At 31.0% G+C, this 57,965-nt stretch overlaps 9 protein-coding genes across 11 annotated transcripts; 5 read left to right on the forward strand and 4 right to left on the reverse strand.

Moving 5' to 3' along the window:
* The first annotated feature begins 13,118 nt into the window (after positions 1-13,118).
* Positions 13,119-15,992, forward strand: LOC126768961 (uncharacterized). Its single transcript, XM_050487460.1, has 3 exons — positions 13,119-13,229; positions 14,106-14,189; positions 14,778-15,992. Exons 1-3 carry the CDS (start codon positions 13,175-13,177, stop codon positions 15,971-15,973), a joined length of 1,335 nt encoding a protein of 444 aa, XP_050343417.1. The 5' UTR covers positions 13,119-13,174; the 3' UTR covers positions 15,974-15,992.
* A 45-nt stretch (positions 15,993-16,037) lies between these two features.
* Positions 16,038-17,875, reverse strand: LOC126769052 (signal recognition particle 19 kDa protein). The gene is made up of 4 exons (XM_050487602.1): positions 17,584-17,875; positions 17,111-17,288; positions 16,877-17,016; positions 16,038-16,166 (listed from the first exon to the last, which is right to left on the reverse strand). The coding sequence occupies exons 1-4, from the start codon at positions 17,637-17,639 to the stop codon at positions 16,094-16,096; spliced, it is 447 nt and encodes a 148-aa protein (XP_050343559.1). The 5' UTR covers positions 17,640-17,875; the 3' UTR covers positions 16,038-16,093.
* Positions 17,876-20,926: 3,051 nt separating this feature from the next.
* Positions 20,927-22,244, forward strand: LOC126768981 (tRNA (guanine-N(7)-)-methyltransferase non-catalytic subunit wdr4). The gene has a single exon (XM_050487498.1). It carries the CDS (start codon positions 21,082-21,084, stop codon positions 22,204-22,206), a length of 1,125 nt encoding a protein of 374 aa, XP_050343455.1. The 5' UTR covers positions 20,927-21,081; the 3' UTR covers positions 22,207-22,244.
* Positions 22,245-22,926: 682 nt separating this feature from the next.
* LOC126768866 (mitotic checkpoint serine/threonine-protein kinase BUB1 beta-like) lies at positions 22,927-31,940 on the reverse strand. Of its 2 annotated transcripts, none has more exons than XM_050487241.1 (14): positions 31,551-31,940; positions 31,220-31,424; positions 30,785-30,981; positions 30,287-30,536; positions 29,745-29,919; positions 27,951-28,090; positions 27,318-27,867; positions 27,050-27,237; positions 26,640-26,935; positions 24,497-26,531; positions 24,179-24,426; positions 24,004-24,100; positions 23,715-23,884; positions 22,927-23,450 (listed from the first exon to the last, which is right to left on the reverse strand). In XM_050487241.1, the coding sequence occupies exons 1-14, from the start codon at positions 31,676-31,678 to the stop codon at positions 23,276-23,278; spliced, it is 4,854 nt and encodes a 1,617-aa protein (XP_050343198.1). In that variant the 5' UTR covers positions 31,679-31,940; the 3' UTR covers positions 22,927-23,275. The 2 variants fall into 2 exon arrangements, with proteins under 2 accessions (XP_050343198.1, XP_050343197.1); XM_050487240.1 differs by having other exon boundaries at positions 27,050-27,240.
* Positions 31,941-33,799: 1,859 nt separating this feature from the next.
* Positions 33,800-41,615, forward strand: LOC126769006 (zinc finger protein 830). Its single transcript, XM_050487541.1, has 4 exons — positions 33,800-34,661; positions 34,749-34,861; positions 41,195-41,364; positions 41,440-41,615. Exons 1-4 carry the CDS (start codon positions 34,199-34,201, stop codon positions 41,585-41,587), a joined length of 894 nt encoding a protein of 297 aa, XP_050343498.1. The 5' UTR covers positions 33,800-34,198; the 3' UTR covers positions 41,588-41,615.
* LOC126768993 (ATP-dependent (S)-NAD(P)H-hydrate dehydratase) lies at positions 37,215-39,076 on the reverse strand. Of its 2 annotated transcripts, XM_050487525.1 has the most exons (3): positions 38,775-39,076; positions 38,520-38,690; positions 37,215-38,414 (listed from the first exon to the last, which is right to left on the reverse strand). In XM_050487525.1, exons 2-3 carry the CDS (start codon positions 38,670-38,672, stop codon positions 37,671-37,673), a joined length of 897 nt encoding a protein of 298 aa, XP_050343482.1. In that variant the 5' UTR covers positions 38,673-38,690; positions 38,775-39,076; the 3' UTR covers positions 37,215-37,670. The 2 variants fall into 2 exon arrangements, with proteins under 2 accessions (XP_050343482.1, XP_050343481.1); XM_050487524.1 differs by lacking the exon at positions 38,775-39,076 and having other exon boundaries at positions 38,520-38,766.
* A 2,141-nt stretch (positions 41,616-43,756) lies between the features above and the next one.
* On the forward strand, positions 43,757-46,369 carry LOC126768938 (26S proteasome non-ATPase regulatory subunit 5). The gene is made up of 7 exons (XM_050487414.1): positions 43,757-43,982; positions 44,260-44,404; positions 44,537-44,758; positions 45,121-45,373; positions 45,450-45,638; positions 45,709-46,032; positions 46,104-46,369. Exons 1-7 carry the CDS (start codon positions 43,798-43,800, stop codon positions 46,295-46,297), a joined length of 1,512 nt encoding a protein of 503 aa, XP_050343371.1. The 5' UTR covers positions 43,757-43,797; the 3' UTR covers positions 46,298-46,369.
* A 152-nt stretch (positions 46,370-46,521) lies between these two features.
* Positions 46,522-49,731, reverse strand: LOC126769014 (dnaJ homolog subfamily C member 9). Its single transcript, XM_050487552.1, has 5 exons — positions 49,510-49,731; positions 49,165-49,437; positions 48,625-48,752; positions 48,140-48,281; positions 46,522-46,716 (listed from the first exon to the last, which is right to left on the reverse strand). The coding sequence occupies exons 1-5, from the start codon at positions 49,598-49,600 to the stop codon at positions 46,550-46,552; spliced, it is 801 nt and encodes a 266-aa protein (XP_050343509.1). The 5' UTR covers positions 49,601-49,731; the 3' UTR covers positions 46,522-46,549.
* A 2,135-nt stretch (positions 49,732-51,866) lies between these two features.
* On the forward strand, positions 51,867-52,734 carry LOC126769022 (uncharacterized). The gene has a single exon (XM_050487560.1). The coding sequence runs from the start codon at positions 51,903-51,905 to the stop codon at positions 52,659-52,661; it is 759 nt and encodes a 252-aa protein (XP_050343517.1). The 5' UTR covers positions 51,867-51,902; the 3' UTR covers positions 52,662-52,734.
* The last annotated feature ends 5,231 nt before the right edge of the window (positions 52,735-57,965 follow it).

Genomic DNA, 57,965 nt, shown 5'->3' on the forward strand with positions numbered 1-57,965 from the left:
ATTTTTCTCTTATGATCATAATAAGGGTTAAAAAAAATTGTTCAAAATCTTCAAATATCTTAAATATACTTACATAACAGACATTTACCACGTACCATTACTGAAGTACCTATACTTGGTACACTTTCACATGGAAATGAGGAGAATGCGAGCCTGTTGAGCTCAGAATCACACCATCTTTCTTTCCAAAGGGACGACATGAAACACGTTTCAGGTAATATGCATTCAGTTCGATTACATTAAGAAATTGAAACCAGCTCTGAGATCATTACTCAAAGATATTTATTCATTACTAAGCTGAAGAAATTATTATGTATAAGTAGCAAACTCGAAGCTTTATTACGTAATTTTATTAATTATGTTTACTATTATAATGGATGAATGGATTTCGTATTTTTAAATTTTCTTTTTTTATATTTTAATTATTTATATACTTAAAAAAATAGTAAGTTGCAGGGAATACATAATATTCATGTTCACGTTATTTTATGGATCATACTTCAACGCATCGTTTTATTTTTTTCAGCAGGTAAAATCGTGGTTTCAATTTTAAATTACGAAACTTGTATAAATTACGCTATACACAAAAGCCAGCTCAAACACAATAATGACTACGACGTTATGAACTGCAATTTCAAAGGCGCACATTAAATTTTTGTAAGTAAGTAGCAATTTGTTCATAGCACGAACATCTTTTTAATAATAATATATATTTTTACTTGAAATACACGAAACATTTTGATTCGTTTCACAAAATCTCTATTAAATGCTTTTACATGTAAGCCTGTTTAATATTTACTTTATGACACGATCATTCACTACGCGATGAAATTTCATAATTTATTAGCGGCCCGCCTAGACTTCATACGGGTAACGGGTTGAACAATTATCTGTTATAGTAGTATAGTTTATTTTGTAACAGAAAGTGTTCTACGAATGGCACCGAAATACACTCCCATAATTTTGTCTGTAGAGTTCTGTTTACGGCTTCGGCTTTCGTTCCACGTTATAAGACACACCTCAGGAAAAAGTTGCCATTTATTTGTTTTTTTTTAGTATAATTGGTAGCCAGAGTGACATGTAGACCATCTGATGGTAAGTGGTAACTATCACCCATACACATTGGCGCTGTAAGAAATATTAACCATTCCTTACATCACCAATGCGTCACCAACCTTAGGAACTAAGATGTTATGTCCCTTGTGCCTGTAATTACACTGGCTCACTCACTTTTCAAACCGGATCATAACAATACAAAGTATTGCTGTTTGACGGTAGAATAAGAGGGTAGTACCACCCCACACATAGTGCACGAAGTCATACCACCAAGGAAACATGGTACATACGAATGGAGCATACGGTTTTTTTGCGCCGGCTACTTCGCCATCACACCGTTGATCACCGCCATAATTGTATTTCTTGCGCGAGAAATTTAATTTTATATACCTCCTAAGATATTAATTTATATATATGTCGTCGATTACGAATAATTAGTAACTCAGTTGATTTTGTTTTAACGATGGGGTGTGACCGCCGTGACGTAATGAGTCACGTGATCGGAATCGTTTGGAGAATGCAACTGTCACATTTTAATGGTTGGAGAGCGGTGAGTTGAAAACTCAATTCATTGCAGTTAGCGATACAGTTCGTACCTTCCAAACGGGACCGTTGGTTCACGCAACTCTGATAGTTATAATATACCTACTTTGTAATTTGTTATTACCTACATAAAATACAAGAATTATCATACTGTATCTTTGTGGTTAATTGCCTGAAACCTACACCATGAACCCTGTACCAGAAGCTCCTACCGATGACGGGCGTGCCGCTGATCTATCGCAGTCGCCGTCATATATGTATTAAACATTGTCATATATAATCAATAAAATCATCTTATTATTTCTTTTTTTTTTATTTACTTAGTTATATAAAAACTCTCTTTATGTGTAAGACTATGTTTTTCTTAAAAAAATATTATTATTATTATCTATTGACGTAAATACAATATAATTTATTAATAACCTATTTAAAAACTGAAAGCAAATCAATAAAGTATTAAAGCGTTGATGGCAAGCATTCATGTTCTGTAATAATAACGAGTGCTCGGTAAAAGTCCTACTTTACGAGCTTTTTAAGTCTTTTAATTGTTGAACTCGCTAGGGCTCGTATGTATAATAAATGGCTTTGAAAGTATTTGTGGTAATGCTTTACCACATTTCAAAATAGCCAAATACCCAATATTATAATTACATTTTTTGTCAGCAAAAAGGATATACTTCTATTTTAAAATGTATCTTAGGTTTATTTTAGGAAATATTTGAGAAGGTAAAAAAACATCAACATATTTAAAAAAATAAGTTACCTAAAGTATCCAACCAAAAACAGAAATATGTTATGTTATAATTATTAAACAGGCCAAATTAGACATTTACATTAACTTTATTTGCACTAAGCTGAAATTTGATACAAGTATTCAGTATACCATTACGAATAAGATATCAAAATTCCCCACTGAACCCAATTCACGTCATGCTTTTGGCTTTTGACCTTGAATATATATTTTTAGCAGACATAGGATCGGGATATTTGATATTTTATTTGTAAGAGTACACCTAAGCTATGTACTTATTTGCAGGTCTTTGCGAATTATGCGAAGCTTACCACATTTTTTTGGTCTATTTTGACCTCACTATATAATCAGGCAAAAACTCATAACATAAATATTCATAATACAAAATATATATGCCATAACGATTAAATAACCACAATCAAAGAATTACTAATCCATCATGCCTTTCAATGAAAATCTTTATCTTCGTTTTGCCCACATCGAAAGAGCTAAATATCTGAATCACCTGTAAACTTCTTCATAATGCCAAGATGACACTTACTTCACTTACAAGGAAAAGTTCACCTGACCGATATGGCCTACGGCGACGAGTCTCAGGATATTGATAACAAGAACCCGATCATAGAACATATTTAAGAACATAAACTACTATTACCGAGTACCAACTCAGCTTCCTTACTCCGGACTGCTAATGAGAATATCACGAGAGAAAAACTCAAACATTTTAGTAACCAGACACCGCCAATACAACCCGCGAAATGGAAACTGTAGCCTTATAAATTAAAAACTGCAAAGCATCGGAATTAATTCATTATTCACGCTTTAGATTAAATTTCCAGTTATAATATTTTTTTTACTTTAATAATATTATTGACCTAATCAGTCATTTTACACGCTGTAATGCAATTATAAAGAAATAATTCTTTAATTACATTAGTAATTCGTTACAATAAAAAATGACGTAGACGATAGTAAAATTATAATAGAACAGTAACAGCCTGTTAATGTCCCATTGCTGGGCTAAGGCCTCCTCTCCATTTTGAGGAAAAGGTTTGGAGCTTATTCCACCACGCTGCTCCAATACGGGTTGGTATAAAACAAATATAATAGAACAATTATATTAAAATATGTTATATTATATATAATTGTATTAAACAAATTTACACTGTTTGAAAAAAAAATTAGATCTTCAGATAAAATAGAGAATATTAAAAAAACTTTAACGTATATAGTAACAAATTATATTTAGAGGTAGGTAGATTTAGAGGTTACATGACCATACTTAAATTGTTTTGATACAATTATTAAGCTTTATTACTATTAGAAAATAAAAAAAATATAGCAAAGTTTATTAAGGTAATCGTTGGTATAAAAAAAAGTTCAAAGTCATTATGAACTTGAAAACAAAAATGTAATTAGTTCTTATTCCTTTCCTTTTAAATATAATTATTTTTTGTAATTTACATACAAAAACAAACTAAAATGATGATATTTTATATGGTGTATCAGGTTTCGATTGAAAGTACCTATCACAAATTAAGAACATAATTAACCAACGATTTTTTTTAACATAGACAAATCTAGGCATCGTGCTAAAACACCAAGACAAATATATTAATATAAACTTAGCCATACATTAATATAAATTAATAAAGCACATTTATGATACTAATAAAAAGTAAGAAATTCCAGTGTTCCGAGGGCGACATCACAGAGCAGATATACTGAGTAGGTACACTTTGTACGTATTATTTTTCTGCTGAGCGAGTGCAACGCGCTTCTGCCGACGAGACGTTTTACCTTTTCACCCATGTATGTACCTTGAGTCATTGAAAATTGAAATAAATAACATTGTTTCATTGAATTGGCAAATAAATATACAATTACTTTAAAAAATTACAAATACTCCAATAATATTATTATATATTAATCGAACATTTACAAGTCAATTCTTCCGCTTTACAGCAATATTACAGTTTTCCTGTACTCCTGTTTGAAAACGTTAATAAAAAACCTAGATCTAGTCAAGTAATGAAATCAATTTATAATATATTATAGGATATAATATAAAAATAGCAAGTTAAATGTTTGGTTTAAGTATATTAATAAAATTTGACACGTAAAAACAACACACATTGCAATTAACTTGCATTTTGTTAACGATTACGTTTTAGTGTAAACACATTTCCCACAACGTTTCCTTTACTTTAGTCGAGTTTGACATTGTGCCTGGTATGCAATGAAGTGCCGTGAATCAGCAACAATGTTTGAACAACGCTTGCGAGCCTTGTTTTTAGAGTTCTATCTATTCTATTCTGTAATCTTTTGAACTTAGTGCTTATAATATTATCATCAGATATTGCTATTCCTTCTTAAATTAAGCACAAAGCTTGCACGGCTCCAAATAGAACAGTCTAAATAATTAAAGAGACGAAGCAAGAAACTATTAATAAAAATCATTTAAATATAAGAAACTTTATATTTATCCTTACACCCGCTGATCGACTTATTCATATTGTGTATATATATAATTTGACTTCCATTTTCAACATTTATTATAAATGCGAGAAAACGGTCAAAAAACATGTTATTTCAATTTTAAAGTCGTAACGAGTTAGCTACGAGTAAGTACTTTTAGCACGTTTATGTTATATTGCTAAAATAAAGATTATAATAATTCTATAAAATAATTAAATACCTATACGTTATTTTCATAATTAATTTTATAAGAAAATGATACCTTGGGTTATATTATTGCAATTTTTATAGGACCTCTAATTTTTTGAAAATAAAATACTTATAGCCTATATTACTCGCTGATAACATATCTAGATTTCGTTAGGTGAAAGAATTTTTAAAGTCAGTACAATAAGTTTTGAATTTATTTATTACAAACAAACATACTAAAAAATCTAATTTTACCTCTATAATATTAATATAGATATAGATTAAGCACGAGCGCAGCCGCAGGCGACAGCTACTAGTAAATATATTTAAAAACGTTCAAAGCGCGGTTAGAATTAGACATTAATTAATTTTATCGATAACAATATGGGTTCTTCGAACAAAACGACTTCTGTAATTAAAATCTTGATAGCAGCCGTCGCGCTACAAAATCGGCTTATCGTGATTCACGACAATTAAACGTTCCAAATTTCATAGAAGTTTTAATAATTATTATTCTTTCCACGTGTAAGCGGTGTGAAGCCAATATATTTCTGTTAGAGGCGTCCGCGCTTGTTTTTGTTTTAGTTATTTTTTTTATAATAAAAAGAGAATAGATAAAATACACTATAACTATATTAATTTCTCCAATAAGTACTAAATCTTTTATATGTATGTTGTACAACACATATAAATGGCTGATTATTATTAATAGTTATTTAGTTTTTTTTAAGACAATTATTTTATTTTGTTATACTTACTGTTATAGGAAATTAATTGCTCAGCATTGTAAATACTAAACATAAATACCATAGTGGATTTTATAATATCAAACATATACTAAATGCTCTGTAAAATTTCACGTGCAATTTCCTCCCAGGGTGGCAGGCAATCAATTCTAGATGAGGATTGCGGCCAGGTACGACCGAGTTAAATCGGATTATAATATTCACTTAGCCTAGCTTCTTTTGCAAATAATAAAATCAAATATTTTTCTACTACAACTTTAATTATTTAAGGATTTCCTTTTGAGATAAGAATATAAAAGCAATTTCATTTATTTTTTTTAACTGGTTTTGACGATTTTTTATATAAATATATTTGTACTTTAATTTAATCAAATCTATGACTCAGAGGACAGCTTTGAAAACAACCGGATACAGACATATAGTCTAAACAAACCGTTTATGGGTCAGTTTCAGATAATTGCCTAGCCTTGCCAACTATTGAGCCTTCACAAATGACATGACAAATGAGTGCTCCAAGGAAAATCAACATCTATAACCCGTAATACCATACCTACACATTAATATCGTTATAGCCAGACATTAGTGGTCCAAATGATTTAAGAAAAAAATATAAATAAAATATTGTTTTTCTTATTTCAAAGAGGTAGGAGACCGAATGGATTATTTTGGTGTCATTCGCTGATAGACACTAGCTCTGATAAAAGCATAAACCACTCCCGATACCTGGGAGCTTCAACTTTTATATATTCAGCGACCGAAAATATTTTGAGTTTGTTTTGACGGGCACAAGGCAGCAATACAATGGAACAATACCTAGGTGCGACTACGTGCAACAAATATAAATGCACATTACACATATTAAAATTGAAAACAGATTTTTATGAAAAGTCTTTGTAGAAACTAAGATATCTTGAAATATAAGTTCCAGAAACTCGTTATAAATACTTGGATTATAACATCTTCATAAATTTAATCTTTCAAGAAAGTTATTTGAATTTTGCTATTAGTAGTGCTAGATTTTACAAAATTAACTAATATTATAAATGCATAATTGAGTTTGTTTGTTACACACACACTCTTCGAGATTTCCAGCATCGTGGTATCACGCCGCGCGTTTGCGGTGGAGAATCCCTCTCTGGGCATCCATGCTCAGGACGTACACCACCTGAGTAGAGATGCCCAGGCTGCCCTCCGCATTCCTGCATAAGGGGCATAAGGTAACCCCTTCCACCCGCTCTGTGGACTTCTGCACAAGGGGTGTGAATTCTAACTTGAACGCCGTTCACTTCCTTCTTGAGGCCTTGCTCTTTCTTACCGAGACTCAAATATAAAACATAAAATATCCTCTCTGGCTGATAACTTAGTCCTTTGTACCGATGATATCTGCTCGCGTCGCCTCGCCAGCCTTGATGGGAGGGACCTAACATTCTCTGGCTGTGTATAAACTGCCTTACAGATTCCATAGCGGCGTAATTATACCCTGCTGGGATAACAAAACCGAATTATGCACGATCATCAAGTTAGGGGAGATTGAGCCTCTCACTTACCGAACGAAACGCGGTAGCATATGTACCTATTACGGAAACTTTTAGTAAGTGGTGCTTCCCCGGGCGTGCCGGCCCATTTGGCTGCAACCTGAAGATATGCAACGGTTATATCACTTAGAAAACTACCACCATTAAGTACACGTAAGTTTGATAAAAATCTATTCGTAGCTCAACACAACCTAAATAGAATTGTAGCATCAGGATTCACAGTTAGGTAGGTAGGTAATAGGTAGACTAGTAAATAGATTTTCCACCTCAGAACTCTATAATTTTGCTGTCTACAGTGAGGCAATTATTATTATAAGCTTGTTATAATTCCTTTTTATACTGGTCATTTGTTATTTTATTATTTTTTGTATTTCCTAATATTTAAGAATACTTTTAGTCAAACCTCCTAATTTTGTATGTGGAAGAACGGGTCTTTAATCAGTGCTGGAGCCCCTGTTAAGTTATCAGGTTAACCCAGTCACCATCTGAAGAAATTGTAATGTAAATTTAACTTCAAGAAATAAACAAATTTTATTTTATTATATTTATTAACTTTAATTTTTTCATATGAAAAAAAAAATCTTTTTTATCAAAGCAATTCAAAGAAAAATAATATGCTAATATTATCCAATAATTATGTTATTATTAAAGATTACTGACAGAGTTGACCAACGATGCGTATTGCGTTCAAAGACATTCGATCAATGTCGACTTTGATGTATCGTAAAAGAGAAAATTACAATCCAAGTTAGATACTCATTTGGTGATAATCCTATTGGGGCTGGCAATCCATTCATTGACCTAAATAAAAGGAAAACATAATTTATTTATTTAGTGATTGAATACGATTAAATCTTGTGTATACATATAATAAAATTGTAACAGACGATACAGCAGATATAGAAGATATTGGAAAAAAAACTAATATGAGGGGGTCTACTTTAGGTAGGGCTTTGTGCAAGCTCGTCTGGGTAGGTACCACCCACTCATCAGATAATCTGCCGCAAAACAGCAGCACTTGGTATTGTTGTATTCCGGTTTGAAGGTTGAATGAGCCAATGTAATTACAGACACAAGGGACATAACATCTTAGTGCCTAAGGTTGGTGGCGCATTAGTGATTTTAGCGATGGTTAACATTTCTTACAATGCCAATGTCTATTATTATTATTATATATACTATTATTGTCTATATATATTATTTATACAATGCGTTGGTGACAACTTGCCGTCAGGTGCCCCATATGCTCGTCCGCTTACTTAAAATATTTAAATAAGTAATTAAAGCAACAGAAGCCAAAACAACATTTAAAAAAAAAACTGTCTTTACCTTTGTACCCGCATCCGCAAAAACTAATGAACAGAATTGAATGCCGTTTTCACCTATCACGCCGAAAATATCTTATTTGTTCTGAATTTGCCCGGAGCTTAATGAACTTAATGCTAAATTAATAGATTTTGAGGAAACTAATTTGACACTATACATGAACAGATAGGTTAGTCGTTGTGTATAGTTATTATTAAAAAAAAATCATAGTTGACGCTGTCTATATTTTAAAGTTTTCTCAATCAATCTCATCCGATAACAACTACTCTCATGCAATAATAACAAATCAATAATTAGCTTTGTTTCATTGAAAACAGAAGTCGAAAAAAATGTAGCCATAGAATAGAAGGACATAACAAAGTTAAACAGAAATTACAAATAAGAACAAGGCGACCCTATTGCTGGGTAGCTTTTCCTATCAATCAACAGCCAATCATTGTCCACTGCTGAACATAGGCCTCTAGGCCTCTCCCAAGGTGCGCCAAAGCTCCCTGTCCTCCGCCTTCCGCATCCAGTTGGTGCCCGCCACCTTCTTAAAGTCATCGGTCCACCTGGCTGGAGGGCGCCCTACGCTGCGCTTGCCGATTCGCGGTCTCCACTCTAGGACTCGTCTGCTCCAACGGCCATCGGTCCTACGAAATACGTGACCAGCCCACTGCCACTTCAGCCTGCTAATTTTGCATTTGCTTTTCCTATAGCAAAATATAATTATTTATCCATACTAATATCATAAAGAGGTAAAATTTGATTTTTGTATGTTAGTTTGTAATGGATAAACTCAGAAAGCTAATTATCAGTAAGTAACATAGGCTATATTTTATTTAAATTTAAAAATTAGAGATCCTTACGAAAATTATAATAATGTAACCTATAGTTGTTGTATGTAAATTATAGTTAAATCACAATAACTTTTTTTTTTGTTTAAATCTATACATAAAATAAAAATGTAATTGATCGCTTTCTGTACATGGAAGATATATGAGAGAAAACTATTTTTTTTTTACTATTAGTATGACTGTTGACTTGCCTGATGTTAAGCATCGACACGGTCTAAGATGTAGCACGCTTGCCTGTAAGAAACCTGTTTACTCTGGATTTGAAGACACCAACATTGTACCTATCGGGAAATACGGACTTAGGCAAAGCATTCCAAAGTTTCGCAGTGCGAATGATGAATGTAGACTCAAAGCGCTTCGTACGTAGGCGGTGAATTTCCACTGTGTACCTATGGCGCTTTGGTCGTGTTTGCCTGGCCGTTCGATAGTAAAAAGGGGCTGGAGGAATCAGTTCATGTAATTCCTGAGCACATTCTCCGAAATGTATCCGTTAGAAGACAGTGTGCACTGTCGTGCAACCACACGTCGATGTTCCAGACTTTGGAGCCTAGACTCGACCAATGCGTCGTCTCCTATCAACCTTCTGGCACGCCTCTCAATCAACTCTAGAGCCTGAAGGTGGTTCTTGGCAGAGCAATCCCAAAGGTGAGAGCAGTACTCCATACATGACCTCACTTGTGCTTTATATAAGTTGAGCAGTTGTTCTGGAGTAAAGTCTCACTTTGGAAAGGATACCAAGTTTTCGAGCGGCTATTTGGGCTTTGGACTCAATAAAAGAGCCGAAATTTAGAGTCGACGTGAGAGTAATGCCAAGAAGGTCAAGATGGTTAGTTATAGGTACAGATACATTTCGGAAGGAGGGAGGTAGCTGGAATTCCCTCTTTTTGGCGGAAAACAAACACGCCTGCGTCTTAGATGCATTGAACTTGACCAGATTGGCTTGCCCCAATCGGACACTGCCAGGTCCGCTTAGGCGTCACGCTCAGGCGCTCTATCATGGCCTCTCTCTGAGCCTGGATTTGGGCCTCACTAGCTCGCGCGTTGGACTTGTAGCTCTCGACAACTGTGCCATCATCTGCGTACCCATGGATACCGGGCATCAGCTTATTAACGTAATACAATATAAAAACAATGATTTTTAGATTTTTTTTCTGTTTGTTTGTGCGCGCGTGTAATCTTAGAATCGGCTTAACTGATTTCGGTGCAGTTATCACTTATGTATTGTGGCAAATTTCACTTAAAACTTTATGTTTGTTTTATTTAAATCCGTTTATAAATAAAAATGGTTTTTAACTAATTTTAGACAAATGTTTAACCTAGCATAAAAATTCAATATAATGTGTTTTTATATAAGACTGAAAAATTATTAAATTATTATGATTATATATGAATTATTATAATTATATATGAATTATCTCGTTTATACGCGTTTTTATTAATCTGCAAAAGAAAATATTAGGACCAAAATTTATTAATTCTTTCGCTTACTTTATTTTTCGCTTTACTTTACTTTTCGCTTTTAAAATAAAAACCTGTGAAAATCCTTAAGACGCTAACATTAGCACTTTTATTAGTATCACCCGTCAGAATTGATATCGTTCCGACTACAAGTACTACTTGTACTGACTTGCCATATCAAAAACAAATCAGAAACGTGATGTTTATGATTTTAAAGACATCGTAGTAATGTTGCTAATTATTTTATACACTATGTATAACAGAGATAAACATAAATACATATTTTACTACTAGTTAACAGCGCGGTCACTGCTTTACTGTTGGCTGTGGTAACGAAAAACTGACTAATCATTCACATTTAAACATTGAGTATCATAGCGAAGTTGTCGCCGAGCTAGTTGGTTGGTACTACCGAAGACTCGAACAAACTACGATAAAAAAATGATTACCTTCGAAGATTTATAACAAATTACCTGCAATAATTAAAAATTGTAACTCATTGCAAATTTTTAAATTCAAATTAGTACAACATGTTATAAAGACCTATTTTTAATTTTAATTAAAAAGAAAAAAAAAGTTTCGAAAGATACGTCACGATACCCTCCTATCCCTATATATTTATAATTTTTTTATTTTTATGTGCGCCGGGATGGCATATGACTACTCCACCTGATGGTAAGTGGTAGTAGAGTCCAAACGCGACGACGGCCAGTACAGTCGGGAAGAATGTTCTGTACTAGCCGTCCCCGCCTTGCCGGCCCGCAAGATGCCTCTTCACGCCTCGTTTGAAGAAACCCGGGTTGTAAGAGGAGGGGAACACGTGAGCTGGTAAGGAATTCCATTTTTTGGTAGTGCGACAAAGAAAAGAGTTGCCAAATTTCTTTGTGCGCGATGGAAATGATGTCACAGTTAGGCGGTGACACCGAGAACCAGCTCGCGTGGACTTAAGAAGGAAAGGAGAAGCAGGAATTAGAGAGAATAATTCCTCAGAGCATTCACCGTGATACAGTCGATAGAAAGCGCTCAGTGCTGCTATCTCGCGACGCAATTGTAAAGGTTCAACGGTGCTTGTGACCTTTACGTCGCCAATAATGCGTACTGCACGTCGCTGCAACCGGTCCAAGGCCTCAAGCAGGTACTTAGCGGAGCCATCCCAAAGGTGCGAGCAATATTCAACGCAAGACCGTACCTGTGTTTTGTATAACAGGCACAGTTGTTGTGGCGTGAAAAAACGTCGCACCTTGTTCAGAACTCCGAGTTTCCGTGAAGCTGACCATCGAACGAACGAATAACTTATAAATAAATAACTAACCGAATAAATAAATATATAAATATTTACATACAAACAACACAAACTACTATTATTGATATATTATAATATTCTCGATATCACTAGCCTAGCCTAGACAAACGAACGCACGAAGATTCGCGATTCGTACTCTCTTCTCTTCTCTTCCTTTCTCTATATATTATAATATTTCACTTTATTATTTCAATTAATCATTCATTTTTCCATCCATATTCTATCGACGCTTGGTTTATATAATTGCTCCTCTCTAAGATCAAGGTAACAGGTGATTTTTAACATATTGATACCATGTTTCAGTTATTTAGTTTTGTATATGTTTTGTTTTAACCAACTTAAAAATAGGAAGTTCCTCTATTTCCCCCGTAGGTATAATATGTGTCTATGAACTTACACAACTTAATTGTGGGAAAGATTTATGTAATATCATGTGATTTATATAAAAGAACAATAATAATTTATTTAAAAAAAATGTAAATTGGCTCAATAGACCATAAAAATCATTTGATGTTTTTTTACAATTAAATAAATTTTGTCAATAAAAAATCTGAATTTAGCTTTAAAATTCATATAGGTAGGTAATCTACCAGACTTACCTAGAATCGCTACATAAGTTAATTTTATATAAACTTTTTAGAATCAAGTTTTTCTTATTACAAGAAGATATAAAATGAAATAAACATATATTATATATTGTGAGACTTTTTTGGTAAGTTTAGTATTTACATTCAAATTTAATAACTATTAATGTGTTTATATACCTAAGTGATTGAATTGTAAAACTCAATATACACATTCGCAGAAACCAAACGTATTTGAAATTATAAAACGTGCTTGAATTTGCATCGTAAGACATATCTCTGAATATTATAAAAACATTTAGCTCACTCAAAACAAAACACATTTAAATTAACTTCCTATTGATAGTAACCAATCGCCGTCATTTGAAAATGGAAATAAGAACATTATATTGTTACATTTGTATTAGTAGTGTTCTTACACCTTGTAAGTAGACATTGTTAATTTTAATTTAAAAAATAATAAATAATTACACTATATGTTTATATAATAAGCTATTAATTTATATGTTCAGTGTCTATTATAGAAACTCTAAAATATCAGTGACATATATTTATGTTTAATTTAAGTAATTTTAATAAATTTGGTTTTGTCTTTTCTACAGTAAGTAAGACAGTAACAGCCTGTTAATGTCCCACTGCTGGGCTAAGGCCTCCTCTCCATTTTGAGGAGAAGGTTTGGAGCTTATTCCACCACGCTGCTCCAATGCGGGTTGGTAGAATACACATGTGGCAGAATTTCAATGAAATTAGACACATGCAGGTTTCCTCACGATGTTTTCCTTCACCGTCAAGCACGAGATGAATTATAAACACAAATTAAGCACATGAATATTCAGTGGTGCTTGCCCAGGTTTGAACCTACGATCATCGGTTAAGATTCACGCGTTCTTACCACTGGGCCATCTCGGCTTATTTTTTTTCTACAACTTGATATGTATTTGTGTAAGATATATGAATGTAGGTACCCCTCGTGCACTCTTAGCGCAATATTTAGGTACACATAGAAACTAAAAGGTAGATTTTAGTTGTTTTAGTTTAGTAGCTGTTATACTTTGCACCTGTCGACGTAAAATGTACTTGAAACAACTCGCCAAGATACAAAACCAAAAACTTTCAGGTAAAAGTTATTAAAAAATAAGTTAAAGCCGTAAGCAAGAAAGTATGTAAGCAGTAATTATATACTTATATTATATGGGAGATATTCAATTTTTTTTTAATTAGAAATAGGTTTAGAAATATTATAATTGTGTTGCAAATAACAGTGCACTATATAAATATTATATTGTTTACGTTATTGCAGATCTAGATGCAAAACCTTTTTCACTCAACGACGTTATTGCCGCAGAAAAAGCAACCCAACATTCTCAAAAGATCTTTGAATCGCGTAAGTAAAATTGTTTCTCATAATTATTTCTAAAATTCCGATTTCATTTATGTTTTTTCTAAGCCCTCGAGCAAATATGTTACCTAATTATGAGTAGCCACCAGAATCCAGGACTGTAAGAAATAGGAACAAGCCACTTCTTATATTGCTATTAAGCCAACCATTACATCTGAAATATCATGCCTTATGCCTGTTACAGTTACACTGGTTTACTCACCCTTCAATCCAGAACACATTACATACAAAGTACTAATAGCAAAATGACTACTGATCAGTCTGACCAACACGAATCCCTATTATTTGTAATATTATCCAGGGATGTTATCGTACTTGATTTAATATCAAAATTATGGTGGTATTTAAAATTATTTATAGAAATTGTTCTTTGTTGGATGAGTAGTTTCTGCCCACAGCTTCGCACGCAGGTAAGAGGCAGTTGTAAGTCATTTTCTGTACCCCTGACGTGTATGATAGATAGTCAAGACGTGAAAGCGTAACAAAAAACTGACTTTCGGATTTATAATATTCGTTAGGATGTCAATAATATTTTGAGAATGATGGTAATAATGATATTATTGTATTTTACAGATGATATCCCCCAAGGCAAGAAGATATCTTCTTCAAAGTATAAAAAAACATTTCAAATTAAGACACCCTCAAAACCCAAGAAATTAAAACATTTACAAAGACCTCGAAATAAACGTAAAAAATTTACCTCAAAAAGAGAAATTCAACAAAATGAAAAACATAATAAGTATATACCTTTACTTAGAGATATTGGGATGTTATTTGACAATATTATCAATTCAGATTCGAGCGAAACCTATGACATCAGAAAATACAAATACAAGAGAAATCAATTCAATCCCATGGACAGTGATAAAGGAGCGTGCACCTGCGTCAGTAAACATGATCCAGAAAACAGATATTATCCGAAAGAAAAGACATATACGACTTCTACCGCTGAAGTCGAGAATGAGACTTCCAGCTCTGCCATTATTACCACCACGTCAACCTATAATTTTGCCAATGATAACATCAGCCGTATCGGACAGCATAAGAACATATCCTCATTACTTACAAGAGATTCCTTTGGCCTTTGGAGAGACAATAATAGATTCCGTGAGAGAAGCGGCTCCTCATATAACGGGAGCTCTGAAGGACATATCACCGGGTTTGGGAGAATTAATGAATATCTTACCGTCGACAGAGAAGGGGAACTCGATATACAATACGATGAAGAAAATTCCAACAGCCATTCACGAAACAATACAAGTAGCTATAGATCCAGTGGAGAAATACGACGAATCAGCACAGTTTTCCGAAATTCAAAGATTTATAGAGGAACCGACAAAACAAAAGAACTTGTTCTCTCGCCAAATGAAACCATTGAAGACGATTCAAGAAACATTCCTGAATACGAAGGAGATACTGAATTCGAAATTCGAAGAAACGAAACAGAAAGCCCAATATTTTTACCGGAATTTACTTCAAGATTACGAGAATATAACACCCAGGAGAAAAACTTATCGACTCGAATCGCCGAATCTACTGAAAAAATCTTCGATAACACCAATGATAAACGACTCGTTATCAGAAATGGCTCAAATACCGAGAAAAATAAAGAAAATCGTAGAACAGATGAAGCAATAATACCCTATTCTTCATCAAATTCCACTTTTCCCGTAGGTAAGGTTGTAATGATTTTTGATGGTTACAGTGTAGCTAGGGATGTTAATGGCGAGAACAAAAGAAACGAGAAAGTCATTCATATTCACTCATAAATATTGTGTAATAACCTACTACTAAGTTTAACTATTTAATTTCTACAACGAAATATGAACTGTGTAAATTAATGAAAAAGTACTTTATTAATAATAAAAATCAACAGTTAGTTCATAGAATCATCGCCTTCCTTTCTTCCCCTTTGCTTTATTACTCCCTTGTTGAACTGCTTGAGGTTGTTGATCTGCAGGTCTGTAACAACATAATTAGCACTATTATCTGTTATGCTGTTAACAAAACCTAACAAAATTGTTTGCTATAATTGCTTACCAAATCACTTAACAAACAAATTTTCAGAATTGGATAGACATCCAAATCTGAAAATGGAGTTATCTCCCTGAATTAATTATAATCATGACTACCAATCTAAAAGACTTAGTTGGCCAACTTCACTCAAAATACTAGTGTACACAAGTGTAAGGAAAAACACAGGTATACAAGTTTAAAACAGGCATCTCTATCTGTCAGGTATTTTCTCACTCATAGAGCCCGATGGGACTTGACTAGAGACAGTTCAGACAGACTTACATTATTTTTAATAGAACGATTACCACTAGCCGAAATTTATTGAGTTCTTATTTACTTTATCATTGAACTCATTATTTACCTATAAAAATCATTGTAATCTAGATGAGCATCTAGAATACTCCTCTTGAAAGGTGGTGCTATACAATGGTGGTAATGGCTTAACCCTTTAAGCAGACATGTGGTATTTTAAAAACAGTTCTTTATATATTATTCTCTGAAGTCCTTTCCTCTCTAAGAAGATAATTGTCAGATAATTGTCTTTATCAGGTTGAATCTAGTACCAAAATTCATCATTGAAGTGCCAACAAGGCAGTGGGGTCAAAAGATAATTTAATCTAATAATAATCAAACAATCCATAATTCCTACAATATACCTGTTTTGACGAGTCTTTAACTTCGGTATTGCTTCCACAATATACTTCATTACAGATTCCCTAGTGGGAAATTCAGCTTTAAGAGGAGTTCCATCATCGCTTTTTAATTCAACCCGAATACGACCTCTATGCAACATTTCCTGTAAATTTATTAAGAGAGAATATTTTACATGATCATAAAATAACAATTAGTAAAAAAAAATATTTATATAAAATCATTGCAATAAATATTACCTTACTACGCTCACGTGGATAGAGCTTATTTTCAACACCAATACGTAATCCAGTAGGAAATAAAACATCTCTTATCTCCTGATGAGTAGGATTTTCAACACATATCTCTTTTGGTAACCTGCGACCCTGAGCAAGAGTTTTCTTATTGTTTAAGTAAGCTGGGTAAATGCATATCCACCTGAAATTTTAATAAAACCAAGGTCTATATTAAAGTAAAAGCCTGTAAATGACTTACTGCTCAATAAAGTTAGTTTAGAGATTATGGGACGAAACTGCTGCAATGCTTGTCAGTGGGTACAAATGTGTCACATGCAATTTTTCCACACAATGTCAACCTTCACTGCCAAACATGAAATGAATTATAAACACAAATAACACTCATATAGCATATAAAGTATTACATTTTATATGATAATAATAAAGCAAAATTAACATAGAATTCTCATTTGTAAATTACATTATAAAATAAATACCTTTCTACATCGCTGTGCTTCTTGTCAGGAGTCCAAGAGGTAATCATAGTAGCCATGATTTTTTTTAAAACAAATTACAACTTCACTTATTTTAAATATTTAACCCGATCAACTAGTGCTCGTTGTTTATTTTATACCCACTAACTCTGGACATTCAAATGATTTCGAAACTAAGCAATGTTATGTATATATAATTATGTTAAACATCGTAAAGACGATTTCAATAAGTTTAATTCATAAAATATGGATATATTTGTTAAAACTAAACGTCGAAAATTGTATTCTGACATAAAACAGATGACATGTCATATAGCAATGACAATAATGATTGCTGGTACAAGTATAGATAAATCAGCTTGAAGGCATGTTGCGTATTAAAATAACGATGATGACAGCAAAGTAGATACGGACATCTACATAATAGCAATTTTTCAGGAGAGCACATTAAGTAAAAAATAGTTACCATTTCGACATTTATGTATCAATTAACTTGAAATCCATGATGATTTAAAATAGCATTTTTTATTTATAGTATAACGGGTTTTATCGCTATTTCATTGTTTTTCTGAAATAATGTAGATGTATTTTTCTACTTTGTAAAAGCCTCAACGTAAAAGAAGACATCTGCCTGTTTATTCGTTGTATCTATCCGTTTATTCGTTGTAATCAAAATAGAGCTCATTCTAATTAAAATATTTAATAAATTAAGGTAACAACCTCCAGAACTATTTTTTAAGGATATTTAAAGAAATCTAAGCGACGTAAAAACAGTATTTAACATTTTTAGACTAAAATTTTGTAGATGTCTTCATTTACTTTGCATATAACATTTCACATAGCTTCATCTACGTCTCTCAGTTAAATTCATTTAATTTCCTAAACCACATAAATGTTTTGTTTTAATAAAAATGCATATGCAATAATACTGTTTTATTTATTATTTATACATAATTATTATATATTTTTGTTTATGGACAAAATAATCAAAACTATTTTTAATCAAATTATACTTTAGGTTAACTATCAAGAAAAACTTTTTCTTATTAATTAACATAAATAATAATGTCCTCCAGACCGATTTCGGCCACGGCGGCTAATCTCAAGAGTGATTGATAAATATAAATAAAGTATAATGCTAACATACAGATAAAAAGATGAATATCACTTTTTTTAAAAGTATAAAGACCCTTGAAATTTACAGAATATCAGGCTATCAGTTAAGTGTTCTTTTGGTAACGAGCTGTGCCTGCAGTTCCACCCGTATATAACTTAAAGAAAACACTAAAAGCGGACTTATAGTATTTCAGTAATAACAACATTTTTAGTTTTATTTTCGTGGGATATTAGTATTTATTGGTTTTCGCCGCATCCAGATCTAAATAGGGCAACATACAATTGGCCATTGGAAAAACTGAATTCCCTTAAATCTATTCCGACATATTTTAATGTCTGTCTCTGTGCTTTATTTAGTATGACTGCAAACGATACCTTCATAAGAAATTGTATCCTTTCAAAACTGAAAGGTAAATCTGTATTTAAAAAATAAGTACTAATGATTTACTAACTATTAAAAAAACGAGTAATTATAAATTTAACAAAACAATGAGACGAAAATCTACGCAAATATTGGATTATTTTAGAACTAATTTGATTACCATAAAAAATATATTATAGTAAGTCATCATTAAATGATACACATATGATATCGTGGATTTTTTTATCTTTTAAACGATTCTGGCATACATGATTGTTGCTTAACTTTAACCGTTTAGGCAGCGCACGCAACGGAAGCTCTCAAAAAGAATACATTTTCCCCGTTTCTGCAACATTTTTTATTGATGCTTAGCTCCTATTGGTAGTAGCTTGATGTTAAATATGAGAGAACACTAACATAATTTTCAATTTGAAGCAGTATTTTTAAAGATTAGTGCATTCAACCAAACAAACTCGTTAGCTTTATAATATTAGTAAACTCAACAATTATTATCACTTTCTAACTACTTCTAATGGAAAAAAAGAGATTAAAACGTTAACGATGAGGTAGGAATAAAGTAAGTTATTATTTAAATTCTGCGTCGTCAGTTGCTATTGATTCTAATACGCTACTGTGTTTGATATTTTTAATCTGAAAATTATTTATCTCCCAAAACAGGGAATGCAGTTGCTATGGCAACATATACGCATACATTGACAAACTATCTGTCTCAATCGTGGTTTCACGGCCCCTTGGTCTATTTGTTTCTCTTTCTACGGCGTAGACAGAGAAACTAATAGACGCAATGACGATTTCCTTCTCACTTACACAAGAAAGAGAACGAAAATTACGTTACAAATGGTTTACACAGAGATAGAATTATCAAATCTTTTGTCCCTTATCGCGTAACCAGTTTTGGTGTTTGTTTCGCTACTCAAGTAGCGGAACAAACTTGACAGCTGGTGCATTCGTTGTGTTTATTGTTCAATTTTTTCTAATTTTTATATTAGAAAACGATTCAAATACAGTGAAAAGACCGAGAAACAATCCTTATATCATATCGAAGGTTATACAATGGTAAATTGTCGTATTATTTCATGTTAAAGCGATAGCAAGAAGAAAATTACCGGCGTGTGTATTAACGCGTAAGTAAGACTATTTTGTCTTATAGACTATCTTATATTGCATTAAAATCCTGAAGATAATAGGATTTTCCAGTTTTTATCATTCTTATAAATTATACTTATTCCTATAATTATTTATCATGAAGCACTGCCAGCGTCAGCTAAAAAAATTTTCCCGATTTTCGATAAAAAATATCGACTCGTCGACAATGTAAACAAATAAATACGGAGTCCAATAATAACCTAGTGCTTCGTTATATGTAAATATGTTATTTAAATTTATTCGTTCTCCTATTTATAATTTCCTTCCGACAATATTATTTAACACTTCATTAATTTATAATATTATTAGATTCTGAGTCAAGAGGTTAACATAGAAATATATGTGGCAACCATTCTTTATTAATAATTTAATTGAGTGTTTTAGATTTCAACATCTGAGGAGAATGCTAATCCAGTACCATAAAAAGATGCTGAAGTACTATTGATAACGGAAACAAAAACAAACAATGCAACGGTTTTTGGCTTTAGTTGGTAAAAAAATATATTTTAATTAAAAAAATGTATAATAAATATTAAAATTTAATAACCTCATTTTGTTTTAATTAAAACCTGAAAATTATTTATCTCCCAAAACGGGGAATGCAGTTACTATGGCAACATTATACGCACACATTGACAAACTATCTCTGTCTCAATCGCGGTTTCACCTTGGTCTATTTGTTTCTCTGTCTACGGTCTACGGTAAATACCTATATAGAGATTGACTGATTTCATTTTCCATGTGGAGAATGTTAAGGTTATTTATATTTTATAGTTTACAGGTTATAATGCGTATAACAAGCGATTTTAGGAAAATTATAACATCATAGAAATACGCACAATTATGTAAACAGAAACATGTCTTTATTGGCAGTAAGTGATGGATTCATTGCAGTTTCAAAAGCGCAATATGTCGATTTATACAACGGTTCTAATCATGCATATCTTCAGTTTAAATCAGATTCAAAATCACAGGAAGATGATTTTGTAGTTGATATTAATATATCACCCGATAAGAAATTACTAGGCGTGTTATTATGTAAGAAGGTAATAATTTACGATTTGCCTAACTTAAAACAAGTCGAAAGCTTTACATTACCACGAAGTACAAGTAAAATTAGATTCGACATTTCCAGCAAAAAAATATTAGTAGCAGACAAAACTGGGGATGTTTTAATATTTGAAATTTTAAAGGAAGACAAAGGGAATAAAATTCTCGGACATTTAAGTCTATTATTAAATATTTTGCAAACTAATGATGGTAAATACATCATAACATCTGACAGAGATGAAAAGATAAGAGTATCTTGCTATCCTAATGCATATAATATTCAGACTTTCTGTTTGGGACATAATGAATTTGTTAAGCACATAGAAATTTTACCTCATGCTAATGAATATTTGACGAGTGCATCAGGCGATGGAAACATTAAAATTTGGGATTATACCAATGGAAAACTTCATTATACTATTGATACTTACATTGACATTAAAAACAATAATGACCTCAAATACAAGTTTAGTCAAATAATGGATCAAGAAGAAATTTTAATTAATAGTTTGCCTATTGTAGATTATACAATAATTCAGTTAAATCAATTTTCTAGCCTTATGGCTCTAACAGTTCATTCTTATATGAAGATACTGATTTACAATTTAAAGTCCATTAATAAGGAGTTTAGTCACAGCCTTGTCTTCGAGCTTCCATTTAAATATTTCCCTGTTTCTATCAAATTCCACAACTTGTCATTATTTGTTTATGATGGTGTTAATTCTAAAATATCTGAATACAAAATTTCTACAGAATGTGATAAAATTTTAGTTAACTTATATAGAGATATTCAAGTATTTGAAAATCAAGAAATGGAAACCAGTGTTATTTATGACCATAATCCTATTAAACTATTATTTAAAAGGAAATTTGATAATGTTCAAGAATACAAAGAAAAAAAAAAGATGAGATTAGAAAAACCAACAAGTTAAATATTAATGAAAAATAAAATATTTCACAATAAGAAAGTTATTTCCTTTTCCTCAAGTGTTAAATAATTGATTTTGATTTTTATCTCAGTATATTTGGGAAAATAAATATGAGTGTAAAACAAATTTAAAAAATATAAACATAATTATGTAAAAGTTGCTCAATGTAAAAATGATTCACTTATAAAAAATACATAAATTTATTTTTGATCAAAGTATCACAGCAATTATAATTCATCATTACATTTAAAGGATGATTATAGGTTTGAAAAAGAAATGGTCATTTCAAAGTGGGCAAAACAACACCACAAGTAACTACTCTATGTGTATAAAATTTTGTTAACAAAATTATATTCAATTTTCTTTAAAAGTATGATGCTTAACTAAGAAAGTTTCGAAAGTTATCATATTTTCCAACAAGGCCAATAAAGTGTTTATTTAGATTTTTTTTACTATTCTGTATAGAAATTTTGTAGATCATAAATTTTCCCATTACTCATTAATACCTATTTCAGCTATTGTAATTAGTTAATCGATTATTTATCAAAAGAATCAAATGTGTAAACCTGCTATTACATGTAGAAATATCACAGCTATATTTTTGTGAATTTGAAAAATATCTTTTGAAAACTTTTCATTTTGAGTCAAAACTCAATCTCAAAAATATGTATAGTGGCCAGTACAACTAAATGGTTATAAAATAAAAAAATATATACATAACCACGTAATTATTTATTACAGTTTAAACAAAAAAATGAAGTGCAAGTCTTAAATGTTGTACAAAAATAAATGAAACCTAAGTGAAGTTTCAACATTAAGCTAACAAGATATGCTAAGCCATTTTTTTATATTTACTAACAAAAAAGCTAAATTACATATCACATTTTTAATTAAACACAACAAGATTATCGTAAAGTGTTATCTGATTTTACAATAGGTTTTCAGAACCATTTGAACCTGACAGATCACTACTGAAATTCATTGAACTTAATTGTAATTATTATCCATACAATCATTTTTTTACAGTCACAATAATATCTAAATGCAATAAATACAATTGGGCCATCTTAGTTTACCTAGATTTAAGCACATTAGCAAAGTTACGGAGCTGAGAACCAAGACTGTCAATTTCATTCAAAACACTGTCCACTTCATTTTTGAGATCCATGAGGTCAGGTAAATTATTGCAGTCAGGCACGTTTAAGAGAGTGGTAAATATTTTGTCCCATAAGCTATTTTTCATATACCTGGAATATAATAAAACATTAAATATATATTTACAATGATAACTTTTAATTATAAATAATGATTTAAACGATGAAGTAAATAATGATTTTATTAAAAACAATTTCATGATAAAAACCTGTGTACTTTAATCATAGAGCATAAAGCTACTTGAGGCATATCAAATTTATTTATAGAAGACAAGTATATTTATATGATTTACCTATGATACAAATATCAGATATACATATATATACTATTCTATTTATGAACTAGAAAGTATTTACCGGGGTAATTTTTTGTCTATATTCCATTGCCCCAAGCGGTTTGCTACCTTCATGTAGCTACCCATTAGAATTACATGTATTGTACCGGCGAGGCAGTACAAGTCGGTTTGGTAGGTCCAAGGCTTTCCTTCTCTCATTTCAGTACAAGTAAACCCTTCAGTAGAAATTAACTAAAAAATAATATTAAATAAGATATTTATTAAAAATTGCCACTTAAAAGAAATACTACAATTCTAATTAATTATAATAATAAACTTTAGTTTTTTAATATCAGATTAGAAATACTTACTGCTCTAAATGTAGTACCCCCAGGGAACAAAGACATATCTATTGCACATCCTAAATCTATCAATTGTAAAGATGGTGTTCGCCATTCCTGTGTTGGTCTATAAAAAAAAAATCATATACATTTATGTATTCTATTCATTTTAACTGTATATTTTAATATGAAATATAAATCTTACATTTTCATTAATAAAAAATTATCTGGTTTGATATCAGCATGAATAATTTGCGCTTTGTGTAAGTAGTGTACAATGGAGAGCATTTCTGATGTTAATAATATCACAATAAACTCATTTATGCATTTAGAAGTAGCAACCCTGACTTTGTTTGCAACATCCAACAGAGAGCCATATCGTGAATACTCTGATACAAATAAACTTGCATTTTCTCCTAGGAAAGCCGTTGTTATGTCCATGTAACCTGGAAGCTATGAAAAAAATAATTCATTTAAAAGTAAATAATTTAAAATTTCGATGCATACTATAGTTTAATATTACCATGAAAGGATCCTTTATCCTAGCTTTTATCTCTTGACAAATATAGAATTCCCATGGTCGACTTGGTTTTTGAAATTTAACAGCAACTGATTTACTGTTATGAATATCCAAACATAAAAATACTGCTCCATAATTTCCTTTACCTAATTGTTTTTCAACTGAAAATTTTGAACTTCCAACACGCATAACAGTCGCTAGTTGTACTTTCGGTATAGATCTTACTTCTACATAGCCATCGGCGTGTGTTTTATTTGGAAATTTAACATACTCTAATAGTGATGCTAACATTTTTTTATTAAATGGATCAATAACTTTTGGGAATTCTATATCAGCAGGTCTAGGTATATCACTGGTTTCCACTAAAGATATTGAATGAGAAGATTTAAAAGCACTACACTCCATAGAGTTTTCGCTATCAACATCCATCCCATATCCATCTGATTGAAAATCAGATTGTCGTGAATATATAGAAGAAATTCTGCTTTCTTTACCCACAGAATCTCTGCTATCTTCAGACTGAATTTCAACCCTATTATGCTCGAAATCTAACTGTCTTTTGGAGATATCTTTCTGTTTTTCAATAGAGTGCGATATTTTTGCAGATTGAATAGGTGTAGCTGTTTGAGCTGTCAACCCATCTTTGCTATCAGTATCGGAGAGGCCAGAAGATGGTGGAACTTGAGCTTGTTCGGGACTTGATACATACAAATTTTTATGCATTTTCTGAGATATACTGGGACTGTTACTGAATTTTGGAGTATTAGCATTATCTTTGGGTTCATTTCTGTTAGATATAAAATTGAGGAACTGATTAGAGAATCCTATATCAGTAGATTTCTGCTCTAGTTTTACATTAGGCTGATCATGCCTAACATTTCGCAATACTGAACTGTTAGGACTCTTATGCTGTGGTGTTTTCTGAGATTGACTACTTGATCCATTCATTGCACTTTTATTAGTTTCACCTTGATCTTGACATTTTATAGATATGTCGACAGATTCTTGCCTTATTTGTTCAGCATAAGCATTTTGAACCATATTATCTTGCATTGCGTTATTTCGATAACTACTTTGAGAAGGCTGTGGACTCTGATAAATTTGAAAAGGCTGATTATTTGAAACCATATTTCCATAAGGTAATTGGTTATTTTCTACAGTTTGTTTAGGAGCTTGTCTATATGGGCTATGAGTAGCATTACTGTAGTTTGAATTACTCGTATTTTGATTAGTGTTTGCATACATATTGGGATTATTGTACTGGTTTGGAATATTATGATAGTTTTGTTGACTATATGATTGGTTTGGAGCTGACACTTGATTAGTTCTCTGGTAATATAATGAATTTTGGTATTGGGTTTGATGTGGAGGACTTTGAAATATTGTCGGATGTGGCTGGTGCTGTTGTTGGTTAGCATAGACATGTCGTTCGGCTTGACTTTGATAGTGATATTCCTGTCGGCTTGCATATCCTTGTTGAGGGCTCATTAAGGTGTGGCCTGGACTAGTAACTGGAGATTGGTGAAATGCCATTTGGTTGGAATAAGTAGGGCTTTGGAAGCCTGTTGGGACTGATGGATTCATATCATGGGGACTTTGTACACTAGGGTGTTGAGGGCTATGATAAGCATTAGGATTTGGGCTCCCATAGCCTTGAGAGGGTTGATGAGCCATTAAATGGTTATTAGAATATCCTTGTTGATAGTTATAGTTTTGTTGATAATGACTATGTAGAGATCTCTGTGGAGAATATCCACTAAAGTTTGTTGGCAAAGGTTTTTGATATTGATGATCATGAGAATGATAAGGCACTAAAGTGGACGGCGTATTAGCCACTTTACTATCTGTTTGATCTCGCTTTTGCTGATAGGATCTAGCAAATTGTCCATTCGGTAATCTTGCTTGAGCCGTTATTGAATTTCTTTTTGACGCTGTGTTCGGTTGATTTGGGTCATGATTATTGTAAATAGAATCAAAATTTGTCGTATAGCCCGTAAAATTCGTTCTCGACTGACCAGATGAACTTGAGCCTGATTTACTGTAAAATATAATATTTTACTAAAACACAACTATAATGTTTTAAAAACATATCTTTTTAAAACAAGTTTAAAAAAAACAACATATATTTTTTGAATTTAAAACTAACCTATTGTATTCCCTTGTTGCTTCCATGATAACCGAAAGTCCACCTCCTTGATTATCTACAGTAGCATGTTGGTCTGCTGTTTGTCTCGAACATTCATCCCTTTTGCTACTCGCTTGATCAGATTGTTCTATAACACTCTCATCTATTGCAAATTTAGGCACTGAAGCAAATTTACTTGATTGGTCACTGGAACTAGGTTTCTTAAATTGTGACATATTTGGTGTACTCGCGTCTTTAATATTGAAATTGAATATTTGAGTGCAAGAAGGCTCTTCATAATATGCTGTTTTATTTATCTGTAAAAATGTTTCAATTGATTAGTTAAATGATTACATTAAACATCTATATGTATCTATATATAATACTATGTATTTATTTCATTTAACACATAAAATAATATCTAGTATTACTTGTTGTGTAGCTACTGGTTGTGGGGCATTAAACTTGTTTGCATTCTCTTTGTCTTCAGGAAAACTCCTGATACCTGTCATCTCATAATTTTTTTTCGTATTGACGGCCATTGTCATAGATCTATCTTCGTGAATGTCAAATTTGGGTACTTCAAATTGTTGAACAACTGGCTGCATTATTGACGGTTCTGCTAAATAAGAAATTATAATTGTAATTTAAACTAAAATATTATTACTAAAAAATCATGGAATTGTTACAAAAACTTACCATTATCATTAAAAATGTTCCTCAACTCCCAACGTGCTTCTTTAGTGTTTACTGTAACTGAATCACCTAGAAGATTACTCATAAGACTTCGATTAAACTCCTCCATTAAATTATTTCTGGGGAAGTTTGTATTTTCAGTTCTAAAATTATTACTAGGAGTGCCATGTGTAATTATTTGATTTTCCTTATCAGTTTCAGAATTATGAGGTCTGTCACTTTCATCATTTTTCTTAACAGCCATTTCACTGACTTCATTTGAATCTAAATTAACTAATACTTTTGGTTCACCAGGTGAGTGCATACTTGCAATTTTAGTTACATTTTGCAATGTAGGCACAGATAATGGCATTAGTTGTGCCATATGATCTTGTTCAGTATCTAATGCACAGTTTGCTAATGTCTCTAAGGCACTACACTGTGCAAGTGTTTCATTAATATTTTTATAGGTTTCTATTACCATATCAACATTTTCTGTTTTAATTTCTTTTTTTAAAGTATATTTTTTTGCTCTAATTTCTTCTAAACTGAATTCTTTATCATTAACATAGACCTAAAAAAATAGAAATTGTGTTGAAATTATTTCATTAAAAAAGCACTAACTTAATTTTTTTGTATTTATTTAGTAAAAAATACCTGCGTCTTATTATAACAAGGTATTTTTGTTGGGTCTGCAGGATCAGGTACACATAGAGGCACATTAAATGTCAGGTCATCCAAACAGTAAGGCATATGGTTTGACGAAAGCTTTATATCATCATCCACATCTTCATAGGCTACAAAAAAGAAAGAAATAAAAAGCTCATATTTCGTTGTCTTCTAAAAAATAATATTTTGTTAAAGTAAAATTTTTGAATGGAAAATTGAGAACTGAAATCCCCATGAGTTCAGTTCAAAGACAACTTTTCGAGAAAAATGTTTAGGAAGAAGTCTGACGCTAAGTGGACAAGTTCCAGAAAAGAATGTGTGCATATAGAAGAAAATAATATACGCTCAATAATAAACGCCTCAGTATCTCAAGATAGCCTACACGCTAAAAGAAATTGACGAAGAATTGGATTGTAGAACTTATTATAGCAATTTTTTTATTCATTATAAAAATGTGAACTTGTTTATGATTGTCAAAATCTTTGATTGGTTCAAAATTAATATAAACGTTAAACCCGAGAAGAAGGTGGTATAAGAAACTAAGCGGGGTTTTTTTTCTCAAATGTAACTAAGCAGGCGTATTTATTTTTTACACAAAAATGTTAATACAATTATTATTTTAGATATTTTTATTTAAAATATCCCTATCCCATTTCATTCCCAACTGTAATACCCACTAATATAGGTTTAAGTTAATGCTTGTTTCTTGTGTTAACTTGGAAAATCTTTTCTGTTTTGCGTAAATACATTACAGTATCAAATATATATCTCGGAGCAATAGTCAATATATTAAAAACTTTATATCCATAGTAGATAGTTTTGTCCAGTTCCGATAAAAAAATATTAACGTTTCGCCACTAATCGGCGATAGAAGTGAGCCGTATCTACATCAGTCAACAGTCAGATTTTGGCACAATGATTTTAGAAGGCTGCAGAATTGAGTCTACTTGCTACTACTATTAATATGAAGACCCCATTAAAGCTTAGAATCTATGGTGATACCAAGGAATTATGCTGTTTCTATAAAGTCTTTCTATAAATTTTGTTTTTTGCTATTTGAGAGTAAATTATTTACACTAACCCAATGTACTGTTTCAAAGAGAGAACATGTGAACAATGCTCAAATTCTCTTTGAAATTACACACATATTGATTGAGATGTCTTTTTATATTTCTGAATCAAATTGCTCATATACAAAATCAGAAAATTAAGTGCAAGTCCCTAATGCCATATTGGCAGAGCTTCCTGACCAGTGTTTTGTGTCACACACAATAATTCTCTGACTCTAACATAATTTTAATGAGCTCAACACAACCATCATTAGTTGATGAATAAATATACAATCAAGTTATACCCAGCCATTTCTTATTTCAAAATTTTATTTTGTATTCAAAGGTTCTACAACTCATCATCATAACATTAGTACTGATGGTAGGGCTTTGTGCAAGCCCGTCTGGGTAGGTACCACCCACTCATCAGATATTCCACCACAAAGCAGCAGTGCTTGTTATTGTTGTGTTCGGGTTTGAAGGGTGAATGAGCCAGTGCAATTACAGGCACAAGGGACATAACATCTTAGTTCCCAAGGTTGGTGGCGAATTGGCGATGTAAGTGATGGTTAACATTTCTTACAATGCCAATGTCTATGGACATTGGTGACCAATTACCATCAGGTGGGTCCATATGCCCATCTGCCAACCTATACTATAAATTAAACAATAAAAAATTATTAAATGAAATAATTACCTAGTTTATCAATATATTTAAAAACATTACACTTACGAGTAAAAGGTAAAGGTTGATGTGGAACAACATTAGAATGAACCATTTTGGTTTTTGGGTTTGTCCAAATACCAACTTCCTTTTCATTTTCTACATTGCTATAGGCTTGCACTAATGAGGTAGGTCCTGGGTCTTCTGCAGTAGGCACAATACCTCTTGAAGTTGATGGAGCATCCTATTAATAATAATTAATAAGAAAAAAAACATTTTTCAAGTATATTTGAAACAACCTATTACAATCCAACAATTTGCAGTATAAGGAATAAGATTTCTTACACTGCCAATGTTAATGGGTGGTAATCAACCTGACAACCTGATGTTCCATTGATATATCTGCTTCCTACATTGAATAATAAATACTGTATATTTACAAAATCAATATTTTTTTCAAAAAGTTCCAAAAATATAAGAATAACATAACATACTAATAAGTCCTTAAAACTAAAAGATGTATGCAAAAGGAGACCAATTAAGGTAATTAAGAATACAAATTATTAAAAAGTCAAATAATTCGATTATTAAATAGAATGCTTTATATATACCTCATAAACATTAACCATGATGTTAGAATTTGGCAACCTATTGTCTATCCCTTGCTGTCGTATCACACCAGGCATAGTGCTCTTGATGCTGTCACCAACTCTTTGCACAGGTACATTAGCAATATTACGTCTTTTAAAGGATTTTAATGATGTTAGAGCCATTCTAGTTTCAGCTAATGCTGAAGCAGCCTTTCTTTTAGTGGGTGAATCATCATGTAGCATCCTCTGTGCAAAATACAGTTGAAAATTCCTAAAAAAAGTCCTAATAAGTAATTTGTGAGTAAAATAAAATATATAATAGCTTTACAATGCTCCTTTGCCTAGTGGTTGAGACTAATGTCCATAAAGTTTTCAGTTATCCCTAGTAATGAAATATGTAAACAAGCAAAGATTGCTTATACTACTCATAATTGAGTTATATAAGAAAGATAAAATATAAAAAAGTAGAACCAAAGTTTTATAAAAACATACTGGAAAAACTGAGTTGATTCAACTTACATGTGTGCTTGTTCTAGTTCATCTAAAGGTTGGGCTTTAGTCTGTAAGCCTAGCATATAAACTTGATTTGCTTTTTTATAATCTCCAGACTCTTCACAGTAACAAGCCCATGCTCGGTAAAATTCTGAACATTCAACACCAATACCCGTATTGTATAGTCTTTGATATATTTCAAGCGGATTTGAGAGACAGTCCACCTAAAATTATTGAATCAAAATATAATTCTTATTAATGAATTTCACTGCCCACAAAACTACAAACAACAATGGTATAATATTTTATTTTTGAAGTCAAAATTAGTTAGTGTTCAAAACAAAGTTTCTTATTTATTTATAAAATTATATTTTGTGTGTTATACTATTAAGAGAATAAGACAATAACATTGTTGATATCAAATACACTAATAAATATTCAATAACATATTTTTTGACTTACATATTTTATCCACAACTTAACAAGTCTCCTATCTTGAAAATATTTCTCATCCTTTTCAAATAATTGTAAACAGTCCTTTATTAATTTATCTATATTACCTTCATGGCCATGTTTTGGATATGACTGTTCAACCCATTGTATATAGTTAAACCATGGATCCAAGGGATCAGAACCTTGATATTGTCTGATAGCTGCTTCATGTTCTCTGTACAAATAAATGGTCCAGTTTAAAATTTTAAGCCAACTTTACGATACTTTACATGTACTAACTGATCAACAATTTTACAATATATTTAAATTTGAGTCAAGAATATATTTAACAGTAACTTACTCTTTTTGCAATTGCAGTTGCCTTTGGGCATCAACATCTGACTGAGCTTGCAATGCAGTTCCTAATTGCACAAGGTTCCTTCCACCTCTTAGCGGTTGTATATTTTCCTTACTAACATCAATATCCATTGTAGTACTTAACTATAATTGAAGCATCAAAGCATAACAATAAAACACGAATAAATGGCCACAAATACGTGATTTAAAATACTGATATTTCAGAGTTGAATTTTACTCTTACAAATCAATTTTAGACAATAATGAATCAAGGAATAATGAATTAAATAAATATTAAACACCGAATATTCAATATCATATCACAAATAGCAAGATTGACCCCTAATATTCTCCAAAATATTCATGTCTGTTACAACTGAAGCACAAATCCTGAATTCACTCACCATCAAAAGTGACAAAATTACCTAGAAGGTTGGATGTCTATGGCACATTTCAAAATTTGAAAGACATGGCCGTTAAATTTATAAATTATAAATGAGTACATAAACATTAATAGCATTCATTAATAATATGAGTACAAATGGTAAAATAAACGTTATTATAAAATATAAATACTTATATTAATAAAATAAAGAATATAAATATTTTTTCTTTTATATAGCAAAAAGCTATTAGAATTTTCTTGGACATAGACATCAATAATATTAAAAATATATATATTATATCTCATAATACTTTATGTAGAATATAGTGCAGAACGTTTTTCCCGTCTGTTCTGGCCGTCGTCGCGTTTGGACTCTACTACCACTTACCATCAGGTGGAGTAGTGTCATTTGCCCTCCCGGCGAATATATAAAAAAAAAGTACTGAGAGATATTTTTTTCACTAGATGAAAATAATAATATATTTCTTCCCTATGTATAATATCATTGATTGTTTCAGACAATATAATTAAAACGAAAAGATGTGATTATATGATCTGTCCACAAATTAAGCACTTAAAAACTTAGTGGTTCTTGCCTTGCCTTAAGGTAATTTTATTTTACGAACTGTAAACAGTATTTTTATTTGTCAGATATATTGCACAAAAATTTATAACACTCATAAGAAGAACACATTGCAGTGCAGAATGTATTATGTAATATTATAGACAATATCAAGTATTTGTTCTCAAATCATTCAAAAACGTAGAGCTTAAAGTAAGTGTATTTTGAATAAACTATGCAAAAATGCAGTGTTCAATTATTAGAATGATTGAGCTGCGAAAAGGTAATCATCTGAATTGAAAATATTGCCGGAAATTAAAAATCGCGATTCATTTACCTTAAATTATTATTATAGTCTGACACACGAAAGTTGTGCCTGAGATTTAATTAAAAATTTTATACGGCAATATGCTACTCAAGTAGCGAAACAAACTTAACAGGTGCGTTCGTTTTGTTTATTGTTCATTTTTTTGCTTATTTTTATATTAGAAAACGATCCCAATCCAGTGAACAGACCGAGAAACAATCCTTATCGATGATTATACAATAGTGCATTGTCGTATTATTTCATGTTGAAGCGATAGCAAGAAGAAAATTGCAAGCGTATGTTTTCACGCGTAAGTACGATGGTTTTGTCCCTAAATATAGTTTCTCAGTGATGATATCTATGCCATAGCATGACGGAACCTCATGTCGCATTAAAATAGGATTTTCTAGTTTTTATCATGCTAATCAGCTAAAAAAAGTCCGGATTTTCGATAAAAAATATCAAATCATTGACAACATAAACAAATAAATACGAAGTCTAATTTTACCTAAAGTTCTTCGTTATATATAAATATGTTATTTTAATTTAATCTTCCTTCTATTTGTAATTTCCTAATGACAACATTATTTAACTTTCTTCTTGAATTTATAATATTATGTATTCCTAGTCAAGAGGTTAACATAGAAATATATGTATCAACCATTTTTTATTAATAATTTATTTGAGTGTTTGAGATTCCTATATGTAAAAATGAAAACAAAAAAATAATAATTTAAAAATGTATAATAAATTGTTGTGATATTAAGCCTCATGTAGTCTTTATTATTTTATAATGTCATGTCACTTATTTACTTGTTATGTAGAAAAAAACCTTTATTTCAAGGTTTTGTCTTATTTCATAAATATAAAAAAGTAAAGTTTTAAAAACCTCGTTTTGTATAAATTAAATCCTGAAAATGATATATCTCCCAAAACAGGGAATGCAATTACTATGGCAACATTATATGCATTGACAAACTTTCTCTGTCTCAATCGCGGTTTCACGGCCCCTTGGTTTATTAGTTTCTCTGTCTACGCTTACTACAAAATAAAATACGTTTTTTAATTGGATACGTTTATTAAAGAAACTATGTAATCGGTTTTAGATTACCACGAGTAAATAGCCACTACGTTTTGTAGGCCTGTTAAAACGATAATATAGTGCCTCTTTGAGTAAAAGAGTTATGTGGTGCTTAGTGGTTACTAATCATGTGGTATGTTATGTACTCTGTGCTGTCACCTACAAGTTAATATTAACTGACAAGTCTCAAATTAATTAATCCATTTAATTGATTTTTGAATGTGTGTGTTTGTATTATAACAACAGAATAAAATACAAATTAGAATTTATTGATACGTTTTTCTATATATATATATGTAATTTTTTTGACTCCTATAATGGCACTTCGAATGCAAGTTGAGAAGAAGAATGCTCAAGCGGAAATGCGACGTTTGATGGCAGAACGTAAAAATAAAGACAAGAAACCAATTCTAATAAACAATCCACTCGCGAAATATAATAATGCTGGTCAATTGATGTGTATTTTATGTTCGTCCATCGTACGCTCAGAAAATGTATGGCAAATACATCTAAACAGTAAACAACACAAGGGAAATGTAGAACAAGCAAAGAAACTAAAAGAATTAACTAATAACTTTACTGATGATAAAATTAAAAATAAAAGACCAGGTTGTCTTCAAACAGATGTGCCACAAGAAAAAAGACCTAAGGGTATTTTAAAAAATAGTTATGAAAAATTGCCTAGGTTGGTACAAGCACCTGAACGTAAATTACCCACAATACTTATTCATCATGATGAAAAAATAATAAGAAAAAGTAAAAACCTGACATTTCAGAAAGGTATCAAATATATTTTGTTATAATTTAAGTAAATGATTATGCAGTGGATTTTAATGCTATATAATTGCTTAATTGCTTGTTTTATAGTTGAAACTTTAGAAGCAACAGTTGAGAATAAGATTGATGACACTGAAACAATATTATCAAATCCTCAACCTATTCCTGAAGGATTTTTTGATGATCCAATACTGGATGCAAAGGTAACATTTTCATTTACTTTAATGTGTACTTGGTTTTTCTATATTAAGAAGCCATATGTGGAGTTATATAGTAACAGCCTGTTAATGTCCCACTGCTGGGCTAAGGCCTCCTCTCCCTTTTGAGGAGAAGGTTGTGGAGCTTATTCCACCACGCTGCTCCAATGCGGGTTGGTAGAATACACATGTGGCAGAATTTCAATGAAATTAAACACATGCAGGTTTCCTCACGATGTTTTCCTTCACCGTTAAGCACGAGATGAATTATAATCACAAATTAAGCACATGAAAATACAGTGGTGCTTGCCCGGGTTTGAACCCACGATCATCGGATAAGGTTCACGCGTTCTAACCACTGGGCCATCTCGGCTTGGAGCTCGTGGAGTTATATATTATAGTTTATATAAGTGCTTGCTTAGGACTTCCCTTGCGCTTAAGTATAGTTAAAGGATAAATGATTGCTTGGAATTTGGATTGATCTAAGAATCATGAAATGTCTTTCTACTTGGAAAAAATTTAGAATAAAATAATTAAGAGTTTTTTTTTAGTTTTAGATTGATGATTATTCCTTTAATAATCAAGAACTCCTGTAGTTTGACATTAAATATTTTATACATGTCTTCTGATTTACGATTCTGTAGCTTAAATACCCCGGCATCCATCATTGCCATTTGATATAGTTAACTGTTAAAAAGCAAGCATACGAATATATTTTTTGATTCTATCAGATTAAACAAAACAATTTTAATAATAATAATATCCTGGAACATTGTTCACACATGCCATCTGATCTCAAATTAAGCGGAGCTTGTATGGAAACCTTCTTTTGTAAATACATATAATTGATAATTACACCCAGACTCGGGATAAACAGACATGTTCATGCACACCAATGTCTGTCCTGGGTGGGAATCAAACCCACAACCTTCGGCATGAAAGGCAACTATCTACAAACCACGCCATACGGCTCCCAATCACGCCAACCAGTAACTCGATAAAACATTTATTAATAATGAAATCAAGCAAAGCTCTATAAACAATGGTAGAGCATTGTGAAGCCCATCTGGTTAGGTACCAACCACTCATCAGATATTCTACTGCTAAACAGCAATACTTAGTATAGTTGCATTCCAGTTTGAAAGATGAGTGAGCCAGTGTAACCACAGGCATAAGGGACATAATATCTTCATCATAATACCTTGGGAATGGTTGCAATGCTTAATATTTCTTACATTGAAATATTAAGCATTGCAACCAATGTCTATGCACTATGGTGATCACTTAACATCATTTGCACCATTTGACAGTCCGCCTACCTTTGTGGTGTATCCTATATTGATATTAAGACATTGTGTATTTTACATTTCGTTATTTGCACCCAGAAGTATGTATATGAAGTTTTTTTAGCAAATATGTCCATACAAATGTTTTAATCCTTCAAAATAAAAAAACTTGCCTAAATGAGTTTTGGATGGAATTTCTAAAAACTTTGAAAAAATGTTTATCAAATCAATGAAGAACTGAGTACAAATACAAACTTTCAAGCCCTATTTTACCCTCTTAGAAGGTAGATTTTAAAAAACGCCTTAATACATATTTATTTATTTCTAACCAGAAGCTTGTATATGAAATTTCATGCCTTTAAATTTGAATGTGACGGGTTTCCATGCAACCGTTCATCACTTATTTTAGGGATGGAATTTCCAAAAATCCTTCTTTAGTGGGTTGTTTCATTATAAAATGTATCATGTGCCAAAATTTCAAGTTTCTAACTCCCTGTGGTTTGGACTCCGTAACCGTAACAGCCTGTGAATGTCCCACTGCTGGGCTAAAGGCCTCCTCTCCTCTTTTTGAGGAGAATGTTTGGAGCTTATTCCACCACGCTGCTCCAATGCGGGTTGGTAGAATTCACATGTGGCAGAACTTCAGTGAAATTAGACACATGCAGGTTTCCTCACGATGTTTTCCTTCACCGTAAAGCACGAGATGAATTATAATCACAAATTAAGCACATGAAAATTCAGTGGTGCTTGCCCGGGTTTGAACCAACGATCATCGGTTAAGATTCACGCGTTCTTACCACAGGGCCATCTCGGCGTGGTTTAGACTCTGCGTTGATTAATCAGTCGGGAAAAAAATACAACTTTTATTAAAATTATCTATTACCTCCTAAAATTATATTAAAAAAGGTTTAACATTTATTTTCCAAATGCCCAGGTGAAAGACTAGTAACCAAATAATTAATATGTTTACATAACAAAGAGTAATCAAGTGCAAAAAAAGAATAAAGATTAACAAATCTTCAATTCTCATATTTCATGGGATTTCTTAATAGCTCTGCTATATTAAACAGTCCTTAATTAATATATCTTTTCTTTATTTATAATATAACATTATTCAAACAGTAACATAAAAATAAATATATTTGTCTTTACTTTGCCTGTAATTGGAATAGAATATATATTATTTGTTTGTGCTTTGAAATTACCTTAAATATAAATACCTAAATATGTATTGTTATGATAGCAGCTCTTAGGGCAGGGTGTGGCCTCTGTTTTTCTCTAGAAATCACTTTATTCATGTGATTAAATTTATTCAGGTAATTGAATAGTTGATACCTAATAATTAAAAAAGCTTAATAAACAGTTAACACAACAAGCTTAATCCAGCTAAAACAATTTGACGAAAATGATTTAATAGAAATAAATGCCCTCTATCTCTCTTGATTTTATATAGCAACTGGCAAATACTGTAAAAAATATAAAATGTACAAAAACATACCCGTTAACAGTAACATTTTGTTATATTAACATTATTGTCCATATAGCTCTGTGAAAGCTTCATGAATATATTCAACCATGTCTGTCGCTAACATGCTCCTACCTTTTATTTGAAAAGCCTTTGCATTGCATGTTCTTATTAAAGAAGATGCTGCAAAACATGACAGGGAAGATGCTAATAACATTTTATCAACTGGTATTTCAACATCAATTTTCTTTCTATAAGCTATAGTCCAATGTAAAAATGTTGCTATAGATCCAGATAGAAGATCTCCTTGACCTCCACACCTTCTTCCAGATCCTGCCTCTTTGATTTTCCATTCCAAGTCAGGGTGAAAGCAATAAAATTCATCAATCTCACCTTTTCTTAAAAGTGTTACATTTTTATTCCATTCTTTTAAACCTATTAAACCATTAAATTTGCAGCTAAGCCTCTCAAACTCAATTTTGTTAGGAGTTAAAATAACTGGTGAAGTAAAATTTCTAATCAATTCTGGTTTTTCAGTTATAAGAAATAATCCATCTGCATCAATAATCAGTGGTATTTGTTTTTCATTTATTAATTTTATTAGTTCTGAGACCACCTCAAATATCTTGGGATCACGACCTAACCCTGGTCCTATAACTATGACATGCAGCCTCTCAAACCATGTTGATATATCTTTGATGGCATCAAATTTATCAAGTAACGGGTGAACAATCAATTCTGGGCTATACGACTTTATAACAGTAGCTGCTGGAGTTGAACAAAAAATGTGCACCAAATCTGCACCTACCTAAACAAAAAAATATCACATTAGTTTAAATTTCCTATATCACAAAATTTAAAAAATGTTTATAATAAAACAGATAATAACTTATTTTTCTGTGAATCAACTTACTTTCAAAGCTGCTATACCAGAAAAGTAGGGAGCCCCTGTATACTCTAGGGAACCACCAACAATACCTATTCTTCCAGCTTGACCTTTATGATGTGTTCCATCTAAAGGTGGTATGCTTGATAGAAATAAATTAAAAATTTGGTTTCTATCCATTATTGAATATTTAGAAAACTGTGAAAAGTAAAAACGTTTCATCACAATATTTCTCTTTAGAAGATACAACATCATGGAATGTTATGTATGGAAATTACATACTTTACATTGATTAAGTCAGTGTATATATCGCAATTCGATACTGTATTAAGTTGTTTTAATAATGGCACTTCTTTGTATAAAAATCAGAACAACAACACATCATCACAATAATCTTTTAAGTGCTAGTCGGAACACCGCAATCTGCATAAATGAATTACGATCATACGATGTATTTTTTTTCGTTTTTCTGGCGTGTATCTACCCTACTAAAGCGCAATATATTCTACCAAGTGCTAGTCTCACGTAAAAAATAGATGACATTCGTCATTTTATTTAAAGTGCAATAAGGATCTTGTGACGGTCCAAACATTTGACACAGCGTAGCTATAGTTTATGGGTTACCAGCTCATAAAATTTCTTTATTTTTGGGAAATATCAACGCTTACTATCGCGTTTTAGCTAGAAATAGAAAATAACATCTGTTTCAAACAAAAAAAAATGGGTAAATGAATAAAATAGAGGTGTTCTAACTTAACGTGTTAAATGTTAATATAGAATACATTCTGACAAACTAATTAATTTTATTTAACTATTGTTAATTGTAGCCCTAAAATTTAGACATGTCATAAAGCTCTGCTTTATTTTCGATATACTATTATGGTACGTATTATATCAGAAATTAATATCACTAGAGAATGGTTCATATCAAGAAAATTGCAAAAGAATAGTGGATTTTAGGTTATTTTACACTAATTATATTCTGCATTAATTAAAACGTATAGTCGCATGTCGAAGTCTTAATTCTTCGTAGCAGCCTTTAATCTGGAAGTTCGAATGGTGAATACTCATATGCCTCGGAAAGCATGAAAGGTCGTTGGTCCTGCGCCTAAACTCTTTTCGGTCCTGTCGGATTGCCATCTTATCGGATTATGAGTGTTACGGAATAGAGAGTGCACCTGTGTTTGCACTCATACTTGTACACTTTTTCTTGCGCAGTTGGCTAATCTCTTGAGTTTGGTCGCCGTAGATGAGATGCTAACATGCTAAGGGCATATAATAATATATATGCATACTAAAAAATACGCTAACGTGTGCATATTTTTTTATGCGTTTATTTATTATTAGGTTGGGTTTATGGCTTCTATGTGTGTGTGGTGGACAACCGAAGGAACTGTATTTGGCCTCTACCACCGTATTTTTTATTTGAATTTAGCCGTAACTCTTAAGATACTAATTTAAATTAAGTGTATAGTTAAAAGTTAATGTTCAAAGTTCAAAAGGGCACCGAGTCAAATCAATTTTTTATATATCGTTATAAAGTTTTAAGTAATAAAAAAATATTAAAATTAAAAACGTATTATTCAACGATTTGTAGTTTACAAACAATATAATGTTTATATAAATAATAGACTAAGCGTAGTACAGTTCGCTCCCGTTATCCGTGGTTCGCTCACACCGCGGCATTTTTGTTTAAAGAATATAAGATTTCATTAACGAGGAATTTACATGTATATAATCAATCTTTATTACAAAGCTATTTAATTGCATTAGGATTAATATCATGATTTGATATCGAATGTCATCATTTTTTGATACCCCCCGTGTTTTTATTTACTAATATGAACAAAAAACAAATATTGTAATTTAACTATAATTGTTAGACGTATAGCCTCGGGGACTTTTTTGTAGGTAATAATGAGTAACATGCAATACATTATTTTAGGCGTCATCAATAATAATCGCAGCGCACGCCAAATATCAACTTTTAAAGGAAAAATATGATACATTGGGTTACGTTATTGCAATTTTCATAGGGATTTCTATTTTTTTTTTAAATAAAATATAGCATTACTTATTGATTGGATGCTGAATTGAGCTTTCTGTAGGTGAACGCTTTTTTCTAAATCAGTTTAGTAGATTTTAAGTTTATCCATTACAAACAAACATACAAACAATCAAATTTTACTTAATATTAATATAGATAAATAATTATATTTTCCTACAGGAAAGGCTACCTAGCAATAGGGTCGCTCTTTTCTTATTTGTAATATATATTTAACTTTGTGTGTCTCTATTCTATTCTCTTTTGTGACTAACATAAACACATAAACACTTTTTAAAAACACTTATTATGGCTTTTATTTTTTTAATAAAGACCAGTTTTTTCAAATATCTTGAATGTACAGATTGGCCTGTTACAATTTTATTATAAGTAAATACTCGATACATTACACCCATAGTCATAAGACGTATGAAACGAAGATTTGTTTATTCTAGTTTTTGCTTATGTTAAGGTGTAGTGATTCCTACTAGCTAGTAAGATAATTAGTATTTTATTTATATAAGCATAAGTATTTGGATTGTCCTGGAACGTGAAGAAGTGCACTTATTGGTTTGCAATTATACTAGAAAGCACGGTACAAAATTCAGATTAGGTATTATTTGTGTGCATATTTAATTTTAAAATATATCTCCTACAGGCGCGAAATATTGAATACAAAGATCCAGTTGAAGAAGAATGGGAAAAATTTCAAAAAGAAATAAAAGAAGAGACATCAACTTCTGCAGAAATAATTGCTGGTGAACAAGAGGAAGCTACTGCAGAACGACAAATTGATGAAATAGACGAACAAATTCGTAACTGGTCAAGGTATTTTTATGAACCACAAAAACATATGAATTTCTTATAAAAGTACACAAATAGTTTTATTCATTTATTTTCCAGAGTCTTAGATCTTGAATTGAAAAAAGAAGAAACTAAAAAGAAGATACCAGATGCAGATTTATTAAATGAAGGAGATGAAAATGAATCTGACAACGAAGCGGAAATTGATGAATTTTTAGATTGGCGAGCCAAAAAATCTTTTGTTTAATCATTGTAAATATATTGTTATTATATAAAAAAAAGTTGTTTTTTTTAACCTTTTTAAAATGATTTCTGAAACTAAAAAATCTACTAAATTTCCATATCATGTACATCAACAAATATTATATTTTCGAATTTATCAATAGCGAATTTATTGTTACGCTAATAATGTATTAAAAGGTATACATTGCTTAAAGTGCAATTAGTACATATACAATAGAACCTCTATAATTGGAGACGCCAAAAAATTTGAAAATTCGGATTTGAATCGACTTGTCGAGGTTAAGATTTATTCTTACTAATTTTGAGTTAAAGAGGTAAAATAAATATAAATTGAATTTACAGTAAGTAACAAACATATTTTTATTTACTATAAATCAACATTATTTTAAAACATCCTTAAAATCAAAAATATATGTCTTCTTCTTCGTCGTGACACTCTTGTCAAAGCGGTCGTGGTCGCCATGAACTATTACCAATTGTTCGGCGCAGATGTAATTCGCCTCACTAGCCTTCTCCATATGTCCTGTTAGTTGTAAGCCTCGTGCATTCATGCAAAGGACCGCCAACAGTTGTTTTTATTTGATCGGTCCATCGCATGGGCGTCCTTCCACGTGGTCTGGTGCCATCCACCTTGCCTTGAATGACAAGGCGCTCTATGGAGTTATTTCCTTGCCGGGAGACGTGTCCAAAAAAAGTTAGTATGTACTTTCGAACGCCGAAAGACGCTGTTTGATGCCGAGTTCTTGAAGAATGGAGATATTGATGCGAAATTCTGTCGACGAAACTCTTAGCATTCGTCTCCAGCACCACATCTCCAAAGCATCGATCTTCTTTTTTTCGACCTGCCGCAAAGTCCACGTCTCCGCAGCGTATAGAAATATGGGGAAAACAAGCGTCTGTACGAGCCGGATCTTGGTTGCTTTGGTAATGTTTTTTTCCCCTTATTATTTTTTCAGCCTCTCCATTGCAATTCTCGTAATCGCCATACGTCGCTTGACTTCATCTACGCATCCGCCATTATTCGATATTAAAGCTCCCAGATATATATAGGATTGGATGACCTCACAGTTCGCAATCTGAGTGATCTCGGGCGAGTTGTTTTTTCGCTCGGTCTACATCATCTTCTTCGTCTTACTGCGGTTAAGCTTTAATCCAAATTCTTGGCATACGCGCTCCATTTTAAGAAGAGCAATGTAGTCGGTATGTATTAAAAAGTTAGTATTTTTTTTTTGTTTTAGATACCAGTTGTTCTCTATCTTTTTCACTGTCTAAGGTATAAAGTGGTGTACTTACATTGTTGGCAAATCCTTAAAGTCGATAACTCATTTTTCTTCGAACTATAGACGTAATAAGTTTCAAATTATCGAGTTGTAAATAAAATATTGCTATGTTCGAGATACAGAGGTAAAATTTAATTTTTCTACTGTACTTTATAATGGCAAAACGAACTGGCGAACATGTCAAATTCGATATACTGTTGTTACTAAGCATTATAGAAATATCACGTTTGTATTGTTATGAAATACGTCTATTATGCATTATTATAAATACGTATAATGTCATTATAGAAATATCACGTATGTATCTGTTTTTACTACCTCTCAAAAGGTGAAGGTATGTTCTAAAGTCATTTAATATTATTTAAATATAAATTTATAAGCGAGTAGGTACTAAAGGCCAAGGCACGGAGTTCGGCAAATAGCGTAGGGCGCCCTGTAGGTGGATTGAGAAAGTTACAAGATCCGACGATACGAAAGACGGAAATTGGAGCTTTGGTGCTTCTTGGGAGAAGTCTATGTTCAGCGATTTGTTGATGATAATTATAAATTTAAAAAAATTCGCAAATTTGCGTTTATTTTGAATGAATCGTTTTATTTATTTATCGTACTATATCAATTATGAGCTGGTACTTTCAAAAGCCATAGCTTATTTATAATGTTAACAAGAAATTACGTAGTTTCTTGCCATAATATTGATTTCTGGCATTTTTACGCAAGCATAGTGTAAATTAGCATTTAAAACTCACTGCTTATACACTCTGTGCACGTATTTCAAGTAATATTTTGTTTGACAACATAGCACCATAATTCAAATTGTCAAAATCAAAATTTGATGATTTTAGATGATGAAAAACATTTACAACATTAATAACAGAACTTCAGTTAATTATTACCAGAGGTTCCATATTTTTGTAATAATTAAAATCTTCTAAAAATGTCAAATCAAGATATCGAACTTTATAAAAATTACATCGAAAACCTTAAAATAGATGAATGCAGACCTTCGGCTTTAAATGAAATAAAGCTTATTCTAACATACAAACCAGCTTCCGAAGCTGTTTCAATAATTAAAAATATTGGAATTTCCAAAATTTTTCAATGCTTAAATTCCTCGGATAAGTAAGTCTTTAAATTTATTTTTTAAATCTTAAATAACTGATGTATTAAATGTTGTTAAAGATATTACTCTGAGACCGATGATGTGTTAAATTTCTTGCATCTTGGGTAAGGAGTTGCTGTGGCTCTGCTTTTCCCTTTTATATACAAGCCAATAATCCTTCAGCCTTTTGATATATTAAATCACATCAGTGACATTCAAGCAAAATTATTACAAGACATAAATAGAAAATTCATTTATTTATTGTTCTTATGGAATATTTTATCTGTATAATTTTAGGATTCAAGTTGAATTGACTTGTGAAGTAATTAAGATATGTTTCGAAAAATTTGAAGCTGGAGAAGTTATTAAAACATATACAAGTTATATTATGTACTTGTTGCGACATGAAAATGATTCTGTCCGAAGATTAGCTATTAATGAGGTTTGTGTATCTAAATAAAAATTATTTGCCTATATTTTTTATCATTGTATACATCTTAGAAATTATTCTTCAAATAATGTATGCATCAGCTAAATTAAATACATGTAATAATGTTTGTTTTTTAAATTTAAGGTGTATAAAACATTAACTAAAGATGCCATGTTATTGCCCTTGCCAAAATATATAGACTTATATGTGGCTACAGCACAAATGGTCTGTGATCAAGATGTTGGGATTTCCAATCAAGCTGTTTTTATTACATCTAATTTATCAGACGAAGCTTATCCTAAAGTTTTGGAAGAAATTAAAATAGCTTTAGAATGTAACAGCAGTAGCAAATGTAACACGTATGAGGTATTTTATAAATTTAATTATTAATATTACTATTATTAATGAACGATGAAAGACTAAAAAATATGAAGACATTTTAATTGATCAAGTTGTAATTTTAAAACCAAAGCTTATTATTTAGCATTATAAATATGTATATATATATATATATATATATATATATATATATATATAATATAATTATACAACATGCAGATAAAGCAATTTAATTTATTGTATCATTTTTACTATTTCTAATCTTTACCCTTTCAAGTCCTTTATCCAAAGTTTTTCTGGAACAGACAGTCGCTGCTATCTAGTGATAATTAAATGTTGATTATATATTCATTTTCTGTGTTTAATTGCTGTATGCTATTATTTTACAGATAATCGTTAATATCTCTTCAAAATCTCTTGATCTATTCAATTTGTGTGTAGATCAGGGATACATTGATTTTATGGCAAATGAACTTCAGTCAGATGATATACTTTATCAATTGAATATTCTTGAACTTTTGTCACAATTAGCAATTAAACCACATGGAATTAATTATCTCATAAAACAAGGAATATTATTGAAAATTTCAGAGTTAGTAAAAGGTTTTCACCAAAATCCATTTGGGGGCCTTTTAATACCAGGTAATATTTTTGTACTAAACTTAAATGAATACTAATTGTTTGTAACTTATTTTAAAATATTGTTTCAACTTTCTAGGTTATATGAAGTTTTTTGGATCCATTGCACATTATTATCCAAACGAGATATTTCAGAAATATCCTGTTTTATTAGAATCTCTTTTTGATGCTTTGGATTCTAAAGATGCAACAATATTACCAGTAGCTCTCGACACACTAGGTTTCATAGGAACAACAATAGAGGGCAAGATGTGCTTAATGGCACTAGGTATTATGGTAAAACTAAATTGTAATTGGAAATTAAAATATACATGTTAATATTTGTTATTTTTTTTTAGGAAGCAAGTATACACAAATTGTTGAAAAATTAGGATTTATTATTAAAAACAGTCCTACAGAATTGAAAATTCGTTCATTGCATTGTGTAGCCAACCTTATTGGTATAGATAAAGATCCAAAAGCAAAAGTTGATCCTTTAGAGAACAGGGTAACTTTAATGACACGAGAATGGTTTAGAAGTCTCAGCAAGCAACCAGATTCAATGGTTGTATTGTTTGAAAATTGTAAAAATCCATTTCCAGACATAACATTAGCTGCTTTAACTTTACTCAATGCAGTTTGTCAACATAAATGGGGTGAAGAATTGGTAGCAAGAACAGCAGGTATTTTAGGTTGCAAATTAAAACTGTATTTTTAATTATTCATAATATTATCATAAATATGTTTATTTTAGGATTCATCGAGTACCTTCTAGATCGATCTGTTAACTTTACAAAAGAATCGAAAGAAATAAAATATGAAATAATAAAACTCTTGTCACATTCTACTGTATTTGATGAAAACATGTTAACAAGGCTTCAAAAGTATGTTGAACAGGGTCCCTTCTACACCGAACTAGTAACTCAAGTAGCTATGGAAGAAGAATAAAAATGGTGTTGTTTTATTAGTGACGTATGGTTTATAAGTTCTTCAATCTAATATTTTTTTTTAATATATCATATTGTGTCTAATAAATAGCATTATTTGACACAATATAGTATATTAAAAATTTGAATATGAAAAAAGTTGATAAAAGAGAAAGTGTGATAATATTAGGACTATAAACATTTTATTTGCAATTTTGTAATATGAATGCAATAAAAACTAAAATAAAATTATAACACACTATCATTCATTTTATTACTTCTTTTTTTTATTTCTGGTTGATTCAGCTTTAGTAGATGCTTTTCGTTTTGTTCCTTTTGATTTTCCACCATATTTAGCTGCTAAATCATTAATTAAAGAATCCATTTGTTTTTGTCTTACCCCTTGTTTTTGTTTAATCATAAGTTCTAAACTGTTTTCTTCTGAAATAATAAAGATTGTCAATAATTGAAATAAACTTCAACTATTTTTATAAGGACTAGTACCCATAGGTCTTATTTCTGACCAAAGTAGAAGTAACATTTTAAGCATTGTGTTTATAGATAATAATAGTCTTTAAAGGTTTCATACCAGCAGTCTATAAATTAAATATTTTAATATAAAACATATATTACAACAATTCAAAATATCCAATCATAATATTTTTATTCAAATAGACTTTTACAAGTACTTATTTTTTTTTTTTTTTTTTTATAGAATATGAAGGCGGACGAGCATATGGGCCACCTGATGGTAAGTGGTCACCAACGCTCTTAGACATTGGCATTGTAAGAAATGTCAACCATCGCTTACATATCCAATGCGCCACCAACCTTGGGAACTAAGATTTTATGTCCCTTGTGTCTGTAATTACACTGGCTCACTCACCCTTCAAACCGGAACACAACAATACCAAGTACTGCTGTTTTGCGGTAGAATATCTGATGAGTGGGTGGTACCTACCCAGACGAGCTTGCACAAAGCCCTACCACCAGTAAATGAGTCATCTAGTGCTACCACCGGTTTGGAATGTTGATTCTACTGAGAAGGTCCAGCAAGAAAATTAGTAGTTAATCTTTTTTTTTTTTTTTAAGGTAACAATTTATGAAATTACATACACTTAGTTCCTCCGTGAGATCCGAAAATCATTCAATCCATGCATTTTTGTCAGATATATATTCAGAAAAAGTAAAAGGCTTAACAAATAAGGCCTAGGCCTAGTGGTTAGAATGTATGAATCTTAATTGATGATCGTGGGTTCAAACCCAGACAAGCACCACTAAATTTTCATGTGCTTAATTTGTGTTTATAATTCATCTTGTGCTTGACGGTGAAGGAAAACATAATGAGGAAACCTGCATGTGTTTAATTTTATTGAAATTATGCCACATGTGTATTCTACCAACCCACATTGGAGTAGCGTGGTGGAATAAGCTCCAAACCTTCTCCTCAAAAAGGGAGAGGAGGCCTTAGCCCAGCAATGGGACATTAACAGACTGTTACTGTAATAAGATTATGTTTAATAGTAATTACTTTTGTAGCTTACTTAAAACATTAAGACGGAAGCTTGGTATGATTATTTTATTTTTATTTCCAGTATTAGTATTGTATAATGATTAATTTTGTTACATATTGTATATAGAATATTTCTGTAAATATACTGTGATGCAACTGCAAATTAATGTATCTTACCCATGCACAGATAGTCTACCAAGTTTCAATATGTTATTAATTAATTAAGAACATTAGTTCTTAATTAGGCAACTTTTTTATATAGAAAAATGAATGTTTTAAGTTGGATTAAAAATTGTATGTTTAGAATAAAATAAGTTCAAGTGTATTGTCTAATATTTTAATTTAACTTACCTGAATTAAGACTGAGTGAATTTTTTAGCTCTTCAGCCTCTTTAGCTTCACGGTTTTCTTTTGCATGACGGCGCTGGCGTTTCTTTGCTGGTTCATGTGTAAATATTTTGAATGCTGGGATATCACCTTGCTCTATCATTTCCTAAAACGGTTAATATTATTATTCAAAAAATTAATCTGTATAGGCCAAAATAATAGCTTTCTCAATAATTATTCTGTTTTGAGAAATGAGCATTTATTTTGACAAATTTCAGCCACGGCTATTAATCTCAAGGGAGACTTGCTAACTGTGCAGGATGCATTATAGTGTACAAGTGTGGAATATTTCAATTACTTTTTATTGGCTACATGTAAAATTTGAGCCTAGGAATTAGGCTTTTGTACCCTTATAAATTACTTTATTATTACTTGAAACCATTACTTTATATAAGTTTACATTTATTTTACATTAATAAAGTCTTCATTATGTTGTAATAATTACTTACAGTCAGAATGCCTCGAATTCTAGGTTCATGTTCTGACCTAGCAAATTGTACTTGATCTACAATATAATCCATATCACCTTTCCCAGCTAGATAAGCATTTTTTAAATCATTCTTTTCTTCATCAGATCCTGAAATATTTATATAATTTAATCAGGAAACATCTTCAGCTGTCTAATAAGGTTAGTTATTTTTTTATGAGTATACTATTTACACTGTTTATCTGGACACCATAACCAGTCTGGAGAGTGAGTGCTGAGACTCAAGCCAGATGCTCAATAATAGTGGAAATCTATAGTACTATGCTAAATTAGCTCCTACAAATTTACATTTTAGTTTTTTTGTTGAGTGCTGGAATAAACTCAAAGGCCTTAGCCCAGCAATAGGAAATTTACAGTCTGTTTACTCTGATTTTTAAATAAATGAAAATTTGCTATTTTCAAATATAAATTTTCATTAAATATTGTATTCAATTAAGTTTTGATCACATTATATATGTATGTATATTTTAACTTTTTGTAAGGTTTTTTTAATTTTCCTTACCTATATATTTTTTTTCATATGCTTTGATGTCTTCATCTGTAATTTTTTTAAAAAGCAATCTCCAGTATACCGTCCAGTCTTTATCTTTCAAAACATTATAATCTTCCTCATCAACACTTTTAGTGGCATCATAAAGTTCCCTTTTGTTTTTGTCACTTAAAACAGCATGAACTCCTCCAAGAACTTTAAATTTTTCTGTTGCATCTAATTTTTCATCATCATTTACTCTGTCCGGATGAACTTTTAATGACAATTTATGATAAGCTTTTTTAACTGCAATAATATATAATTTTTATTAACTGAAATTCTTACAAAATATTTAGTGTGTAGTCTGCAATAATATACCTTCTTTATCCGTAGCATTTTCTGAAATTTGCAGAACTTCGTACAAATCCGAAGTATTAAAATACTTTTCACACAATTCCAGAAGACCCATAATTTGGTTATTTCGACTAAGGTAGTATCATTTAATTATTAATATAATATTTTTAAGTACCTATGTAGAAAGAAGGAATAAATTAAGAATTTATCAGCCAAATAGAGCGGCAAAATATGTTCATTCACTTTAACTTTTTTTGCATATTCTTTACTCTTTGGAATAGACAAAGAATCATACAGCCTATAGTTTAAGGAACAGAGTAAATTTCTTTGATCATTATATATTAATATATAATATCATTGGATCATAATTAATTTTTTAGTAAATTATTGTGACCAACATAATTATTAACAATGAATGTATTTTTTCTCATCCAAATCAGCCAAGTTCAGTCGGCAAGGCAAAATTTTTACAACGACAACATCTTTTGAAGTGCTGTTAGCCTCAAAAAACATTTTACCCTTAAATTAATGAATTACTATACATATGCTATTAACAGCTAAACATCATATCATAGGAAGCTGCCTAATATAATGAAGTATAATGTCTTACGGCATTATACTGTCTAAAGAATCCCTAAGATAGAAATAAAAAAAAATATATATTAACTGTTGCTTCTCAATACATATTAAGTAATGTTATGTATGTAAGAAAAAAAATCAATGATTTTGTGAGAAAGTGTGATACTCCTAACAATGGTGCAAAGAACAAGCACAAAGTTATTACTTACTTACTACTGTTACTGGACTGCATAGCGTCAGTAACTCTTTGGGGAAATGTATATGGTTCTACAATAGGATCCCAGAAAGCGTTCAAAATGCCTCAGTGACTAAATTTAAATTGTACAATTAATGATAAATTTGAGATGGCCTAGTAGTGAGAACGCGTGAATCTTAACCGATGATCGTGGGTTCAAACCCGGGCAAGCACCACTGAATTTTCATGTGCTTAATTTGTGTTTATAATTCATCTCGTGCTTGACGGTGAAGGAAAACATCGTGAGGAAACCTGCATGTGTCTAATTTCATTGAAATTATGTCACATGTGTATTCTACCAACCCGCATTGGAGCAGCGTGGTGGAATAAGCTCTAAAACCTTCTCCTCAAAAAGGGAGAGGAGGCCTTAGCCCAGCAGTGGGACATTAACAGGCTGTTACTGACAATTAATGAATGTATGGAATGGAAAAACCGCATCTTGGGAATGAAACGGTCGCCTGCTTTCTCTTATTTTTTACACTGAAAATTTATAAACGAATCATGATATAAAAAAAAAACCAGCGAGTTTTATCGCCGGTTCTTTTCAAAGCTGGGTGTTTCTTTTCCGAATGCGTGGTAGTGTTTTGTTTCTATGTTGAATAAAGTATTTTGATTTTTTTTAGTTAATAAACGACAAACACCGAAACAGTTATTACTATTAAACTTTAATGTAAAAATGCAAAAACAATGTTATCTAAATTTAATTATATAATAGGAAGTCTTTAATAACATCAACATAAAGTTACCTATATTATCACAATCAGATTTAAAAAAAAGTTTTTGTCAATTTTATATTTTATTAAATTATTTATTTTATTATATTTTATTGTTATGTTTAAATTGAACATCCGTAATCCGTAACAGCCTGTGAATGTCCCACTGCTGGGTTAAAGGCCTCCTCTCCTCTTTTTGAGGGGAAGGTTTGGAGCTTATTCATATGGTAAATAAATATATTTTTTATTTTCTATTTATGTAAGACTCATGTGGTAAGCACACGTGCCCACGGGTAAAGAATTAAAAAAAAGAAAAATTAATTGAAGATAGTTATGACCATATATTTATAGGGAAACCTAATTATTACATGTTCACTTAATTGTAAAATTAAAAAAATATATATTTTCATTCGGTAAGCAGATGGGTGAAGGTCAACTCTAATTCGGGTGTCGTAGAGTAGAAGAACTTTACAAGCACAGTTCCAACGTGCTTCTAAAGTGCTTGTAAACTGCGTTTTTCTGTTATTTGCTCTACAATGAATTACTATACTTATTACAAATATATTTTTTACTATCTATCTATGTGGCGGCAGCATTACTTTTTGTTCGCTAATTTTTACCAAAATGTAAAAAAATATCATTGAAAATATATAACTATTTTTTTACGAAAAAATATGGACCTATCTGTTGACATTATCTCAGAAAATAGAGACGCAAGACTTTACCTTTATTAATTATATAATATTTATAGCGTAATAATGGCCATTTTCTTTCATGATTTTTTTTTATGTTTTGGCACATTTCAAATATTTTATGAATTTCGATAATTGTTTTTAGTCAAATTATATTTTCAATAATATACATTAAAGAAAAAAATAACTTAAAACGTTATGGATAACTTGAAATTAGCTTCTGGAGATAATAATACTCTTATTAGGTCCACGGAGAGCAACGAATTGCATTTAAAAAGCATACTAGATGAATCTATTGCTGAAAAATCATCAGATGTTATTGAAACAAGTGTAGAACAATTAGACAACTCTATACGAACGATAGATAACAATGAGTCAAAATTAAAAGAAAGAATCGCACAATGTAAGGATATATTAACTTCCTTAAAGCTAGAACTCAATGAAGAAAAAATGAAACTGTCTAAAGAAGGAAAAAGTTCATCATCGCCATGTGTTGAACCTTTATCAAAATTATCTTATATTCACAATAATGACGAACAAACTAACGATTTATTGCTTACAACAAATACATATACAGCTTCTGTAGATAGTAAGCTTAACTGTGATGAAAATTTATTGGAGTATGAAAGACAATTACAAAAGTATCAAAATACACTTAATATGGCACAGATTGAAAAGAAAAATGCTATCAGAAAACAAATGCTGGCAAAAGCGTTTAAGTTAAAACTTTTAGAAGTTGAAAACCAATGTAATATCGAACTTATAAGAATAAAGCAAAGTTTGCAATGTCTGGAACCGTTGAAGCTAATTACAGAAAAGTGGAAGAGTAAAAACAATGACAATATGTATGATACATTTGAGTTAATTCCTAGGTACCCTGAACTTGGTACACCTTCCGAAAGCGACGCATCTAGTACTTCTATTGTCGATGATAGTCATAATAAATTACCAGTTTAAATTATAAAGTGTCAATAAATATTCACCAACTGTAATAAAATATTTTTACCAATCTTCTGATACCATACCATGAATGAGATATGATAAATAAAATATAAAATTCTTCTGATTTTAAAAACTATATTTAATTATATTTGCCCGTAGATTAGCACTTTTGTTTTTTATGTTATGCATGGCAAACTTAATTGTCGACGTTATAATAAAAAAAAAAAAAACATTAAAATATGATTATGAAAATATGTAAACAATTTCATAGACATTGAGAATTATATTTAAAACGTTTTTGTTAAAATACGTGAGTGTAATTTTTTCAAGGAGCCACTCTACTAATTACGAATAGCTGATTTACGGTTATTAGGTTACTACTTACTTATGTGTTACTTATAGTCAAAACCTAAAAATAATAACTTTCCAACGCTAGCTCAATTCAAATTGAATAAATAAAACTTATACGGATGTCGACTACTATGCGCATGTTACAATCATTACCAATATTATTTCAGCAATAATTTGTTAAGGCCCTGGAAAAGATTTAACTAACTTTATTCTTATAGCGCATAAAACTGCTACCTTGTTTAAAAAAAAAGTGCGAAAATCAGATTTCAATATATCAAAAAGTCGAACGGGACCTCCGCAGTAGACCACACACATCGAGGCACGCGCTTCGAATGCTGCCGACTTTTTATTCTTGCCGCCCGAACAGCCTTCGTAGTCATTCGGCATTCATCGGCACCCGATCGGAAGGCACTTGGCCGTCACATTATACGTCTGCTTGCGCCTTCGCCTCGTTTAGTTAGGAACTTGAATTTTACTTAATAAGATTCCAATTTGTCAATTACAGAGCGAAGCATGAGCCAAACTGGTCTGACTTCTTCATAATATAATACTTTGTACCTTCTAAGTAAAACGATTTTGGAAATATTTTTATGAAATAACAATTATATAGTATTTAGTTACTTGTATGATATCATTCTTTATTTTTTAAAATTTTTATACATTTTAAATAATAATAGTATCAGTTACACACATTTGAAAAATGAACACTTATTACTTTTCAAATATGACATAACATTTAAAGATTTTGGGACAAATTGTTGGCAAGAGGGAAAAAATAAGTCATTTTACAACTTAAAATCTGTAGAACAATTAGGTATATTTTATTTTATTAGTAAATTTATTCTATACATAAATATAAGATGGTTCTTGATTTAATTTTAATAACTGTAATGGGTTTTGAAGTATCTAAACAAGAAACAATTATCAGATTATTTTAAAATTATTTAAGTTGAAGAAACGACGCAGAAAACGTGAAAAAAGTACAATTAGGATTCAACTTTGCAGAGGTTTCGCGTCGACTCCGATACGAAATTATGCGCGGAATTTCGATGATGTGATTCGAGTTTGTGGTTCAAGAAACCTTTGTTAAGAAAATAAAAGGAAAGTTTATTTTGTCCTTTAAGATTAAAGCCAAATAATTAAAATATATTAAATGTGCTAGATACAATTTTTTTTTTGTATATTAATTAGATGAGACTGGTCTTGCCTGAAAAAAATATCATACAATCAAACATTTTTTGTATGTACGACGTTGAGAGCTTTATGGTAAAACAAACAGTTTAAAACACTACAAAGCGGGTGTATTAGCTCAGCACTCTCCTCCATTAGCCTCCGCCGACACCTTAGCCGGTCCTTTGTCGAAAATGTTATTTGCTTTCAAGCAAACTGACGGAGGTGCCGACGCGACACTCGTTCACTACTTGGTACAGTTTGCTTTGGCTGCCTTTAAGCCGCTTGACGAAACATAAGTGTTATTTAACATGATTGATGGCCTAACGTGTATATATCTGAATTGAAGTTTTAAAAATCTGTGTTTAATGTTTAACGCAAGTTTCTGTTCATATAGGTAGCAGGGAAAATAATTAATAGGTTACTTATGTATTGTATCCTTATTAAAAGTGAATTTGTTTCTTGTTACGCTTTCACAACCAAGCATTATAATTTTGCATACATGTTATGGGTACAAGAAAGGATAACGGATACCTAACACCTAAATAGTGGGCAGAAACTAGTATAATATATCAATTAGGTACTTATATAAATAAAAAGCGTAACACAGAAAAAAACTCATTTACGCGTTTATAATATTAGTAAGAATTAAGCTATTCATCAAATTATTTTTCATATCCATACTAATAAAAATAAAGACAGAGTTATCAACATAAGCTAGCGCTATATGAGTTGCTACTAGCATAAGTAGTTATTATAAATTCATATTTACTATACATTATATTTAATTATTAATAGCAATTCGAAAACATATTTTTATGTTAGAGGACACTATGTAAGAGTGGCAATAGTAGAGTTATAAATAAGTAATAATTATAGTTACTCTATACTATCCGGGACGAATAATTTAGACAGGTAGCTCAACAAGATCACTTTTATAATTTATAAACAAATTTTATATAATTATATTAAATTAAAAAAATTATAAACAACGTACAATACACGATTACTTTTACTAGATAAACATAATTTTAATTTTAGAGATGAAACTAGGAATGGAATTTTTTCCTTGAGGATGGCATGAGGCCGTCTTCGCCCGAGCCATGATCAGTGATAATTAAATCAAAAGTCTAGTAAATCTTGATGAGATTATAGACTTCAATATGTTATTATTAGTTATGGTTTAATAATTTTCACCATAACAATATTAATGGTGCCTTATATTTTTTTATTTTTTAACTTCTAAGTAAATGAATTTTGATTGCTCATACGCCAAAAATGTTTAGGGTTAATGGAATAATAAATAAATATGTTAAATTTTTTACCAAAGCTTAGAAATTACTTCTATAGACAAAATTATCTTATCAGTGATTTAGCAACGTTGAGTATTATGCGATGAGCGCAAACATTCAACGTTCACACGCTTTTGTTTGGGTTTTCCTATACTCGGTTCGCTAAAGGTATATCTACTTCCGAGTATTATCGATAAGGAAGTGTTAACTCATTATCTCAACGTAAAACTGATTAGTCACAATATGTCCGCCTTACCTTTACGCTTTACTTAGAGTATATGAAATCAGTCAAAATTTTAATTACGTACCTATCGTGTATATCGTTATTATTACAGAAATTATTTTTATTGATGTTATAAACGTAAAAGTTTAACATTTCACTAATTTTAACGGACAACTGCTCATAAGATTACAATTAAATTTCATATAAAGTTAAAAAACAAATCTACGAAAATTTATATAAATTGCATTTTAAAAACCCGTTGCAACAATTATAATGATTTTACGAGGAGCATAATTTAGATGCTGAAATTCATACGCTGTGCATAAATTTTATTTTTATCACCTAATGTTGAATATATGTATATTTTTTTCGTCAAAACTAATAAACAGATGACATATTAGTCAGATTTTTAAAATGATCAATTAGGGATAATTATTCTTACTATAAATAATAGCTTACTGCATATCCAAAGAATTTATTTAATAACTTTTTTTATTTATTTAATATAAATAATTTTTTATTGGACAATTGATTGACAAAATTTGACTATATGAAATTTTAATTTTGTAGTTTATGATGAATGTATGTTTAGTACAGCCCAATTCAGGTTCTATTGTTGTTTATTTAAAAAAAAACATACGATTTACTAAAATTAAACCAAAGAATAGCTTTCATTAGGCTAAAATATACGCGCCAGGAAATAACTTTCCTTTTGACATTTTAAATGCGTGTAATCTAAAATTATTTATATGCCGAGTTTAGATTGAGATATCAGTAAGTTATACATTCAAGGAACCATTCCAAGGACTTTTTATCTTTTATTTCATTATAATTTTGATTTAAAATAGTAGAATATTTTTTTTATATCATTCATTCACGCTGTGAACAGAGAGGGAACTTAAGCTCATGAATATGATCTGATTATGCGATCTATGCTTTTATTGTGTAAACCTCTTTGCAATGCGTACAAATTATCCTAAACGGGCACTCTCTGTTATGTAAATGTGCATATAAATTTCCCTGTAAAGTATTTCTATTTAGGTCAAATTGAAAGGGAATCTGTAAATGTGTTGTCTCTTCAAGATATTAAATAATGAGGATTTTAACCTTTTATTCTAGAACTTTGTTACACAGTTATATTTGTGAATTTCTATTACGTGTATTATATTATTAAACTCAACCACAAATGTGCGCCATAGCATATTTACAATGTATCGTTAGTGGTTTAACAATATTTTTAAAATTCAATACAAATTTTCCATACTATGAAACAATATATTATGCCTACTATAATTTCATAAGTAATACATAATTATAAGATTGAGGTTCACGCATATAGAGTATGAGTTATATGTTTGGGATAAATAAACGCAGGTGTTTGGAGAATATACCTACTATTATTATGGAGAGAATATTGTTTGTCTAGTAGGTACATATTGCACTTTTAGTAATAGTAGTAATAGCTTGAGAATTTGGGGAGAATTTTTGAAGTTTATTCCACGACGCTGTTCAAATTTGGGTTGGTACACCTATGGCAAAATTTAATAAAATTAGACAGATGGAGAAAATCTCATAAAGTTTTACTTCAACTCGAGCACGAAATGAATTATAAACAAAAATTAAGAATATGAAAATACATTTTTGCTTGCCAGGTTTTATAGTTTAGTAATATTTCTCAGTATTGGAAGCAAAGCCATAAAATCCAGTATTATTAAGATAAGATAATGAATTCATCATCATTCACAATAAACCAACCATTTTTTACTTTCTCTGCTGCCGAAATCTTTCTGTGACTGTAAATGGAGGATTCTAGTGAAGTTTCAAAGGTAAAGTGAATTTTTAAAAATATTATTAAAAGTATTGGTAACATTAAATTTACTCTTGTTTAATGTTAGTTTAGACCAAGACAAATCACTTGTCTCTTCCCATTTTTTTACCCGTTTTCTTTGTTTTATCAATTTCTTCAGTATATTTTACAAATTCTTCTTTATTAACATTTGTTTTTCTTAATTCTTCTATGTAGGTGCGCGAAAAGAGTACAGTAAATTAAAACCTTAAACAGAGCGGCAAAAGCTTTACTACAAAAACGGGTAAAATTCAAAACATACTTGACGACACACTGCGTATTTAGGTACCATATCATTTTAATTATGAAAATACATTAATTTGCACTAGTAGCGTTAGTAAGCTTTGGTGACTGCATTAATAATAGGGGTTTTTGTGTGGAATTTTTGTTTAAACATTTAATTTTGCACAGGAAAACCCAAATGGAAAATGTCTGCT

This window comes from Nymphalis io, chromosome 6 (genome assembly GCF_905147045.1).
Source record: "Nymphalis io chromosome 6, ilAglIoxx1.1, whole genome shotgun sequence".
Lineage (NCBI taxonomy): Eukaryota > Metazoa > Arthropoda > Insecta > Lepidoptera > Nymphalidae > Nymphalis > Nymphalis io.

Bases quoted from the DNA above. Each gene is read 5' to 3' on its own strand.
- LOC126768961 (XM_050487460.1), top strand. From the start codon at position 13,175: ATGGAAATAAGAACATTATATTGTTACATTTGTATTAGTAGTGTTCTT. The intron at 13,230-14,105 runs GTAAGTAGACAT...ACGTTATTGCAG, and splicing joins TAGTAGTGTTCTTACACCTT to ATCTAGATGCAAAACCTTTT. The intron at 14,190-14,777 runs GTAAGTAAAATT...TGTATTTTACAG, and splicing joins TCAAAAGATCTTTGAATCGC to ATGATATCCCCCAAGGCAAG.
- LOC126769052 (XM_050487602.1), bottom strand. From the start codon at position 17,639: ATGGCTACTATGATTACCTCTTGGACTCCTGACAAGAAGCACAGCGAT. The intron at 17,289-17,583 runs GTATTTATTTTA...TTAAAATTTCAG, and splicing joins AAGCACAGCGATGTAGAAAG to GTGGATATGCATTTACCCAG. The intron at 16,167-16,876 runs GTATATTGTAGG...ATGTTGTTACAG, and splicing joins TTAAAGACTCGTCAAAACAG to ACCTGCAGATCAACAACCTC.
- LOC126768981 (XM_050487498.1), top strand. From the start codon at position 21,082: ATGTCTTTATTGGCAGTAAGTGATGGATTCATTGCAGTTTCAAAAGCG.
- LOC126768866 (XM_050487240.1), bottom strand. From the start codon at position 31,678: ATGGATATTGATGTTAGTAAGGAAAATATACAACCGCTAAGAGGTGGA. The intron at 30,537-30,784 runs GTAAGTTGAATC...GACTTTTTTTAG, and splicing joins GAACTAGAACAAGCACACAT to GAATTTTCAACTGTATTTTG. The intron at 26,936-27,049 runs GTAATACTAGAT...ACATTTTTACAG, and splicing joins AACCAGTAGCTACACAACAA to ATAAATAAAACAGCATATTA.
- LOC126769006 (XM_050487541.1), top strand. From the start codon at position 34,199: ATGGCACTTCGAATGCAAGTTGAGAAGAAGAATGCTCAAGCGGAAATG. The intron at 34,662-34,748 runs GTATCAAATATA...CTTGTTTTATAG, and splicing joins AAACCTGACATTTCAGAAAG to TTGAAACTTTAGAAGCAACA. The intron at 41,365-41,439 runs GTATTTTTATGA...TTTATTTTCCAG, and splicing joins CAAATTCGTAACTGGTCAAG to AGTCTTAGATCTTGAATTGA.
- LOC126768993 (XM_050487524.1), bottom strand. From the start codon at position 38,747: ATGATGTTGTATCTTCTAAAGAGAAATATTGTGATGAAACGTTTTTAC. The intron at 38,415-38,519 runs GTAAGTTGATTC...TTTTTTGTTTAG, and splicing joins CTGGTATAGCAGCTTTGAAA to GTAGGTGCAGATTTGGTGCA.
- LOC126768938 (XM_050487414.1), top strand. From the start codon at position 43,798: ATGTCAAATCAAGATATCGAACTTTATAAAAATTACATCGAAAACCTT. The intron at 43,983-44,259 runs GTAAGTCTTTAA...GTATAATTTTAG, and splicing joins TGCTTAAATTCCTCGGATAA to GATTCAAGTTGAATTGACTT. The intron at 44,405-44,536 runs GTTTGTGTATCT...TTTAAATTTAAG, and splicing joins GAAGATTAGCTATTAATGAG to GTGTATAAAACATTAACTAA.
- LOC126769014 (XM_050487552.1), bottom strand. From the start codon at position 49,600: ATGGGTCTTCTGGAATTGTGTGAAAAGTATTTTAATACTTCGGATTTG. The intron at 49,438-49,509 runs GTATATTATTGC...ATATTATTGCAG, and splicing joins AAATGCTACGGATAAAGAAG to TTAAAAAAGCTTATCATAAA. The intron at 48,282-48,624 runs GTAAGTAATTAT...TAACCGTTTTAG, and splicing joins GAATTCGAGGCATTCTGACT to GAAATGATAGAGCAAGGTGA.
- LOC126769022 (XM_050487560.1), top strand. From the start codon at position 51,903: ATGGATAACTTGAAATTAGCTTCTGGAGATAATAATACTCTTATTAGG.